Source organism: Chlamydotis macqueenii, chromosome 3 (assembly GCF_036417535.1).
Source record: "Chlamydotis macqueenii isolate bChlMac1 chromosome 3, bChlMac1.mat, whole genome shotgun sequence".
Taxonomy (NCBI): domain Eukaryota; kingdom Metazoa; phylum Chordata; class Aves; order Otidiformes; family Otididae; genus Chlamydotis; species Chlamydotis macqueenii.
The window spans coordinates 62,617,384-62,685,773 of NC_141558.1; the positions used below are offsets into that span (position 1 = coordinate 62,617,384).

The 68,390-nt window shown below is 40.0% G+C and overlaps 2 protein-coding genes across 2 annotated transcripts; one reads left to right on the forward strand and one right to left on the reverse strand.

The window, feature by feature from the left end:
- Window positions 1–7,591: 7,591 nt before the first annotated feature.
- On the reverse strand, window positions 7,592–35,341 carry BCLAF1 (BCL2 associated transcription factor 1). Its single transcript, XM_086743332.1, has 12 exons — window positions 35,092–35,341; window positions 26,232–26,305; window positions 22,268–23,173; window positions 20,122–20,793; window positions 19,840–20,009; window positions 17,009–17,114; window positions 15,984–16,068; window positions 15,074–15,249; window positions 13,758–13,938; window positions 10,025–10,171; window positions 8,112–8,321; window positions 7,592–7,965 (listed from the first exon to the last, which is right to left on the reverse strand). Exons 1-12 carry the CDS (start codon window positions 35,113–35,115, stop codon window positions 7,960–7,962), a joined length of 2,757 nt encoding a protein of 918 aa, XP_086599458.1. The 5' UTR covers window positions 35,116–35,341; the 3' UTR covers window positions 7,592–7,959.
- Window positions 35,342–42,020: 6,679 nt separating this feature from the next.
- On the forward strand, window positions 42,021–67,320 carry LOC104483051 (uncharacterized). Its single transcript, XM_010124724.2, has 14 exons — window positions 42,021–42,246; window positions 45,747–45,866; window positions 46,815–46,934; window positions 47,573–47,692; window positions 53,686–53,808; window positions 54,841–54,923; window positions 56,098–56,223; window positions 57,055–57,100; window positions 58,255–58,388; window positions 62,612–62,740; window positions 64,222–64,336; window positions 65,213–65,347; window positions 66,262–66,387; window positions 67,182–67,320. Exons 1-14 carry the CDS (start codon window positions 42,021–42,023, stop codon window positions 67,301–67,303), a joined length of 1,725 nt encoding a protein of 574 aa, XP_010123026.2. The 3' UTR covers window positions 67,304–67,320.
- The last annotated feature ends 1,070 nt before the right edge of the window (window positions 67,321–68,390 follow it).

Consider the following 68,390-nt stretch of genomic DNA (forward strand, 5'->3'; position numbering starts at 1 on the left):
AAGAGAAACGGCCAAATAAAAATTAAGAATCAGTAGGAGAGCTTATAAAATGGGAAACAATCAAGGAGGAATATTGAAGAAGAGTCCTCTGGGGTGTGTACTTGCCCGCTGGAAAGATATTGTTGGGACTGGAGGTACAGAAAGTAAAAAGACCCTTACCAAATATCGCAATCAGTGGTGGCCATTGTATAAGTTAGAAGGCAAGGCTAAGTGGCCACTCAATGGGTCAATAGATTATAATACTCTGTTACAACTAATGCTGTTTTTTAAGGAGAGAAGGAAAATGGGATGAGGTTTCGTATGTTTTTCATCCTCCAAAACCATCCAGAGTGGCAAAGGGACTGTGGAATGGTACCCCCACAGGACCCTATGGTACTCGCACTTGAGCGAGAAAACAACAAGGAGCTCAGAGGTAAACGGAGGCGGTGTTGTTCGGCATGTAGTATCGGACAAAGATGTACTAAGGCAAATAAAATTCACCAGGTACCAGAGCAAGATTTAACTGATTTGTTTAAGCCTCCCCCTCGACCACAGGAACAGGATGCAGACTTGGACAGAGCTTCGACCCCCCCCCCAGACAGCCCCGTATCTTCCCGTACTAGGAAGAAATCTGCTCCAACAGTTTTGCAAGCACCTCTCCGGGAGGCAGCGGGGCCGGATGGTGGGAAGATGTTAATCAAAGTACCCTTTTCTAATGCTGACCTAGGGGAATGGAAAAAGGTTGCAAAAAATTATAGGAGTAACCCAGTAAGTGTAACTAAGCATTTCCAATTTATTGTAAAACAACATAATCCTGATTGGAAGGATATACAGCTATTATTGGAATATCTGACTGAGACAGAGAAACAGCTAATTTTCAAAACAGCAGGGAATCTGGTCGAAGACTATTATACGATTACAGGAAGGGATGTTAAGAGTATTTCCCTCTCCAAGATCCAAAGCGGGATGTTAATAGATCTGTAGATATGGAAAGTTTGCAGAGTATCAGGAGTGGATTTCAAAGGGAATGGAGAGGGCAGTCCCCAAAACTATAAATTGGTCAGTCATTTGCAGTCAAGCAAAGTCCTTCCGAGTCCCCATCTGAATTCCTAGATCGACTGAGGGACATGATGCGCTGCAGCACACCGCTGGATCCTGGGTCAGAGGTAGGAGTACAGCAATTAGTCTCCCTATTTTTGGGTCAATCTACAGGGGATATAAGGCACAAACTTCAGAAATTACGCCCTACAGAAAGCAGGAATTTAGAAATATTGTTAGATGAAGCATGGAGAGTGTTCAGTAACAGAGAGGAAGGATACAGACAAGGGCAAAAGAAGCTGATAGCTGTTATCTGTAAAGAGGGAGGAAGAAGGACTAGACGAGACCTGCCCCGACTGGGCAAGGATCAATGTGCTTTGTGTAAAAATTTTGGTCATTGGAAAAAGGAATGCCCAAGGAACAAGAAAGAAGGTCAAAGGGCTCAACCAGGAAGAACGATAGCCCATGTGAAGGAAGATTGATGGGAACCTGGGGAATCTACCCTAGCGGATCCACTGGTTATAATTAGGGGAAGAAAAACAAGAAGTAGAATTTTTAGTAGATACAGGGGCAACATACTCGGTTTTGAATCAAGCTCTGATGCCCCTGGGAAATTATTATGTCATGATAAAAGGAGTGACTGGCCAAAGTGAAAAGGCATATTTTTGTAAGCCTCTAGAATACAAATTGGGAAAACAATGGGGCATCCACAAATTTTTATATATGCCCAACTCCCCGAAAGCACTTTTGAGAAGAGATTTGTTGGAACAATTGGGAGCAAAGATTATATTTGAAAAAGGAGAAATTACTCTGGAGGTAAAAGATCAGCAATATATTCAGATATTGAGTCTAACCTTAACCAGTCTCCCCTCAGAAGGAAAAATTAATGAGGAAATCCTAAACCAAGTGTACCTGGGGGTATGGGCTACTGACGTACCTGGAAGAGCAAAAAGTGCTTCCCCTGTTGAAGTTAAGATTAAGGAAGGCTGACGACCGGTAAGAATTAAACAATATCCCCTGAAGAAGGAAGATAGAGAAGGAATCCGGCTGGTGATAGAAAAATTTCTGCATCTAGGATTATTAAAGGAGCGTGAGTCTGAATTCACTACCCCCATATTACCTGTTCAGAAACCCTGTGGGTCATATAGGGTGGTCCAAGACTTACAGGCAGTGAATAAAATAACTGAAGACATCTACCCAGTAGTGGCAAACCCATATACCCTGCTGACGGTGTTAACACCTGAACTGATTTGGTTTACTGTTTTAGATTTGAAGGATGCTTTCTTTTGCCTCCCTCTCCACGAGGCCAGTCAAAAACTGTTTGTGTTTGAATGGGAAAACCCTAAAAGGGGTCAGAAGACCCAGCTCACTTGGACAGTGTTGCCGCAAGGATTTAAGGATAGTCCTACCATTTTTGGCAATCAGCTTGCGTAAGACTTACTTAGAATCCTGGGAAACCCCGTCTGAGGAAGGAAAATTGTTGCAGCATGTGGATGATATCCTGATCGTCACCAAGACAGAGGAAGATTGTATGGTATGGACCATACCATACATGTGAGTCTGTTGAATTTCTTAGGACTCCAGGGATACCGAGTGTCCAAGAAGGTGGCCCAGGTAATGCAATGCGAAGTGAATTATTTGGGCTATGAAATTAGTGCAGGGCAGAGAACTTTGGGACAGGCCCGCAAAGAGACAATATGCCGAATTCAGAGGCCTCAGACAGTAAAGGAGTTACGAACTTCTCTGGGAATGACGGAGTGGTGCCGATTGTGGATCTATAATTACGGACTGCTTGTTAAACCACTGTATGTGCTGACAGCCACTGAGCAGAAGCACCTTGAGTGGAACAAGGAAACTGAACGAGCCTTTGAGCTACTGAAAAAGGCTTTGATGTCAGCCCCAGCCTTAGGACTCCCAGATGTGAGTAAGCCGTTTCTTCTTTTCCCCCATGAGAAGCAGGGCATTGCCCCGGGAATATTAGCACAAGATCTGGGTCCACACTGACGGGCAGTCGCCTACCTCACTAAGCAGTTAGATGTGACTGCAAAGGGTTGGCCTGGATGCCTATGGGCAGTTGCAGCTGTGATACTGAACATACAGGAAGCCCAAAAGTTTACTCTGGGCCAGAAAATTACTGTTTTGGTGTCTCATGCAGTATCAACAGTACTGGAAGCAAAGAGTGGGCACTGGCTCTCTCCACAAAGATTCCTGAGATATCAAGCTGTATTAGTAGAACAGGATGATGTGGAAATCGTGGTCACTAACATTGTCAAGCCAGCTTCTTTTCTCAGCAGGAACACAGGAGAACCGGTGCATCATGACTGTTTGGAAACCATTGAAGCAACATATGCAAGCTGCCCAGACCTGAGGGACAGCCCCATGGAAAACAGTGAAAACTGGTTCACAGACGGGAGCAGTTATGTCTTAAATGGCGACTGACATGGGATACGCCATTACCACCAGTCAAGAGGTAATAGAATCAGGGCCTTTGCCCATGAACACCTCTGCACAGAAAGCAGAAATAATTGCCCTAACCTGCGCCCTGGAATTGGCCCAGGGCAAAGTTGTGAACATTTATACAGACTCAAAATATGCCTTTGGAGTTGTACACGCACATGGAGCAATTTGGAAAGAAAGAGGACTATTGAACTCCCAGGGAAAAAATATCAAACATGCAGAAGAAATTTTGAAGCTACTAGAAGCTGTCCAGCTCCCTGAGAAAGTGGCAATTATGCATATTAAGGCACACCAGAAAGTGAGCTCAGATTTGGAAAAATGGAATGAGCTGGCGGACAGAGAGGCAAAACAAGTGGCCAGAACAAAGGTGAAAGTAGAAGGGGCTCTAATTCCTGACAGGCAAATCTCTCTAGCAGGTAAGCCAGAATATACTAAGGAAGATCAGAAGGTTATTAGATTTAGAAGGGTTATATAATGAAGAGGGGCGGGCTCATACCCCACAGGGAAAACTAATTATTCCCTCTTGTTTACTGTGGCATTTGATACGGGAGGAACATAGGAAAAGGCAGTGGGGAACAGAGGCTCTGTTATTAGATAAACATCTAATAAGAGAAATTGTGGCTAGAAATTTATATACCACGGTGAGACAGGTGACCCAACAGTGCAATCTTTGCCTCCAGACTAATCCTAAAAATACCCCGAAGCCAGAAATGGGCCAGATTGGAAAAGGCAATGGGCCTGGACAGCAATGGCAGATTGATTTTACAGAACTTCCGAGAAAAGGGGGGTATTGATATTTACTGGTATGAACTGATACCTTTTCAGGTTGGCCAGAAGCATTCCCAACCAGAAGAGCTAAGGCTCGGGAGGTAACTAAAATACTGGTACAAGAGATAATACCACGTTTTGGGGTTCCAGCAACCATATCCCTCTGACAGAGGACCACATTTTGTCTCAAAAGTAGTACAGCTAACTAGCTGTCATTTGGGTATAGATTGGCAGCTTCATACCCCATATTGCCCTCAGTCAAGTGGCCAAGTGGAAAAAATGAACCACTTCATCAAACAGCAAATTGTGAAACTGGGACAAGAAGCAAACCTGACATGGCCTCAGTCTCTCCCTTTAGCCCTTTTGCATATACAAACAAGACCAAGGGCAAAGGAAGGACTGAGCCCCTTTGAAATTTTGTATGGACAACCCTATGGGATATAGAGAGGGATGTCTATGCAAGCTGGGGACAAAATTATGACTTCCTACATGGTGGCATTGGGCAAGCAGCTCCATAGAATTGGAAAGCATGTAATTGGGACCTGGGGAAGAGGTCTAGATGAACCTGTGCATGATATACAACCTGGAGATTATGTATATGTAAAGTCTCTTGCAGAAAAAACCTTGGAACGACAGTGGGAAGGACCATACCAGGTACTCCTCACCTCCTTTACAGCAATCAAGATCAGAGAGCAGAATGCCTGGATACACCACACTAGGGTAAAAAAGGCACCAGGAAAACTCTGGACTTGTGAAGTTCAAGGACCCTTAAAGCTTAAACTGAGAAGGTAGAATGTGGATTAAAGTTTGTGTAATCCTGGTAAATCTACAAATGATGAACATAGCTGCTTGGCAAGGGAATTTGTGTGTTCAGCTGACTCAAAACATCACTAAAATCTTAAACAAGACCGATTGTTGGGTTTGTACCCAAATGCCAAGACATTCTGGTCATGGAGTGCCTTTAATAGGTATCCCATTACCACTGAATGTCTCCCGAACAAATAGGATCCTTTGGGAAAGTACCACTCTTAGAAAAGATACCCAAGCCACATGGGGACAGGAGTTGGAAATAAACACAATAACAACCAATACCTCAGGAGACCGCTGCCTGGTAAGCTTGGGGAATGGTATGTTTGTTGGAGAGTATCTAAATTGTAATGAAATCATCTAATTGAACATGACAAATATTGACCCAGTATTTCAATCGTTTAATTATACTGGTCTCCTGGTCCCATGGGGAACAGGATGGTACTGGTGTGTGGCACAGCAGCCCGTAAGCCTCTGCCTCTAGGATGGCATGGAGCCTGTACTTTAGGTGGTCTGGTCCTCAACATCACTATTATTGACAAAACCACACAGAGTCCCGTAAGGAGAAAATGGGGAATCAATTCAGTTAGGAGCCAGAGGACAAATACTCCCCTAATAGAAAGGCCAATGGGTTTTCATAGCTTTGTGCGGTGGCTAATCCCCTCTCTAGGAGTTAGTGAATTGGAAAAGGCCATAGTAAATATTTCAGCTGTAACAGAAATAATCGAGAATAGAACAATAGATGCTATTAGTACACTCCAAGAAGTGACTGGGTTATCAAAGATAGTATCACAGAATTGTATGGCCTTATATTTATTATTGGCCTCACAAGGAGGAGTATGCAACGCTGGCTGTTGTACATATGTAGACCAGATTGTGGAGGCCGTTTTCTGCATGTCACTGGCAAACTAGTTTCCTTAACTACAGTTAGGACTAGCAACAGGATTATGCTTTTCTGCCTTCCAGTGTTTAACTCAGATAGGGAGCAGTTAACCATCTGCCCTAGCAGTAAAAACAGTAAGAGAGCATACATTATATATGTATTTAATAAAAACAACTATGAGAGCCTTTCCCCACCCTAGTTTTTCAAAGACAGTTTACCCCTTGGTAGGGCATACTAAGAACAACACTTTAAAGTCCATGTAACATTAACATTTACTGTATCTGTAGCAGTCTGAGAAAGAAAACCTAAGTAGTCTTCTTATCAAAATGTCCTTGTTTTGGTACTTCAAGTATGTTACTATCATCCTTAACATTCTGCAGGTTAAAAGTGTACCTACCACTAAACCAAGTTTGTGCATTTGTAGACCAAGTTTGTTTGGGTTTTTTTAAGAAAAACAAAACCAAAACGCCACTGTAGATTAACTTCTGCACTTCGGCAAAAAAAAAAAAAAAATACTAGAAGCACAACTATTAAGAAATCAGTGTCAAAGACAGACAGACTCATTTATCTCATGTTTTTCTAACAACTTTTGCCACCGAGTTATAATTTTCACATTCTATAAAGTTGAATACTAAAGAAATGTACTTCCAGGGCACTAAAATGGAATTCAATTTTATATAAATGTTTAGCATGCCTGAAGTTATATCTTTACTGATTCAGGTTTTAACATATCTTGCTTTACTTTCTCAGGGATTTTTGTGGCGTCTTTTTGTTGTGTTTCTCCCCTCTGACCTGCCACCCACCTCACCACCTTCTTCCCTGGCTCTCACAGTTACAGCTGCAAGTGTGAAGATTTAAAGACTTACTCTTCCCAGATTACATACCTGGAGAGGCAAGTCCACATAAAGAAATTAGAGGCAGTTTTAACAAACTGGAGCAAAATGATAAAAAAAGAAGCTAGACTGATTCTGCCATGAATTTCTTAACTAAAACATTCTGTTGATTAAGCTATCAACAGAAAGCTGAAACTATAATTGCTAATGGCCTTGAAAATGCCACTATGGACAGCACACTCCTCTTGCAGTGAGTTTAAACCCTAGGTTTACAAAACCTTAAAAACTGTACTAAGTTACCCTTGACAAGAGAACCATCTTTTAATGACAAAGCAAACCACCAGGTATCCATAATACGTGACTGATCTGTTCTAGACACAAGCTACAGGAACTAAGCTAGTTGGAGGTAGTTCTGCACTAACTACAGAGACGGAGGAGGGAATTCCAGTTCTCAGATCTGTTAAAAGTTTCTAGCAGTAGTGACTTGGAAAAACATTTCTAAAACTCACATTCCAGAAGGGAAATAATACATTTGAAACTCACTGTAGTATTTATGTACATGTGTATTTCTTAGGCAGCTAAAGAAGAGTGACAATTTCACTCTCAAAGATAAAATTCTTGCTGCACTCCCTAGCAGAGTGGAATAAGTGTATCAGTGATTAACCTGGATTCTATGTAAATGTGATTCTCATGAACTAATGTATAATCAGCATTTTGCAGAACTGTTTGTACTTACATTATAACTAAATAGCTACCCTTAAATATATTTCTTATAAAAAGGCAACACAGAAGTAGTAATTGGTGTATAAAAAATGCTGCTCCAAGATTTCAGGTGTGCAGAGCTGTAAGTTTACTTCAGAATAAAACACAGACATAGGGGAGAATCAAAACTTTTAGAGTTGTACTTGACCATATATTTGGACAAAGCAGAATTACACTGCATATAACAAACAGTAAAATTTCTTAAAAGTTGTTACAAATATTTTACTTTCTACCTGTACGATCATTAACATAGTTTACTATATCAAGATTTTTTTCTAAAGGCTTAAAACAAAAAACAATCCCTCTAAACTACTTTCCAACAGTAAAATTTAAGTAAAATGCTTACATTCATTTGACAACAAAAAAACATATTAAAAATGTTGTGTGGGTGGTGCAAGAGCTGCTCTTTCAGCTACGACTTTCTTCCAAGGGTTAGTCCTGTGGAAAGAAAGAAAACAGTCTTGTTGTAAACTGTTAATAACCAAACTCCAAAACCTTTTGGAGTGATCCCCCCATATACCTGCACAATTACTTGAGATACTGCAGGATAAACTGTCTAACCTGCACTTCACTGAACTGTTTACCTTTTCCTCTTTGCGTCTGTCCTTTTCTTCATTGTTCTCAATAGTTTCTTCTTCATCTTCCACAATCCCATCCCCTTGATATTTGTCATGTGTCCACTTCGGACTGCTACCTGACTTTTTGAAGTTAAAACGCCCTCTGCCACGCTGGAAAGTACCACGGCCTCTTCCTCTTTTGGCCCAATAATCCACACCATCGTCTCTGTCATCATGCTACAATAATACCAGACAAAGAATAAGGTTAGAACATCTCTTAATGTACCCGTTAATGTAAGTATTCTATATCAAATTTATACTACACATAGTAAAAAAAAAAAAATTAAGACTTTTCAACAGTTCAGATCATAATCTATAGAATACATTATGAACTATATCCTTATAATTCATGATGCTATAACTGAAACCACAACAATAAAATTGTTTTAAGAGCTCTTATTAGCTGTGGGCCTACTCAAACATTTGAGAGTAACAAATCAGTTATCACTTATCTCCAGTCAGAATAATTACTCTCTAGTTTTGAGAAGGAAAAAAAAAAAAAAAAAATCTGTGATTTTAAATAAAGAAAGAAGGTCTAGGAATGTGCTAAGATTTTTTTTTATTATTATTATTTCTACTTTAATGGAGAGACAGAGGTCTTTATACTTATTAAGGAAAGGTAACTGAAGGTAGTTTTCAGAAATCCTGCTTCACCTGCACGACACAGGGAAAATTAAGTTTAAACTGTTTAAATCTGACATTAACAAACAATTGAGTTTCTCTCATTAATAAGCTTAAAGTTTGCTATCTTGCTAACGAATCCAGCCTTATATAGTTTATTAAGTCTTCTGACAATCATTCAGTGCACTGCATGAACACTACAGACTATTATTTAATATTAAATGGTTTATATTTAGAAGAGTGAGGTACACTTGCTTCAACATCTGCTTTTTTTAATTTGTGATTTGGAAAGAAATCTGAACTATTAAACATACACCACACCTACATAAAGCAGTTTATTAACAATTATATAAGAACAGCTAAAGGGTGGGTTTTAATTTAAAAACACTTATAGAGATGAGGAAAAAAGTTTAATAGCTACAATTATTTGTTCTAGCTGTCACAGAATTTCTTAATGACTAGATTGTCATCACATCTCTATTTTTATAGATCAGAAAAGATTATATATGTGTGGGAAGATGGAGGAGAACTCCTTGTACAAACATCCAAATTGTGACTTCATTATTTCTTGGACTACCTGTTAACATAATTGTGACAAACTATAATACCACCGGAGAAAGTCTAATCTTCACTACGTAGCATTTTTCAAATGGTGAAACAAGATCCTTAGAAGTTCGCATTGTTAAGGTGATCAACTGGAACAGAGGCTACATATTCAGTATACTACACTACTTACTGAGTGGTTACATCAACAAGTACTCCTTTCATAATCCAGAAAGAAAAAAAGGCATCAAAACTAAGGTGATAACTGCTAATAACAGTCAGGTTACATACATCCACAACTACTGTCAGCTTTTCCTGATCTTCCACTTTTGCAGACTTCCAAACAAATCTAAGATAAAGCTTGAATGCCATACAGACATAAATCCAGGAGAAAGAAAAACCAAACAAATAAAACAAGCCAAACAGCAGAAGACTTTTTGGTTTAAAATCTGTTTTTAATAATTTTAGTCTGAGTCTGCCTTCTTCCCCTCTCACTGATTAAAATTTTGGAGATTATTTCCATATCAGCCCTCAGTTACTGCCAGCCTACTGCAGAAAGACACAAGAGAAGCAGAACCAGGCACTACTACAACAACCCTGATATTCTCATGCTTATGTAACTAAGTCCTTGTCTCTACATGCATGCTACTTCTACACTTGTAGAAAATGTGCAAAACCAAAAAGCATGCATAAGATATTGAGTTCTCCACACCCACCAAGAAGTATTTCTTGCTTTTTGGGGTATATTCAGGATCCCATTCCTCTTCCTTCGGTCTCTTCTGAAAAGTAGTATTTGAGTTGCTGGGACCAGTATTTGTTCCAGCAAAGACTCCTCTGGCTCTTCCTCTGCCCCTAATTCGAAACTGATTAACCAAAACATCATTTAATCCATTTACATAAAACCACAAAGAAGAGTTCAAGTTCTCTATTACTGAAAATGCTCTTTCTGTGCTTAATTACAGTATCTGCAAGCTTAAAACCATTTTAAAATTCACGTTACCTTAAGTAATATAGTCAAGCATTCACTTTGAAATAATGACTATTAAACTTAATTGAAATACATTTGAGTTCTTCACACAAATTCACCCACAACCACCAAAAATAAGCTTCCTCTGCTGGTAAGCCAATGTGTTGCAACAGAAGGTCAGAAGAAGCTTCTGAAGCTGTTCACAGACAAAAACAAACAGAAAAACTAGGCTGAAAGAGGGAGAAAACTGTCAGAGGGAAAGAAAGGTCATTTATGGAGTCAGTCACATCAGTTATGAGAGTTATTCTAGAATACATACAAACAATACAGTTTTCAAGTAAGTGTATCCATTTTGTGTTGCTCAAACATTTTCAGTTGATTCAGAAATGTACTTTAAGCCAAATGAAATCTCAAATGAGTAAATTCTTTACTCTGAAAAATCAACAGTATGTACTGTACAGAGCAGTAATGCTTGAAGTGAAAATCAATGTCTTAAATGTTCTTTAATTAACAGGATTTTAAAATGTCTCACAGCAGGAAGTTCCCTCAGTATGTAAACTTTTAGCTTGTAGAAAACACTAAACAAGAGTTTTTATCCTCCATTCAAAGGGAGAAGAAAGATTAGGCTGGGAAGATAGACTTAAAACCTGAAGTTACTAGTGAACATGATTTCCATAAACAGCCTAGTTAAAAAACACAGAACTGGGTCTTCAGAGTAACTGTAGAAAAATGCAACTAGAAATTAATTTCATTTGTTAAAAATAAGTATTTTCCATAAACTTAGACAAAAAAAAAGATATAACTAAAATGAAAGAAGAGCATTATGCACACGTAGTTCCACAAATCTTCAACGCTTCTAGTGCAGAATTTATGCTGGACAGTTTTAGAACTACTCTGAAATCAGACAGACTGAAAAACAATTCATATAAGGCTCACAACATCTATCCAATATGCTGTAAGCAAACAAACAAAAACAACAACAAAAAAAGAACTGCTTGGAGTCTGTCACTTTCCAAGTGATTCTATCACCTGAAGAAAACTGTACAAGTGAAGTAGTACTACATGCTTGATCTCCAGTAGCTTTGAAATCCTTACAAAATTAGGGCACAGCAAGCAGTATCACAGCAAGGGGGAAAAAAGGATGTAGAGACAAAATGCTGAAGGATTTAAAAAAGATAGAGAGATCAGCATTTCCAGGTATTAGGTCCTGTGATCAGATTCTTTTCAAGAAAAACCTAGAGCCTTCCTCAACATTGTATCAGACAGTCGTCCCCCTTGCTCCCAGGTCACCTTTCAGGCAAAGAAATAAGGGAGGTGATATCCAACATGGTGTTATGTCTGTGGGCTTAGTTACTGCAAAGACCATCACAAAAAGGACAGAGTACATTTTCTACAGAAAAAGAAAACTCCTTTTAAACAGAGAACTGTTACGCAGAGAATTCTTTAGGAGCTGGATACTAATGACAGTGTCATTAAAAGATTACACTTATTTTTGTGTTCCTACTTCAAAATTATTCATTATATTTATGTACAAGAAGCTTTACAGTCTATCAGCATGTGTTAGTGAAAAATCATGGCTGATTTAACAGGAAATTAAAGAGCTTAGCTGACATTAAAGTGTCCCCTATCCAGCAAGCTGTGCTTTCCCAGCGTATCAAGGCTCCCTGCTTTGGGGAGGATTCACAACCGAAACATTTTATTTACTCCAAAAGCAAAGCAGTAATGCAGCCACTATCATCCTGAATTACAAAGACATTCCTACACTAGCCAGTCTGTATGTTTCAATGATATCCAAGCTGTATCCCCAAAGAAAAGATCTGAGCCAAGGGGTTGGCCTATTTAGATTCCCCTGTTCAGACAGAGTTTGGTCAATAAGCCTCTGTGTGACCATGTATGTCGTTAGGGAACATTAACGAGTTATTACTGCAGTCAGAACTGCCAGTCACCAGTAGTTAAATTAGTAGAAGTCTATAAATTTCCAATTCACATCTACTTAAATTTAATGTAATGTAGCATCTCTTTCCAGTATGCACAATCTGTTTTTATAAAGCAGTAAAGCTTCCACCAATTATTAGCCTTCTTCAACCAATTCTCTGAGAGGAGAGAGGGGTTTAAGCTCTACTTCTGTTTAACTCAGTAGCCCTAGCTTATACAGCTAGAAATTGTGCTGATATTGTCCTATTTGATGCCTACAGCATCCAAAGGTTTATACATTTATGCCACATAGCTGTTTCTTAGTCTAATTATATAAAAAAATAACAAGAAAGAAGGAAATGATACATTTTTAGTGTTAGAAATTTTGAACTTTCAATTTTCTTCTAAGTAGCTACAGTTTTTTAGATGGAAGATTCAAGCCTTAACTCAAGCACTGCATACCCCACCACATGCATTTCAGACACCCTCGTCTGTAGTTCAAAACTTACAGCAATAGAAACAATTCAATGTATATTTATACCAAACAATGCCTTTTAGCATTATTTAGTTGTAATTACAGTCTACATTAAGGAATTTTTGTGAAAGTATTAAACTATTCCTATATATTATGTAAGTTTATTTGGCATTCTTCTCCCCACTCAAACACAGAACTTGGTTTTTTGTGTGTTTTGGTTTGGTTTGGGGCTTTGTTTGTTTGGGGTTTTTGCGTGTTGTTGGTTTGTTCTTGGTTTGTTTGTTTGTTGGTTTTGGTTTTTGTTTTGTTTTTGTTTTTAAAGACTTCCTTATCTTTTCAAGGCCTCCTTTATTGATTCCTAGTCTTTCCTAATGCTTATGCATTTCCCAATTAAATCTCAATAATTGTATTAACATGCAGTTTTTAACTTTAAAATTTTTCTAAAGACTATAATGGTCAATACATCGCTTTCCAAATCACAATGCTGAAACACATTTCAGAGAAATAAATGAGCGTTCATGCTCACTATGGCTAGTTCAGGCCAAAGAAACATTGAAAAATAACAAGTATACCATCTCCTCTCCTCAATACAGCTGTTTCAAGGTTGATGTATATTTTTAATTATGTGCCATTCTCTATTTAATAAGATGCAGGCATCACACACAAAGGAGGGCAAAACCAAACTGAAAATGACAAGGCAAAACAGAACCTGCAGGGAGTTAAGAGCTCGCAGATCACAAGGTTTAATCTTCACAGAAAGGTCAATTTTCAGATCCTCTTACCAAACAGCATAATTACAAAAGAGCAAGGAATAAACACAAAATTTTGCACACCCTTACACTAGGGTCTCTAATGGCATGCTAATACATATTTACACACCAATTAACTGCTCTTGGGCAGTGCTGGAGAAAAAAAAAAAAAAAAAAAGCAATTTTTCACATTTGGTACATCACATTAAATAATTCAAGAATCACTGCTATGAAAGAAATCTAGCTTAACATTAATCACTGCAACGCTTCCTCATTTGATTTGTTATACTGTTACTATTGGGGAACTGTTCATAATCTGGGGGAAGAATAAGAGCGCAACTTACAAAGGTGCCTCTTGGCCTGTTGACTCCTGAAAAACCAGAGTATTCTTTCTGTTCATGGTGGGTTTTGAACTCGTCATCTCTTTCTTTCTTGCAATCCTTTTCTTCTCGAGAACTGGATGAGGAAGAAGATGGGGAGGAAGATGGGGAAGACCGAGCACGGTCTTGATCTCTTTTTTGTTTACTGAAAAATAAAAAGATACACTGTGTGCTATTTTAAAAGTACTAGATAGTCTGTAACATGCTATACTAAAAGGGGTCTCTTTATATTTTATGGGAAACTATCCCCCTTCTGATTTTATAATCACACATATGTTACGTATTTCAGATGTTAAGGTGAAGTATAGTTCCACTTTCCAGCCTCTTACACATTTAAATGTACTAAGTTATTATTGCTAGTGAGTTGGAAAGCAGCAGTCTGCAAACTGCAAATACAATTTTTCTAAGTTTTGATGCCATGAAGAGATTCTGATACTTTTAAGATCTGCCTTTCTTCTGAGGCAGAAAAACAGAAATTGAAGGGAAGAAAACCCTCAAGGCAAAATTTTACAGTAACTTCACATAGTTCAGTTTGCACACTGTTGAGAAGATACGGTGTGGGCTTCCCTATGTAGATGGCTGTACAGAATTAGCCAGTGGAAGATAATGTGGATACCGAAGTCAGAAAGTAAAAGGGAAACAGGACACATAATAAGAATTCATTGTATATCCAGTACAAAGCAGGGAAAAAAATTCCTACAGCAAGACTTCAGTAACCCCACAGTGGTACTAATTTGACCCAATTTACAGAATTTTATATTCAAAGGAAGGTCATACCTGAAGTAACTCTTACCACTGCTACACAGTATCCACTAAGATATACTAAACTTTTTTTTCTTAAAAACAGCCCACTGGCTTTAGAAAAAATAAAAGTTCCCCTTCTCACCCATGTTAAAACCTAAGTATCAGTAAGATTCTCATACTCTGGGTGTTATGAGTTGAAAAAGTGCGGAATCAAGCATAACGAACCAAAGTTCTTACACAAACTGTTTATAGAAATGTACTGCATTGAAGTCCAACCTCCTGATGTAGCCTGGATAATAGGACAGATTAATTTGTCATTTTTTTTTTCAGTGTTAGCTTGCTATTCCAAAGTTTTTGTCCTCATCCACCATAAGCCGTGTAAAAGACAGATAATATATATTTGCTGTAAAACAAATAATTTTAATTGTTTAAATTTAAATGTTCCATTATACATTGAAAATTGAAAGCAATTAAGCTTACAATTACAAAATGCTAATTAGAAGCAAAACACCTATATAGGGACTTGAAATATTTACCTGTCATCTTTGTAAGATTTGTAATCCTTGTAATCTTTTGCAGTTTTCTCCTGCTTTCTTGACCCACTGGATTCCCTGGAACCCTTTGAGTCTCCTCGTTCTTTACTTCGCTCTTTTCTACGTCGGTCAATGTCATGCCGAAGATCAGCAGAATCACATCTTAATTTTTTATCTCCCTGCAAACAAATATATATGTTGGAACAAAGTTTTGAAATAAAACAGCCAGAAGAGAATCTGAATGAAAAATACAAGTTGTGCATCAATTTTCAAAAAAGACAGATAGAATTTACCTAGATTTCAAAAAACTCTTCAGCACACAAATTGACTTTAAGTGAACGCCCTTTACATGCAGTGGCTAGATCTAAAAAAAGAACAGCTAAGAATTCCAGTTTCAAACAAGCATTCCCATCAAACCAATAGGATATCTATTTTTTTTTTTTTTTTACGCAGACAGACCATAATACATAGTTTGGAAGGATGTTAAAGTAGTCATTTCTTCTGGTGAATGGTTTTAAATAGAGCACAAGCACCTTTGCAATTCAACCATACTACTCACTGACCACCTCAGTATCTTTTTTTTACCCCCCACCTCCTCCTATTCTTTGTCCTTGGGCAGCCTAGTGCCACAAAACTGGTCACAAGATGTCCAAGCAGAAAGGAAGGGTGGCAGAAAATTTGATCTTACATGCTACACTATCAATACAGCAGTATCACGCTAGATAAACTGGCTTCTTGGTAACATGTTTTACTCAAAGGGGAAAAAAAAAACCTGCTCTAAATGCAGGTATTCCAGATATGATAAATACAAATTATTTTTCTATTTTTATACACGAAGTTGAAGTTCGGATTTAAAGGGAAACACAATAAACTAAGTTTAGAAATACACACAGAATGTTTACATAGAACCTACTTTTTGACTTTCTTCTTTAAAGACTCTCTCTTCACCTGTTAAACGGGTATGCTTCCTCAGCGTACTTGGAGAGATGTCAATCCTCCTAAATGTAAAATAAAAGCAGTGTCTTGCCTTATGTGTATGTGACTCGTAATGGCCTCAGACACTTCTGTTCAACAGAAAACTGAGAAACAAAGCATCTTTGCAGGAGAATAAACTTTTTGCATATAAAGCCCCACATCAGAATACAGAAGCAGACTAAAAATCAAAAACCTTGGTTCTGTTCTGTCTGAAGTATGCTAAAACGCAAATAGAGCAAATAGGTAGTTTGATTTTTCATATTTTAAGTACAACTTTGAAGAGACAAAAATGTTTAATGAGTTATTTCAAAAGAACAGTACATGTAGCCAGTTGAAAATCCATCCCCCCCCAAGAAATCATCAATACTATGATAGTTTGCTGTAAAGTCAAAAATACTTAAAAAGTTAAGAAAACATATGAAGTTGGATACTAAGTATGGAGATAATATATCCTCACATGCAACACAAATATAGTACACTGCATCATAAAAACTATAGCACATTACCAGAAACTACATCTGTATGACTACCTTCTTACCTTTCAGGTTCTCAGATTTTTCAAAAAACTGCTGTAAATTAACATACACAAAAACTAAAGTAGTATGAGATGGAACATTTCACACTGAAGAATAAAGATGCATGTACAGGGCTTCTTTTCATCTTCAAGACATATGCCCCTCAATATTTGAGCACTGCATGTGAGAAAAGTAAATATATCCCAAATGAGATACACAGATACAGAAGACATCTGCTACAAAACCACAGATGAAGCCAGACTCGGCTCAGATGAGTTTTCTTTTACAGAAGGGGGTTTTGGTGGGGTTTTTTGGTACTTTGTATTTACACAGAAATTGACAAATTACTCCATACAGATTAGAAAAAAAAATATGTTGGGTTCTCAAAAGAAATACTAGCAGTCATTATTTGAAATACAAAGCAACTACATAAGCAGTTAACATATACCTATGTATTTCTGGGCTCTTTTGCCGGGTGCACTGTTCTTCAGTAGCTTTTTGATATGCAGTGAACCTCTCATTTAGGGTCATTCCAGGTGACTTGAAGTATTGCTCTGTTGGTTACAATAGAAAAAAACACTGTTTCATTAGTTTAACTCAACTGACAGGTATTTTGTTCCTGACAGAAAGGCAAGTAGCAGGCAAAAAAACCCACAGTATTTTCAATAAATTTATCAGGACAAGCAAATGTGGTGTTTTCCCTATTCTTACACATTCTGTAACCCAATGAAAGTAACAGTGCACAGCATCATTGCAAGTCTACTTATAACTATGCCATGACTGTATCACATCTAATTCAAGCATCATTTACTGATTGGACTTGCTCATTTTCAAGGACATTTTCCTCTAATGAAAGAGAAAAGAGCAATTTCTCAACAGTTATTTTATACTTTGCCCGTAAGAGAAAAATGAAGTTACTTTGAGTCACGATTACTTGCAGTAAGTATATTTTACTATTCATCTTTAACTTAACATAAGAGTTAATTCAGTGAAAACACTTAAGTAATATATGCTTCAATAACTACATGAATGACCTAACAAGTAATTTCTTAAAGGAATACAATTTCTTGATTTGAAGTAGTGATGATAAACGATCCAAGACAATTAACACACCTATATGTAAATAAATTCATTTAAGCATCTGGCATCTTGGCAAACTTGACAACTTCTCTGACAAATTTTCACTTTCCTTCAGAGACAGTTAAATTAGCAACAGCAAAACTCAGTTTTTAAACCAGCTCAACAAATGTGTTTAAATGTAATATAGAAATACATAAAAAGTCATGAGCTATGAAATGTTACATATGAAGCAAGCTATCTGCTTAACAGGTCAACATACATCTGTATCAACTTACCGCCCGGCATCCAGTATTTGTCTCATAACCAACCATTAAAACTTGAAACGGCCACTACAAGGGTAGTGCCTCAATCATAATTCCATCAAACACAGGAATTTGAGCTAGCAACTCTGTTTTTATGCCATTTTTGCCAGGAAGACAGAAGGTTCAACTTTGCCTGTTTGGCATCTGTATCTTTCAACAGCTATTTTACTTTTGTAACATGGATTTTGCCATTTCAAAACACATTCCAGGACCTAGTTACAATGAAAAAGAAAACATCACTGGGCATTTTCAGCTCTGCATTAATAAAGAGCTGTTCAGACTGGTCGCATCACACCAATAACGAACATAACTTCAATTTGTCAAGAGAGTTACTAAAATTTGATCACAGACCACAGTAAATTTGAAACTTAAGAGAGGTTCTGCTTTCAAAAACAACCATAACCGTACATATTCTAGTAACTTGACCAGATAGGTTATTAAGGTGTTACATTTACCAGGTATTTGTTTAACATACAAAAGTTTACAGAAAAACAGTCCATTCTGTGATCAACATGTGAGAGCTTCAGGAATATAATTTCACTTACAGCCTACATATGTACCATATAAGCAAAAACTTACAGAAGCTCTCATTAGATTGAGCCTTAAATCTCTTTACATATCAATAAAATAGGTACTTTCACAACAAATCATTATATTCTAAACAGGTGTCTCAAATTTTTTAAAAATCTAATGCATTATCATCTACTACTACTGTTGACTATTACTTTCAACTTTATAAGTAATTCAAAATGCAGGACATCATTCGGCCTTAGTAATCTGAATTTTGCCAGCAAAATGAGACTAACAGAACGTCAGCACATAATTCTAGCACGCAAATCTTTGCAATTTTAGAAGCTAAAGCATCTTAAAAAACAATGCTTACAGATAGATATGCTGAAACTGGTCACCTAATTAAGCATTTCCACATTCCCCTTTTGCATGGAGATACAGCACAATTATTTTCACCAGCAAATTCTTCCATATTATCTCAGTACATTAAACACAAGAACAAGAAACAGCCCAGTGAAATAAAATAAATGCTATGTGAAAAAAAAAAAGCAATTAAAGAACTCTCCAGATATCCTCACTGGATTTTAAGGAATTACCATTTTTCCATCAGAAAACTCTGACAGGGTATGTGACCTAAGTGAAATACATCTACTTCAACAGTTTGTGTTTAGTTTTCAGTGGTGTCTTGGGGCTTTTTTTGTTATTGGTGGCAGTGTTTGGTTGGGGTTTTTTGGGTGTTTATAATAAGCAACAGCCACTACTGTTAAATCAGAAAATAATTAGTGTATAATTCATTTATTTGAGGTTTATTTAGCTACTGCAAAGTTCCTGTAAGCAAAATTCCTGGCTCCAACACTACAATACTGTCAAACAGGAATAAAATGAAATGTCACGGTGCATTTTAGTATGATTCAGAGAACATTTTTTCTTAAATCTTACCGACACCAAAAAAACATTCTAGTAAGAACCTGGAAATGACCTCTAGGGTGTTTTGAAAGGAATGCCACTGCTTACAGTGCAAAAGACATCTGTCAATCCACACTGCACCACTTAACGTAAAATTGTATGTTAAAGCCATTAAAATATAACTAAGTAAGAAAAGACTGACCAATGTACTATGTTTAAATTACGCTGAAAAAATTCAAAGTTGTTACTTAAGCTCAAAAATTTATCCAGAAACATAGTATAATTGCTATTATGCTCTACACTGCTTGGGCTTTTTTTACACTAGTTTCTGTGGCTGTTATTTTTAATTATTTTTATGTGCACCTCAGAAGTCTAACAACCAACACTAAAACAGGGCTGAAATCTTCCTGTACTACAGACAACAAACAAGCTTAAGTGAAGTTGTCAGATGTGTATTCGGTACAGTAAACTCAATACATACCTTTGACATGATGAACCAACGACACAATGTGCTGAATAAATGACTCTGACGTGCTTTTGCTGGCCTGTGGCAACTTAATGTGGTCAAAGATGGATCGGAACTCTTGCTCCTTCTTGACGGAATGGACAAGTGTGCTAGCAAGCAGCCTGTCTTTAGTCAAGGAAGCAGGTCTAGAACACATCAACAACAAGAGAGACACAAAAAAAGAAACCAGTAGTTTAAATAAAGATGAATTACACTGCTGGCAGGTGGAGAACTATGCTGTAAAGTGGGATAATTTACCTATTGGAATCATCAAGAGGTACTGGTGCCATTTTGAGCTTAACTTCAGGACGATGGGAGTCACTGGCTATCATTTTGATCCTAAGTGGGCTCTCCTCTCTGAAGGTGGATTTTTCTCTCGCATCCAGATTCTTGTGTAGAGGGGGACTGTAATCAAAGAGTTCTTTGAGCTTTTCAGACTTTACCTGCTCAGGTGACTGAGTTTCTTTCTTCACTGTTAGTCTCTCAGAACTCTTGTCTTCTTCCTTGTGCTTATCTTTTGTTGCACTAGGCCTTTCCACTACATAGCCAGTCTCTTTAAGCTTATAATTTTTCTCATCTCTAAATCCATCGCTCTCTCTATTGCCCTTGATTGATATTTTAGATTTGTATTTGGATCCTTCCTCCTCAGCATTCCGGTGAGATGCAGTAGGAAAATTTTTACCCTGATCTGCCAGGACAGACTTTCTGAACTGTCTGTAATCCTCTGTCTCCTCTGTGTCCTCCCCTTCAGAGTCATTAAACTTTTCTTTCCCAGTCTCTTTATCAACGAAAAAATCTAAAGTTTCCTGTTCCTCCCATTCCCTTTCTCCCTCTGTCCTCCCTTTTTCTGATCCTCTCTCCTTCTGGGCCTCCTTCTCCCTGGTATTACCCCTATCAAGCAGGTATACTCTAGACTCTTCATCTGTGTACCTGTGGATAGCAAAGAAGAGACTGGTAACTCTGGATTGCATTCATTCCAGTTCACTTGCATTCCTCTTTGTGTCAATCCCACATCAAGAAGAAGAAAATACATCCCTCTAAGCAATTCAAGTTTAGCATGCAACGCTTCACACACCATTAACACTGTACCCACTGTCATTTATGTACTACTGGAGGCATCTGAAGAATATAATGCCTTTCTGTAGAACACCTAGAAACTCTGCTTGAGTTTATAAAAAAAGCTAGTGGTTTGTTTTGTTTGTTCTTTCTTAATTGCTACCCAGTACTACCACATTTTCTTACACCAGTCATTTTTTCCATTAAATTCACATAGAATTTGATAATTCAGACTGCAATTTATTTTTGTACTTCATTTAGCGAAAAAATTAAAGGAGTAACATTAAAAAAAGTGAATTATTTTCAAGATCATGCGTATTTCTAAAAGAATTCAAAATCTGACACAGGCTTACTTAATGCATTCACTGTATCATATACAAGCAGGGAACCTTTAGAAGGCAGCTATCCAAAATACAGACGCTACTTACCAATTCATTATTTCGGCCACTGTCTTATCTATACACTATTTTCACACAGGTCCTAATACACTCACCAACTCCAATACATCTAACTCAGGGGAAGTTGTATTTCTGATCTTCTAAGCGGTATACTTTTACATAATAAATCATTGACTGGACAAATTCATTTAAAAGCCTATGATCAAGTCTATATAGCATATTCACAGCTTTGCTCTATAATTAGTTTTATAAGAAATCCACTGAAGTACAAGTCACATCAGAAAGGAACAGTCTACTGTTAGTAAGATTTTTACAACTTTTAAAAATTACTACTAAATCAAACAAGAGCAAATCTAATAATTTTATGTTAATTGGAAAATATACATTGACTTTAAATGCTGTCCTTTTCATGAATAAAATTATGTTCCAAGAATACCAAGACCTCTTTCATAAGTAATGCAAGTCAAAGCATCAATGTTGTCATATTGCACCACACAATTAGCAATGGGTGCTGCTTATGTTAGCAAATAAACCATTGTACAACATCTGCATTTTTAGACTTACAGAAGATTTGCATTTCAAACTACATGAAGCATTAAAATTTTAAAATACTTTAACAGAATTCACTATCAAACAAGCAAGTCTGGTGTACTATTCCAATTAAGATTTCTCCTAACAGTAAATGGAGTATAAGAAAATGCACCATAAAGGAAAAGCACAAACCAATTTTTCCTCAAGGACACATGTCCCTATCTCCACTAGCCAACAGCCAAGAACTTGAAGCATCTTAGGAGGAAAAGGTTTCAAGTTCAACTCCAACCATACTAAAATTAGTGATATTTTTTCCATAGTATTCCATATTGCGTTTTCCAAGGCACAGTGATGATCTTGTCAAAACTCTGTAACAAACAATTTAAGAGGCAACATTAGGCTTACAATTTAATTCTTACCTTTTCATAAACTTTCCACCTTTTGCAGTTTCCTGTTCGCCACCCTCAGGATAAAATGACCGCACTCGAGCCTCCTCGCGGGGAGCGCTCTGTGACGGGATTGTCTTTGCAGGGCTTCTCCTCGAAGGGATATGATGCAATGGGCTATTCTGAGAAGGACTGTAACGGCTAGAACCATTTCCAAGAGAACCAGAGCCAGACCTCTCGGGGCTATGCTGAATGGAATGGGAATGTTGAGGTGTATCCTTTGCTGAGTGGGCTGTGCTAAGCAAAGGGGCATCAGAGCAAGATGAACTCTGACTAGGTGGGGTGGCAATAGAAGGACTATGGGGTGACCTTGGACTGTTATCATACGCTGAAAGGCCAGGCCAAATGTCGCCAGAAGCTGCTGATGATTTGTTAAAATCGTCAAGAGACTCTGATGGGTCATGTTCAAATGTATCTTTCGGTTCATCTTGTGATTTATTTTTCAAGGGACTATCTTGCAAAGGAGCCCCTTCAGTTTTCTTTGCCTGCTTTTCCAGAGACGCACGTCTTTTGGAAGAGACAGGTGATTTGCTGTATGGGGATGAAGAACGAGATGAAGAGGACCTTGGGGACCTGGAAGATCTGTAAGATCGACGAGATCTGCTCCGGGACCTCTGGGAAGACACAGACCTTCGTTTTGGACTTCTGGAACGTGAACGGCCACGCCTAGGGCTTCGGGAGTGTCTTCGGTTCCAGACAGGCCTATAACCTCCACGATGGTATCTACCACCACCTCCTTGGTAATACCCTCTACCTCTTCCTCTGTAACCATAGGGACGTCTCATTCCTCTATTATTTCTGTAATCTCTGCGATAATCTCTAGAATAAACACGATCCCTGCTGCGAGATCGTGAGTATGTCCTTGACCGAGACCTAGAACTAAAATTAAAAAAGAAACATTAACATGTGACAATCAGAGAATTTAGTGCCTTGACACTAAATGCTAAATTTCTCAAAAACAGTCAGAATGATAAAGGAAGTGGACTAACAGTCTTAAAGTAACTTCTACAATCTTATCTTCGTTTATTATTTCTGTCTCAAAGGACTATAATAAACATGTCTATACTCCTAAGGAGTGTGAAACAGACTTCAACATCACATGATTAAGACATTACCAGCCTCAGTGGCCTGCTCTGCCATTTTATTAGAGATTATCACCACTCTTGAGCATGGCATTCAGTTCCTCAACCACCACAGTTCACAGCCTGGAACACGAAGTTACACGACCCCTCAGTTTAATATCCCAGCCTGTGGACAGCAGCTGATGAGGCAGTAAACATTCTATTCAGCCACTTCTTTTACAGCATATGGTAATGTCCACTAGTAAGAAAAGCTGTGGAAAAGGCTGGAGGTACAAGATACAACAAAGCTTACTGCTGAAGCCTTAAGTTACTCCAGATCTGAAAAGCTGCATGAGAAATACAGAACAAATCACAGAGAAAGAGACTGGACAAAGAAAACATCATGTGAAGGGGGAGGCAGGAGAATCAAGCCACAAATCACAGAGAACCATTAGCATTCTGAAACTATCTTGAGATACAGGAAAACAGAAAAAACAGTCAAGTATTAAACAATCAAAGCAATAGAAGTTATACTCGATGCAGAATTTACCTACTGCCTAAAATAAAATAAGATATCAGGCTCACTTTTATCATAGGATCATGCAAGTGAAAAATAATTTCCAGGCAAAAACTAATACACTAAACCAACTTTTCATGCAGTAAGACATCAATTTACCTGTATCTCTTTTTTCTAGAATGGGATCTGGATCTTGACCTAGAGCTGGACTGAGATCTGGACTTTGATCTTGAAGAATGTGATCTAGAGTTAGATCGACCCATTTTTCCCAGTAGATATACTCCTTCCCAAAAGGAAAAGCAGTGAAGGGAGGGGAAAAAAAGGAAACGACTATTTAGAGTCCATGTAAATCATAAATGAACAAAATTATTTGCTAAAATGAGACTATTAAAGACAGAATAGTATTTCCTATTAAAAAAGAATTTTGAAGACAATATGAGTACATAGTTTAGTAAAGTAAATGCTCAACCACATTTTAAAGAATTTAACATAGCTACAGTGCATGCAGTTTGTCTGAAAAGATAAAGTATAACAGGAAAAGGTTTTCGAGATTTAATTGCAAACTGATGCTGTAAAAGGAGAAAGGAAGCAACAGAAAAAAATATCTCTGCAAATTAAGGCAAAAAATAACCTAAGTCTGGAAAATTACACATTTTAATATATTTTAAACAAAATTCCTGATATTTGTGTGGTTTATAGTTTCCTTCCATTTCCAATGCACCGATCCTTCTCTGAAAGGACTTTACAGGCCCCTACAATGTACCTTTTTACACAAGCAAAGAAAAAGCCCTGAAGTATTCTGCCCAGCAGTTGTTGGTTTGAGCCAGGGGTATTATTTCTTTTAACCATATGCACTAAAGCTAATCACTCTGATCCGATTTTCCACTGGTCAATGCCCACTCTTCATCTTTTTAGGTTAATGTTGTTTTTTAAATTACATGTAAAATGCATAGCCAACTATAAAGATTTTAACAGTTAAATAATACGGCTTGCAACAGAACTCAACATTTTTCAGCTCAAATTAAGCTATGAAAACTACAATTGATTAGAAAGTATTGAGTGCTAAAATAAAATAAACTCATAATAAACTTTCTTCTTACACACAGTCATAACAAGTACTTAGAATTAATTAGTGCTAACCATTAAAAAATACACATATTTTCCTTTCCTTTTCAGATCACTGGCTAAAATTCCCCAATTCAATTAATAAAACCTTTGACCCAATACCATTTTCATTTGAAACTGCCCAGTTTTTTTTTTAAAAAAAAAGGTCATTAGACAACCTGAATATAAACTGTGAACAAGTAACTACATATTTTCAGGCCTTTGTGTACTCAATACCTAAAGTTATTGTTGTTTAATAATAATAAAAACAAAACTGTGAAAAACCAAATATTTAGCTTTTGTACTGCAAACAAGCGTAAGAGCCTAAAATTACTGTACTGAAAAGCTCAACACAACAAGCACTTTCTGTCACAAGGTACTTTATGTAATCTTTCTGGTTACCTGGGTGATACTTCAATTACGTGAAGATAAATAAACAGCATTAGTGTTTAACTGAAAAGTGAAAAAAACTTCTGAGATCTTAGACACATATAAGAGAACCCAAAAGAAAAAAAAAAAGCAGACTATCCTTTTCCCTATCAACTGGTCCCTCCTGTCCCATATAACTTTCCCCACCACACTAGCATAACAGTTTGCATGGCCCCAAAGAGATGTAATCTCATCTAAAACTAACCCAGCAAAATTAATTTTAACCTAACCTAGTTTTCCATTTAACTAAGAAAAAAAATTATTTACCTTGGAGAAGAATTATATGTTAAATGCTGTCTTTTATTGGCTCCATCCATTAAAAAGCAAATTTACATAACCTACACTCAGAAGACAGTTTCTAATAGTTTCTAATTCATTGTGTTCAATCAAACTCACAGAAAATGGCTTATAATCTCTTATGCTCATCTACTCACAGGCAACATAAATTCAGAGTTTTCAAACTGCTATAAGATACAAAGCACACCAATTTTCCAAGAGTGATTAAAAAACCTCTAGTTTTTTGCTATTACAAGTAATTTTCAAATGAAACTTCAGATGCACACTAAGTTTATAATGCAACCCAATCTCAGCTTTAAAATAAATTTGTTTGACTTTTCCTGTATTCAACAACATTTATACACTTGCATTCTATGTACAAGAGGTACATATATGCTGTACAATAGTTGGCCTTTACAAGAGATACGCTAAGTTTTATATATGATAGCTTCTTATTGCAAGCAGAAGTTTTCTGAAAACAAAATCAACCCTCACTTTAAATGCCTGCATTCAATCAGAACACTTAAAAACAGAATTAAGTAAATCTTACCTCAAATTGTTAGTTGGTGCCAATGAAGCAATTGTTTCAAAACTCTCTATTTGTGCTTTCAGCAATACTGATCCCTGTAGAACAGAAAACGACTGTCAAAGACATGAACTTTTACTAAAGGGTAGGTAATACCTTCTGCTTAAATAGGTTCAAGCATCAACCTGTTTATCATTAAAAGACAACACATAAGAAGTGTTAACTGGCGGATGAAGTTGCCAAGCCACTGGCTATCCTATTTGAGAAGTTGTGGTGGTCTGGTGAGGTCCCCGATGACTGGAAGAGAGGGAACATAACCCCAATTTTTAAAAAGGGGAATAAGGAAGACCCGGGTAACTACAGGCCGGTCAGCCTCACCTCTGTGCCTGGCAAGGACATGGAGCAGATTCTCCTGGAAACCATGCTAAGGCACATGGAGAGCAAGGAGGTGGTTGGTGACAGCCAACATGGCTTCACCAAGGGCAGATCGTGCCTGACCAATTTGGTGGCCTTCTATGACGGGGTGACGGCATCGCTAGACAAGGGACAAGCAACTGACATCATCTACCTGGACTTGTGCAAAGCTTTTGACACTGTCCCGCATGACATCCTTCTCTCTAAACTAGAGAGGCATGGGTTTGATGGACGGAACACTCGGTGGATAAGGAGTTGGCTGGATGGCCGCACTCAGAGAGTGGTGGTCAACGGCTCAATGTCCAAGTGGAGACCGGTCACGAGTGGTGTCCCTCAGGGGTCCGTGCTGGGCCCGGCCCTCTTCAACATCTTTGTCAGTGACATGGACAGTGGGATAGAGTGCACCCTCAGCAAGTTCGCCCATGACACCAAGTTGTGGGGTGCCGTAGACACGCTGGAAAGGAGGGATGCCATCCAGAGGGACCTGGACAGGCTGGAGGGGTGGGCCCGTGCCAACCTCATGAAGTTCAACCAGGCCAAGTGCAAGGTCCTGCACCTGGGTTGTGGCAATCCCAGGCACAAATACAGGCTGGGCAGGGAATGGATTGAGAGCAGCCCTGAGGAGAAAGACTTGGAAGTGCTGGTGGACGAGAAGCTCAACATGAGCAGGCAATGCGCCCTCGCGGCCCAGAAGGCCAACCGCATCCTGGGCTGCATCAAGAGAAGCGTGGCCAGCAGGTCAAGGGAAGTGATTCTGCCCCTCTACTCTGCCCTGGTGAGACCCCACCTGGAGTACTGTGTCCAGTTCTGGAGCCCCCAGCACAAGAAGGACATGGACCAGTTGGAGAAGGTCCAGAGGAAGGCCACGAAGATGATAAAAGGGCTGCAGCACCTCTCTTATGAGGACAGGCTGAGAGTTGGGGCTGTTCAGCCTGGAGAAGAGGAGGCTCTGGGGAGACCTGATAGCGGTCTTCCAGTACCTCAAGGGGGCCTACAAGAAAGACGGGGAAAAACTATTTAGTAGGGCCTGTTGCAATAGGACGAGAGGTAATGGTTTTAAAATAGAGGGGGGTAGATTTAGATTGGAAATTAGGAAAAAAATTTTTACGATGCAAGTTGTAGAACACTGGAACAGGTTGCCCAGAAAGGTGGTGGAAGCCCCATCCCCGGAAACGTTCAAGGCCAGGTTGGATGACGCTCTGAGCAGCCTGATCTAGTTGGGGATGTCCCTGCTCCTTGCAGGGGGGTTGGACTAGATGACCTTTGAAGGTCCCTTCCAACTCTAACTATTCTATGATTCTATGATTCTAAGTGGTAAATTTACTCTTGGACTCGGACTAGCTGCATGTTAAGACTGGAGCAGCTCAAGAGCTAGCTATTGCCAAGGAGCAAACCCTACTCCCCTTTCAGATATGATCAGTCCTCTTTCAGCCTTGCTTACATGGCTGCGTAACATACTATCCCCACCTTCTGGTCCTTCAGTGAGCAGGCTCTTGATACCCAGAAATCACTTTAATATGACTAGGTTATTGAACTGCCTTAGTGAAGGGCCAAACAAGCGCCAGAGATGGATTATGGGGAAAAGAACATGCAGCAAGGAGGGGGCAAAAAAGACAGTGGTAAATTGTTAGACCAGTTTGAATTCCAACATATAGCTTTGCACTTAACCGGAGATATCTTTTTTGAAAAAGAAAAAAAAAAAAAAGGTATGAGGAATTAGGGTAACAGTGAAAGGTTTATCTTCAGGTTTGGTCTGCAACATTTATATAAGCATTTCTCTGTTACACCTGCTTGTTTAAAATGCATACATATTCAAGTCAACCTAAATAACCAACACCATCTTCAAAAATAAGCTCTTTTACAGATATATAGAAACAAAGCATAATTGTAACAATGAAACCAGTCTCAAAAGTATGAACTTTTCACTGGCCTCAGCTTTTAACCACCTCAAGCCTTAAGACTATGTATATATTTGTAGTCTGACTCAATATTAAGCAAACTTTCCAGTTCCACTCAAGCAACTCAGAATTTTGTCCCAATTTAATACAGACAGGATCGATCTCCCAGAAATTCTGTATCTCAACAATTTATTCATTAAAGCCAAAGCCGTAAGACATCCACTGCTCCTAAACGACACTTTCACACTTGTTCACAGATGTTTTCAATGCTTTCTTCACCTAAAAGAAGAAATGTAGCACTTGTGTTCATAAAAAATGCTTTCAGAAGTCCACTTACCATTCACTAGTAGTGACCAAAATATTTCCAATTTCTACAAAACATATGCTTTAATAAGATTAAGTTTCTACTTCTCAGCAGCAGCAAGCATGAGTCGCTGAAGGAGCACAGTAGTGTATCGGACCATTTCAGATCTTGTCTAGACAAGAGGCGAGACGGTATTAGCTAGCAAACGTTAATTAAGGCATTCAGAAGTCTAGTACAGAAAAAGCAATGCAAACTTCAGCTAAATGGTGGAAGTTCAGTCCAAGATTTTAAATCAATATTTAAATCACCTCTACTTCTGACTTTTAAAAACAATCTGTTGGTGTTAGCTGAAATCCAAACCCTTAATTTAGACAAGTCTTTAGATCCCGGGGATACAGAACAAGATAGTTACTTCAGCTTTAAAACCTCTAAGCAGAAGACAGGATTTTTAATTACTATAGCTCAAACTCTGGCAGTCACTTCCACACAGTTTTAGGAATCTTTTCTAGCAACTGACAAAGGTTGTGGGTTTTTTTGGGGTGGTCTTTTTAAAAAGAATACAAAACAAAACACAACACCAGCCATCAGATATACCACATCCAACCCTAGCAGCTAAGATACATTTGCTATCCTTCTCCCCCCCCCCCCAAGAACAGCATGGCTGTAACATTTTTAAATAGTTTTGAATAGAAAAACCTTAAATCTGATTAAAAAAAAACTTCAACTATTTGCAACATTTGTTTCTATTTAATTCTAGTAGGCCAAATGTTGACACACAAAACCTCTTGTCCAAACAACACTCAGGAACAGAAGTGAAAAGACTACACAACTGTTTTTTGAATAAAGGTTTATCTGTGTAAACAGTCTCACAATATGTAAGAATCTAAAGTGTGATTAACCTCTGTTAAAGTTTACTTAGAGAACAGTAGTTGTGGATACAGAAATATGTAGGAAAACGGCTTCTTTAAAACAGTAAGCTTCTACACGCTTCACACTTTTGCAGAAGAAGTATGCATTCCTCTGAAAGCATCACAACTACAAAATATTGTTCCCAGTATCAAATAAAATCACCCACAGCCTCTTCCTGCTGACTCTCATGCTCATTGTCAGTCTGTAACGGCTATACCATTGCCCATGTCAAGTAAGGGCACGAGTGGAGTAGTAAAGGGCAACAAAAGAAGAGATGCTAAGCATTGTATGTTGCTACACAACAAGATCAATCACAAAACCAAAAGACCAGTTGCCCCTCTCACTGCAGTACACGAAGCGTATATCTGGACTAGTCTCAGAGGAGACCCAGAGTCTACCAAAGGTGTGTATTAAGAACATGACACAAGATGTCATCACTAACACAGAGTATTTTTAAGAGAGAACCGTGAGTACTAGGAACGCAGTCTATGCCTGGAACACCAGGGCTGCAAGCCTCTTTTTCTCTTGCTTTCTGCCATAAATATGGGAAAAGATATGCTTGGCTCCCAATCGTTTCACTCCTGTGCTAAAAAATCTGAGTATTATAAAGGAAGCTGTTGTAGCTCCCCAGTACTTTCAACCAGAATAAGCTCACACTGCTAATTTAAAGAAACAGTCACATCTCTCCCATCCTTTGTTTATTCACATTCCTGATGATCTTCTCCCTTATGCTAGCACAAGTATTTCTACAGCCAAACAGTGAATTAGATAAAAAAAAAACAAACAAACAAAAAAAAAACAAAACAAAAAAAAAACACAAACAAAACAAAAAAACAAAAATAAAACAAAAAACCAAAACAAAACAAAAAACAAAACAAAAAAAAAACAAAAAAAAACAAAACAAAAAAAAACCAAAACAAAACAAAAACAAAACAAAACAAAAAAAACTTACAGACCCCTGGTATTAGTTTTAATACAAATAATTTTTCTGATATGGTTCAGGACTCAGCCCCACAAACATTTGGGCCAACACTGGGAAGCTGCAATAGCAACCAAATAGGACTGCTTCTTTTGGCAGCACTGCAACCTTAGAGCTTCCCTAAAATGAGCTTGGCAAAGCCATCAGCAACAACAAACATGGAAGTTAAGCTTTTTAACATTACTTGCAAGCAGCTTTAAAAAAAAAAAAAAAAGAAAACCAACAACAAAAAACCAAACACCCCCCCCCCCCCCAAACCCCACAAAAACCTCTTACCCCTAAACAACCAAGCCTTAATACAGGAACCTAGACTTCTCTTAAAAATGGATAGTCCACTACCTGTCAGATATCAAAGCATATTCATGACCAAAGAGGGAGTCAAGAAAAGTTTCTTAACAACATAACAGCAGGATCTTTGGGCATCTTAAATCAGTCTCAGCCAGCAAACGTGACCATCAAGGAAAAACAAGATACACAACAGAATCAGGCTTATCCCATCGCAAGCAATACAATAATGAGGAAGTAAAAGTCACTGTTAGCATTTGCTATGTTTAAAAGAAAAATGAAGGACAAATAAAACTGTTTCCAATTCCTTTTAAACAGTATTTTTAAGAGACTTTACTACAGATATAATGACATATCTGTTAAGTCATTTTAAAAGTTCTATACCACACGGAAAATCTGAAGACATTTTAGGACAGTCATCCCCACTTACACTAGCAAAACACTGCTTCCTCTTAGCTTCACTATTTTAGCTATCCTTCAGTTACAGTTATTCAGTAGTCTACATTTCTCTTGCTTAAGCATTACTTGAAAGCTGTCAGGAAGATTTAAGTCAAAATCTTGCTAAAGTTATTCACAAGCTGTTGCCAAAATGCATTTTCATTCAGAGATTCAGGCTTCAAAAAAAACGTGGATTACACAACCAGGACAAAACAAAAGGGGACAGGACAGTCTTCAAGAAATCCCACAGAATTTGTAATGTTCTCTCATAATACATACGCTGAATTAAAGAAAGTCAGTCTTATTGAGATAGTAGGGCAAGGCATCTATCCAGTGCTTGCAGAGGTCTGCCATGCTTTCTTACCCATTCTTTACACTTCCCTCTCTTTTTTTTTTTTAAATGCTCACAAACTTAACAGCACACATCACAAGTCAGAATAGAATGCATTTCATTAGTGACTGTAAAGCCATACCACTCTGATCATCAATGACTAGAATCTTACAAATACTAAAATACCATAGCAAATTTGCCCAAATTATCTTGGAATGTACAAGTAAAAGCTGTGAAGCATATTTCCCCCCTATTTTATATTCTTGCTATGTAATATTATCTTCATAATATCCACACAGTTACAAAGATAAAACAAACCCACGTAAGAACTACAGCATGAAAAGTCAACGGAAACAGTAAAACATATAAAGGCCTTTTTTCCCCCAATTCATTGATTTCTTCATAAAAAACAATATAAAATATTTGCAAATTAAGTAAAAAACCAGCATCCTAGTAACAGTAAAATCAACTCTGCAAAACCATCATATGACTGGTAGCTGTTATTTTATGTAATACTGGTGGCAAACAAAAGCATGTTTCTCCTCTAACTAAAAACGCAGAGATCACAGCAACTATTTCTAAGAATTTTGTCAATACACACAAAGGAATTAGTGGTTTTGGATAGTCATTCTTGTTATTTTTTTGTTACTTTCAAACACTGTTTCCATACACCCTTACACAGTGCTTTCCACTATCTATTTGCAATAAGCTATGAGCATGCTGCCACATAAAGGCGATCTTCCCTCCCTCATTTGTTCCAAGACTGATATTCACATAATGCTTGGTGAGCCAGAGAGGTGAATTGATCCAGAATAAGACTACTCTGGACAAAAAGACAAAGCTGACTTTTTAGCCACATCACCTCCCAGATCCCATTTACCACAAGGCTGCATGGAGGCCAGTGCCAGCACAACGAACAATACAGCACTGCCCTTTTTCAGAATACCTTTGGGAGAAACTCTCACACAGTTAAACTGAATACAGCTGTAACCCAAAGGCTTACTTTCTTCAGTAGTTTCCTTCACCTGTCTCCACTACTTGTAAACAAACTCCAAACGTTCTCCGGCATTCCTCAAACCCCTACACCACAACCTCTCCTTGACAACCAGCCCGAATCTAATCCATCCAAATACCTGCACCCTAGCTCCAAACAACAGCTCCCTGCTGACCCTTTCTAAATTCCTAAAACCACTCCAAGTTTTCTGCATCCCCAGCGGCAACAAGCCCTTCCCCATGGTACATGCTCCTCACCATTTCCCCCGTCTCCCAAGAAAGATTCCCTCAGCCACAGCCTACAGCCAGGCCCACTAAAGCCTTGCTCAAACCCTGGAGACAACGCTCAGGAGGCAGTCACACCCCAAGTACTGATATATGTAACACTTTAAACCTCTGGCTGCCATTCAGCACAGCCTGCCACTCAACAGAAGACTGGATAGTGGGAGAAAGCAATTCCTACCCTCCCTGCCACAAAAAGCTGCATGCTTGGAGTGCACCTCGGAGCCAGAGCCTTTACCCCTTCTTATTTTCCTCACTTTTGTTTAAAGCAATGAGATTATCGGAGAAGAAAAAGAGGAGGAAGGAGGAAAAAGACAACAGCTAGACAGCATTTTCCTGGAACCCCACACTCTTTAACCAATCCTTCCCACACTGAAAATAACTATTGTAAGGGATGTTTTTATGTTACTTACAATAAAACAACCATTACTCAAGCACTGACTACTTGCAGTGTTAATAACTCCTTTGTTTTGCATGCCTCCAGGTCTTTCTGTAGTAAAATTTAACTGCTAGTGTCAAGGTAAAACTTTGATCTCCGAGATAAACAAGTGACAAGTTGTACTTACTTGGTAAAGGACCACCATGACATACAAAACGAGAATCTGATTTTCATAAGAAAATTAAAGGTGGAAAGTAGGGGGTTTATAAAGCAAACGAGAAATAAAGGACAAGATCCTGCAAAGGTTGTCTACCACAGTATGATTAACACCGAGAATACTATAGCCCCTTTCAGCAAGGGGCATAAAGCCCACTCCAGCCCCTCACCGGCTTTTGCGGGCATTGCTGACGCGCGGGGAGGCAAGCGGGAGCAGCGTATTTAACGCACAAGCACTTGAACCGCAGTCATGCCCGAAAGGAAGTTCCTCCAACGAGCGTAAAGGCTGACCCAACACCGGGAAGCATCCTTTCACCCCCAGCGCGGCTTCCCTCCCCGGAGTCACACCCGCGAGGATAACGGGGAGATTTTATATTCCTGCAACCAACGCCGCACGGCGATCCCCTCAAGCCAATCTCGCACCGGGCGGGCGCAAACGCTGCAAACACAGGTCGACCGGGGAGGGGGGAGGCCGCCCGCTCCCCCCCGCGGGCTTCCAGAAGCCGCGAACCCGCTCGAGGCCGCCTCTCGCCACCCCTTCCCTCTCTACCTTCGCTCCCCGGGGCGCCGTCCAGGCCCAGGAAGGAGCGACACCGGCTCGGCTCGGCCCGACTCCCGCAGGAAGCGGCGGCCCGCGGCGAGACGGCGGCGGCCGCCCGACCCCTCCCCGGGGGAGCAGCTGGGCCCGCGGCCCCGGGAGCTGGCGCGGGGATGGGGGGCCGCGGAGGATAATGGCTGCGGAGCGCCGAGGTCACGCGGCGGGGAAGGGCGGGACGGCGCGCGGCGACCGCGCGGCCGCGGAGGGGGGGAAGGGGAGGCGAGAGACGCGGCCGCGCGCGGGGGGCGCGAGCGCCGCGGAGGGGCGGGGGCGGGGCTGCTCCCCCTCAGCCGCCTCCCGCCATTTTCCTCCGGGGCCGGCTCGGCCGCGGCTACGCACGCCACCGTCCCGCAAAACGTCCCCGCGCCCCCCTGACCTTCGCCCCTTCCTCACCTGGCGGGCGGAACTCCCAGCGGCCCCGCTCCCTTATCGCAGCTTGGCGGCCATTTCCCGTCTCGCCGGAGGAAGAGACGCGAGGCCCACAGGGAAGAAGAAAAAAACCACCATAGAGAGCGGGGGGCGAGCGCGTCACTTCCGCCCTGGGCGGGGAAGCACCGGCACACCTCAACCGCCCGAGCGCCATCTTGGTTTCGGGTAGTCGTCCGCAAGGAAGATGGCGGCCCGCGGCACTAATGCTCAGCAGCAGGCCAGCCCCGGGGCTGTTTCCCGGGAGAGCGGTGTGGCCTTGCCCTACGTCCCCCACACTATCCAACGGCTGCGGGGGGCTCCATGTCCCGCCGGCTGCAGCTCTTTTTTCCTCCCGCACCGCCGCGATTAAAACCTGTCGCCTTTTACCCTCTCCTTCCCCGAAGCGCGATCCGAGAGGGGTCGGGGCCCCCCAGGCCGAGGCCCGGTTACCTGTCGGACGGGGTGCGCATCCATCCACGGGAGTTGCTTGGAAGGGCTTGTCTGCAAAGCGGAGCCCAGCCAGCGGATCACCCTCCAGCGGCATTTGCATCCGATGCTGCCGTGCACCAGGAAGGAGACCGCGTAGCAGCGGCGCTTCACTGCAGCAGCTTTTGCAGCAGGGGCGCGCGTATCGCTTGGTTGCGATACCAACGGCGCAACGTCTGGGAAAAGCGTGCCGGGGAAAACGGCCCCAAGGGATTTCTCTACCACCAAAAAAAAAAAGTGCAGCGGAGGGCTGTGGGTGAATAGTATTGGCTGAGGCACAAAGATGTGTGCCGGTTGAGTAAATCCTAAAATTTGAGCCGCTAAAATCTTGCACAGCTAATTTATTTTTTTTAAAAGGCTATTGCGTGTTTTTTTTTCTGAGGCAAGAAAAAAAAAACCCTATAAATAAATAAAAAAAAAAAGGAGCAGGAAAGGATGTGTATGCACAATTTTAACTGAGTTTTTAAATTCAGGGGACAGTGACTGGAAGGCAGGAAAAACCAACTGATGGAGGGAAAAGGCATGGAAGATGGGAAGCAGACACAATCCCCAAATGCTCATTTGCTGTTTCCTGTGCAGGGAAAGTAATGCACTGCTTAGATCTATTTCTTTTGGCTACTAAGTTCTTCAAGCATGGCCTTCTATGGAGACAGCAACAAATGAGCAGCTGGTGCTGAAACAAAAACTGAAAGTTTTCCTAGTTCTGACCAGGTGTGGTTAACTGATGAACAGCCTGGCCTGGAGAGACACACAATTTCCACTCTCATTTCAAGCTTTTTCCCTTACTCAGGGGTAAGGGTAACTGACTTGTAGCTCAAATGCAGTGCGTGTGCTGCAGCTTTTGCTGTAACCAGCAATAAGACACTATTAATGTGGAGGCTGCTTGACAATGGGTCTGGGGGAGGAAGCCAGCTTGCTAGAGCTAGTAAGGTTTCCAGATCTGTGGTGGGGTTTGGCTGTACACACACCCCCCACCCCTCTAAACACTTTATAATAGTTCTGAAGACCTGTGGGATGCTCATGTCGTTTCCCTTCAGTGATGGAGAGGTCGCCTCTGTTTTCTGAGTTATGTAGGATATATCTTATTGGGACAGAAAAGGTGGTCGCTTCTATTCTTTCAGTTCTCCATTGTATTTAAAACATACTATGAGCCCAGAAAAAAAAAAACAAAACAAACTATAATGTGAAACTTTTTGCAAATGTATTTTAATTATTTCAAATATATTTGCCTAATGAAAAGTGGTGCAAGTTGTTTCAAGTTTTGTTCACTCCTTGTTTTTATTAAAAAATTGACATTTGAGCTATGGGCTGTGCTTTTCTACAGTGCAGCCCCTTGTTAGCAAAACCAGCAGGACATGCACCTGCGCCTTGAAACACATCAAACCAATGTTTTTTCTACGGGTGTTGTCTATGAAACACAACCTGACAGATCTCCCTTCACCTCTCTCGTGCAAGCTGATATACTTCTTCAAATACTTGCTTTCCTGCCTTTGTGAGGTAATGTACCTCGTAAAATTTTAGGATTTTTTTTTAATATTTACAGTTTGTTCAAACTTCAAGGTACGTTCAAACTTCAGGGTACACAGGTACCTCTGACCTACCTTTGGTGTTTTAGAGGCATAATCTTTTGCTACAATGCAAAAAAAAAATTGCCAAGAAATTTTTAATATATGTGTTTATTATTATCATAGGAGATGGTGGCTCTGAGCATGACACAAAGTGCAGCTTTATTTGAACACAGCAAAAATCCAGGAAATTTACAATAAAGTACAAGGTTCAAGGCAATGGGAAGATACATGAAGACAAAGCAGCACTGGCCCAAGCCAAACTCTTGCTGACTGTTAGCTGGTGTCCTCACTATTCAGTGAGTTGGCCAACTACTTTTGTGTCTTCTGAGCACTAATGTAGAAAGGGGATATGAGTAGGAAAGTCCACGGTTAACAGTCAGCAGTGAAGTCAGACTGTCTCATCAGGGAATGCCACTCTTAAGTATTACAAAATGATAATGTAACCTCAGTTCCAAAGATTCAGTAAGTGAAGTTGTTTTTAATCTCTTCATAAAACTGGAGCATTGGGCAAGTCAGTAGCGTTACTTAGCATCCTTGGCCTTGCATCTTTACATGCAGCTGTTACTTTACAGTACAGATTCACACCTAAAGCAGCTTCTCCTGTTAAACAGGCTCAGTTTTACAGCCCCCTTGGGTAAATTTTTTCAATCCATGACTGGGACAAGGCTCAAGGGAGCTGTGTAAAGGGGATGCTTCAGTAGATGGCACTCTCCCTCTGAGGAAGGATGAGCAAATACTCTATATAGCCTTTATACTTTACCGAAATTGCAATGAATGCAAGCTCTGCCTAACTATGCAGTGAAGTAAGCCCTGGCAGTTTTTCGCAAATCTGGATCAATCAAGTCTTCACATCTGGCTTTCTCCCTGCTTAAACGATTGTAATCTGTTTCTGTCCAGCCTGAACTCCTCCTGAAATCTTAATGGTGAATACACACACACACACACACACATATATATTTAAATAAGATATGTATATATTTATTATATATATAAAAGATACATATTATTTAAAATACTTAGTATTTGAGTAGTAGTAATGGAAGTTACACACATCAGACATTGGGTTTAGAACTGTTCTGCTTCCTCAACCATTTTTCTCTAATTCATTTTTTTATGTCACTATTCTGTCAATGGTAGATCCCGTTTAAGAATTTAATATCTTTGGTTTGTTGATTGGTTTTTATTGTTATTTGGAAGCCACAAGATTACATAGATCCAGTTTAAGAGCAGTCGCACTGCATTAGTACAAGTGAAGAGGCCTTAACTGCAGCTGTGGGGACAATAAACACTGTGGGGATTAGAGGAGCTGTTGCCTTTTAAATCAAATCTATTGCTAACGAAGCATCTTACGGCATTCTAAAATACAGGGTTTTCCTCACTCCTGAACAGAAAGGTGAGAGAAGAGTGAAAGAAATGTGAATAAGATAAAGGTTGCAATAAAAAACTGCATGGGACAAATTCATAAAATGCAAATTTGACTAGTTCAAATTTTTAAAGTTTTGGATTCTTGAGTAATATAAGTCTATCATTTCAATTTGGACAGACAGGATTTCTATAGACAGACAGGAGCAGCCTCATGGTTACAAGCCTTGGTCATCATGGGGGACTTCAGCCATGCTGGTATCTCTTGGAAGGACAACACAGCAGGGCGATTCTTTCCCTCTACTCCACTTTCATGTGACCCCACCTGGAGTACTGTGTCCAGTTCTGGGGACCCCAACACAAGAAGGACATGGACCTGTTGGAGCAAGTCCAGAGGATGGCCAAGATCATGATCAGAGGGCTGGAGCACCTCTCCTATGAGGACAGGCTGAGTAGGGGCTGTTCAGCCTGGAGAAGAGAAGGCTCCAGGGAGACCTTACAGCAGCCTTCCGGTAGCTGAAGGGGGCTTATAAGAAAGATGGGGACAAACTTTTTAACAGGGCTTATTGTCATAGGGCAACGAATAATGGTTTTAAACTAGAAGGAGGTAGATTTAGATTAGACATAAGGAAGAAATTTTTTACAGTGAGAGTGGTGGAACACTGGACCAGGTTGCCCAGAGAGGTGGTGGGTGCCCCATCCCTGGAAACATTCAAGGCCAGGCTGGATGAGGCTCTGAGCAACCTGATCTAGTGGGAGATGTCCCTGCTCCTTGCAGAGGCATTGGACTGTATGACCTTTGAAGGTCCCTTCCAATTCAAACTGGTCTATGATTGTATGATTCTACTTTACTGGGGTTTTTTTTTAAGCATTCCTGTTTTCTTCTTTGACTAGCACACAAGTCAAATAAGACTCCATATGTTTCCTACACTCCCCAAGAATAATTTTTTCCACTGATTAAAATCATTGTCATAACAGTATTTCTAAATCTAGAACCTGGATCTATCATTTTCTTTCTTTAAGAGGGGAGCATTTGCTACCATAGCTCAAATAAAGCTGTTGACCTGTTCTTTCCAACATTCATGTCAGAGCTTGAAGGGTTTTTGGGTCTGTTAGAATGAAGAGGTCCTAGGTGATGCATGAAAGAGGAGCGTAAAGAGTATTTGTCTATATCTCTCCAGTGCCAGTCAGCTTTTCAGCAATCGGAAGTTATGCACCATTCCAAGCTAGATCAAGGAATTTCTGTTACAAGAAGTGGTTCAAGCAGTGGCATGCTGCATGACTGAAATGGCAGAGGAATTTAGTCATGAACAGATATATTTTTAGATTTTCTGTTCTTAATTCAAAATGAAACAAAATCAGTATTTTCTGTCCTTTACAGAGAAACTACGCAGCAGGTAAAATGCTGGACCAGTGGAATCTCTCTGTTGAAAGTCCCATTTAGCTACAGCATTCATTTATTATTTGGCAAATAGATTTAAACTGCCAAATGCATTCCCTACAGAATTCCAAATAGTCTACATACAGTATGCTTACTGCTTGGAAGTCTCCTTTGCACATGACTGAATGGAAATTGTTTGGAGAGGCTTTTTTAACACTTTACGAAGGAACTGAATTTTTTCCTTTAGAAAAAAAAAAAATTGAGATGTGGGGTGTGAGGCTTCTACTGTTTGGAACGTGTTCTTTCGAAGAATAAAAGCAAAATAGTTTAACAGTGTTATAGTACTACTATTTTTTTTTTCCTCTTCTACTTCTGCAGTCTTGAGCTGACATTTTGGTCAGTCAGATAAGGAAACATATCTGGGTCATGAAGCTAATCAAAAACATTGGGTTTATGGTTGCAACCTTTACCTTTACAGCAGCTATTGTGAAGTGAGAGAAGTTTTGAAAACCCACAAACCAGCCTTCTACACTGGCTTTGAAGAAGTGGTTTCAAATCAAAGAAGAACAATTTCCTGACTGAATCGTCAAACTAGGTATTGGAACACATGAGTTTTATTCCTTTAGGCAAATTATAGCCTAATTTTCAGGTCTAGTGTATTTTTTTGACTCCCATATATTTCAAATGGGAAATACCTCCGAAACTTGTTTTTAAACCATTTTGTGAATATCTTCCTTACAGATGCATTGGAAGCTGTCTAAATGTTTGAAATGCTTAAGAACATGTTACAGAAATGCAGTCCTTACTAAGAAGTGTCTCATTGAAACAGTAGGGTTTTTTTTTTAATCTCAGTGCAGTACAGTTCAAATAAAAAAAAAATCTCACAACAATTAAACCTTACAGTTCTGTAGACAGGACAGAGCAAGAGACAGAAGGCACATGCAATGGGTTCCCAGGGATCTGCCACCTCATTGCTTTTAGGATGGAAGCTGAAGGGTGGAAGATCATGAGCAAAAGGTGTAAAGCAAGTGGTGGCAGAAGCAGAACCTGACGATCACATGAGTTCTCTATATCTTAGAAGATCTCTACTGTAGAAGTCCAGAAGATATGGTGAGAAAATACTCATATTAGCCTCGCTTTTGATAATATTAAGAAGCCAGACAGAGATCAGAACTCAGTGGGCTTGCAGAGCTGGTTAAGGAAGTAGCCAGAAAAATCGAAGTCTTGATTCTTTGTAATGGGTTGCATTGTGTAATACAGGTCTCACACTTTTTGATTTAAAGGTGTAGGTGAGTTTGTCTGTGCCACATGGTATTTGTGTTTAGGAAAATTATATCATGTGTAAAGTAAGAGAAGAAATAGCGGTAGCTGGACAGACCAGTGAGGTTTGGGTGAGCCTGTTACCAGTGTTTTAAGATGGGGGGAGAACAAAGGGTTGATTTTCAGACATGATTTACTTAGAAATATAAGCTCTAGTAAAGAACATTGAAGCTAAAACTTACCAATAAGTGTATCAAATGCAATGGTTAGAATAAATCCCTCAAATCAATGAATAAAGAGAAGTTAATAAAAGTGATCAGCACTCATCAGACCAGTATCTACTGGTTTCCTAATGAAGGTGGTCTTGAATCAAACCAGATTTTACTGGAAACCTCAAGAATATTACAAATGTCACTTCATGCTACATTAATCAGACCAAGGTCATTTGTAAAACTGTTCAACCAAGGATGGGCACATACACTAGACTGGTGAGTTAAGCAAAAGGATGGAGCAAAAGAACTGCTCTTTTTCCTTCCGCTTCCTTTTTCAGCATGAAACTTAAGAGGATTTTTGCATCCTCCCATTGCCAGCTTACCCAGCCCACTCTGCAGATTTGCTTGACAGAAGAAAAACATAGTTTTAAATGCATTTGGCCACTCTATTTTTATTTTATTTTAGTTTAGTTTTAGTTTTCTCTTCTTGCTGATTTGCAAAGTCTCAGTTGACTGAGTTATGAGCTATTTGCCCAACAGGGCCTTTGTTCTGGTCTGTGCTTCAGCAAAAACTGGAAAAACCTGTTCACATGCTCGCTCTTTTTTTTTTTTTTTTTTATCTTCCTCTCCCATTGGCGGCTTCAGCTTGTACATATGCAGACAAGGTGGTGCCTACCTTTCATGTGGAAAGCTGCCTTACAAAAACTGAGGTTGCTTTTTCCATTATCCCAGAGCTTTTCTAGCCTCTTGAAGGCTCTAGTGGATGCTTCAGGAGTTAAACTTTGTTTGTTCTCCACAAAATGTGTTTAGGTCATAATTTTATTTTTCTTCAAGCAAAGGGAGGGCGTTTGAGCGTGTCTGCAGTCCAGCTTTTTAAATAATATTTTGCAGACTCCAGGAGAGCTGCAGAAACCAGCCGTGATGTGAAATGTAGCTTTTTGGACACAGAGGCTTGTCTTCTTTACAGTAGCTGTGCATCTGTGTGAACATCTGTAAGAGAGGACAAACACTGAGGCAACAAGCTAGTGCAAAACGTGGACAAGTTGAGAAGAAACTTTTGTTTCTATCTCCTTCCTTTTCCTCTTGCTTTGTGGTGCTGTTGGATCAAGAATGGGTCAACTGTGTGGACGATGCATGCAGCTGCTGCAGGACTTTGTGGCCTTTGTTCAGAGGATGTCCTCCCACTTGGTGCGAAGCATCAAGGAATGCTTAACTCTCATAAGCAAATGCTCCTGCTTAAAACACAACAGCTCTAAAGCCAGACAGCTGTACAAGCCCATCCTGCAGCCTCATGAGAGGGTGACAGCAGAGGAGTTTCTGCAGCATATCGAAACAGGTAAGAGGGCTTGGTTTTTTTTTTTTTTCAAAAGGATTGTGAAAGAGCAAGGAGATTCATTTCGTGGGCTGAAAACAGATTGCTGGCTGAATTGCTCTGGCATGGCAGGGAGCAGCTTGGTGATGTAGGAAAGACCAGAGCTACTTCTTTGTATATGGGACACCAAGGGCTCAAGTGGCATAACTGTTGGATCCAGGTAGAAATGGTCAGTCACTTTCTTGCTCTACCACCACTACTAATACATAACTCATGTAAATATTTTTCATAAAAGTGAGCCCTTCTAGTAATTGAAGTTAGCTTTTTGAAATCAGTCACTGAGGTTGCAAAGCTGTAAACAGGCTGTGCTGACACTATGTGAGTGCTGAGCTGTGAGCAGGCAAATCACAGTGTGGTCATAGCATCGTAGTTAGGGTTGGAAGGGACCCTTAAAGGCCATCTAGTTCAACCGCCCCTGCAAGGAGCAGGGACATCTCCAACCAGATCAGGTTGCTCAGAGCCCCATCCAACCTGGCCTTGAATGTTTCCAGGGATGGGGCATCCACCACCTCTCTGGGCAACCTGGTCCAGTGTTCCACCACCCTCATTGTAAAAAATTTCTTCCTTATGTCTAATCTAAATCTACCTCCTTCTAGTTTAAAACCATTATCCGTTGCCCTATCACAATAGGCCGTGGTAAAAATTTGCTCCCATCTTTCTTTATAAGCCTACTCTAAGTATTGAAAAGCCACAATAAGGTCTTCCTGGAGCCTTCTCTTCTCCAGGCTGAACAGCCCCAACTCTCTCCGTCCTAGCTGAGAGAGTTGTGCACATCCATGTTGGCTGGCTGCAGAACTCCTGCACCTGTGCTGGGGGTATCTATGCTATACATGGGGAATGTCAAAGTCACCCTGGGACAAGTACCATTGGGCTCTCAGCACTTCCTCAGATTCTAAGCAACTGGCCTGCCTACGTCCTTTCGTGCAAACATTTTAGACATAAGGCTTAAACACAATCACAGGATTCTGATTGAATCAAGGTAGATCCATAACTTCATGTATCTCCTCTGCTTTACAGGCTACCTCTCTAATTCCCGTATTTTGTCCTAGGATACAACAATATCAACAGGAAAACTTTTTGTATTTCACTCCTGCAATCACAGAATATCTTCTTGGAAGAGTGTTTTTTGTCGGTTCTCCAACCTAAAAATATTTCTTGTGTCAAGCTTGGGCAGGAGCCATTGCTTGTTTGGTTTTGCTTTGTCTTACAGCTAATTTGGTATATTGCTTTAAGTCTAACAACCTTGGGCTAAAGCTACTACACAAAATTGTGTAGCCTTCTACTTTAATTTGTGTGAAGGCTGTGGAATACAAACTACTATTTCTTTACTTTGCTTTTTGGGGGACAAAAAAACATCTTGTGAGAGAGACCAGGAGAGGCATTTTTTTTCCTTGGTGTGACACAGTTAATGCTATTTGAAATAATCTGTCATGGAACAACCTTTGGAATAATTGCTGTGACGCTGGTTGTTGGGAACATGCGTGAATTAGCTTCAGCTGCTATTAGCTGGTGTCATTACCCCATGAATGTGGGGAGTCCTGTGCTGCCAATATGGTTCACTATTTGTTGCGCATTAAGCACTGGCTAAACCCTGGAGTCCATATCTAGAATAGGGCCAGACTTTTCAGATTGATGTACAGTGAAGATCTTCCAGGGCTGAACTTTTTCTTCCAAAGGCTAGCATGCTCCTGACAGTATAAGAGATTGTTGGCAGTATCCCAGCTCAGTTGATGGATCAGGTGCAACAAAGGGATGGTCTGGAAAAAATGATGAGGCCAGAATGCCCCTTTGTAGCACCCACTAATGCTTCCTGAAAAGACTAAGTGTATTTTTTCTTCAGAAATCCTTTCCTCTCTGAGATGGGTCTTCAAAAGGGTGGTCTGTCTTGGATCCTCGGGAACTGTGCCCCAGCAGCAGTGAGCCTAGAGTTCCTGTGGCAACAGTACACAGATGGCAATGTGTGCTCTCAGGGAGGTCCCAAAGTCTGTGATAGGAGATACACAGCACTCAGGAAGAAGGACTAAAGTTAATTTTCTGAGTGGCCAAATCCTGCTGCCAAGACAGATGGAGGCAGAGAAGCCTCACAAAGAGAACTAAGACACCTACCTATTAGCTTTAGTGCTTGCCTATATATTTTGTTCTGAGATGGAGCAATCCCATCCTTGGATCTAGACAAGTTATAATAAGCTCACAGTTTGGATGTGAGGAGAGACTTCGTCACTGATTGTCGTATTCAGTTGTTAACTAGGGCAGCAAATACTTTATATGATAAGCAGGTGAAGATTTTGGGTGGCTTCTGCTTTATCACTCTCCCAAACAAAAACATAGAGATATGTGGGAGATTCAGATACTGTATAAGGAACAGAATTAAACCACATGAAAAGATTACTGTTTTTTCTCTAAAAATTTGCACACATTGGCTAGTGTTCATTGTTAATTATTAAACAAAATTGATCTTTATATGAAGCAGTTCTTCAGTGAAGCCCACTTACGTAATCCTGAAGGTAGAAGTTTGTTACTCTTGACATGTCAGCAGCTTCAAATGGCTTGAGATATTGTCTGAGTTTTGCACTGAGGCATGAAAGCTCACACCCCTCACATCCCTTGCATCTCTTTATCCCATGGGAGGTAAAGTAGCTAGATCTTGTTCATAGAGATAGTTCAATCTTTAATGCACTGCTTTAATCCATTGTCTGAAAATATATCTTGTAATTGTGTGCTCCACCAGTCCATTTTTACTACATTACCTTTTCAGCTGTTTATACTGTTGAGCACTGGTTCAAAGGCCCTTTTGTTTTTTTTCTCTCTGCTGCTCCATTCCACACATCCGAAGTACATTATACAGTGACTTACAGAAGTTATGCATGACTGCTATTGCTTGATGGCTGTTGCTGAACATCTGGTTTATTCATAGGGGAACTATCATACTTGAGAACAGGTAGAGTCATGCTAGAAATTTGAGCCTGAGGCAAGCCCATTTGCAATCCCTGTTGCTATTCCCTGAAATCTTTTATTGTAATACCCAGGGTAGGAAATACAGTCAACGTAAAATGTAGTAAATTAAAAAGATACGCTCTTTCTATAGCTCATAACTAACAATACCACATTTAGTAGATGTATTTTAACGAAGATCTTCTATCATTCAGGAAAATATAAGATTTTTATGGAGAACAGGAGCACCTGCATGTATATTGGATAGCATAAAAGTGTCTAAAGGTTATAATTTGTCTTGCTTCCAATCACTAGCTTCATGAGCTTCACAAGAGGCATTCCCAAGGACAGGTTATTCCAGATTCATTTATTGCTTCTGCTCATGGAAACATGAATAACGATAGATGGGCTCTATGGAGTTGTTGCAGGGCAGAAATCCTTATGTGTTTGGTTGGCCGTAAATTTTAATTTCTTGTTGTAAACTGACTCTTTTCAGGTGTAATTGAGTCTGTGCTGTCATTGTACATCTTTAGGTTTTGAAATGTCACCACTTGGAAAGGACCCTCTGGAAGCCTTGAGGACCTTAGCCTTTTCAGAAAACCCAGGTTTACAGCAGTCTGCTGCCCTCTATTACCTGCACATGAGTCAGCACAGTAAGTTATCTCAGTGCATTAAAAAATTTTTATGTAAGTATAAATAAAATACTTTTTCCAACTGTGAAACTCCTTTTGATTCGTTAATCAAATTTATTTTTTTTCTTTCATGCTATGTTGGAAGATGGAAATTCTGTCATTGCCATGTGGGCAGAGTCTTTATAGATTTTGCTATGAGGAGGTAGCTCTCATGATTATAAATGACTGTCATTTATGTAATTGTAGTACTTCTGTAAATCTCAGCAGAACCTAAAATGGCTAGAGTCAGTGCATACCCCTGAGTGTAATCTCCTGAGAGCCATACAGTCAACATATAGTAGAAGGAAATGGACATAGTGATCATTTAAGGTTTTTTATTAAACATTTTTGGAAAAGGACAAGGCTCTAGAGGCCAGATTGTAGTGGAAATTTATGAAGGAAACATCCTTCTTTGCCCCAGCTATTTTCTGGGAGCATTTGGCTCCTGAGGTAATTTGTAAACAGCTGGAAGTCAGCCTAGGTATGCCAAATAAGATTCCAGCAAGAGTTTAGGTCCTACAAAAAGGTAGAAATACCATCAATAAGCAGACTGTGAATTATTTTTGTATTTGCTTATTTTAAATTTACTTCAAGGAGAATATTCTAGCACTTGTCTTGATAGCTTTTTCCCATGTATTGTTTGCTGGATAAAAAGTGCAGATAACCACAACATGAGGACCTGCTATGAGGCAAAATTACTTGTTTGGTAGCGAGGCATATCGCTTCCCTTCCTATGATGTTTTTTAAGTACTTGATTATTCAAAACCTTTTCAGGAAACTTGCCCTATTTTGCTGCTAGCAATGGAATTTAAATTAAAGGGAATACCACTCAGTCTATGTATGGTAGCACCTGAGGCTTAAGACTAGCAAGAGAAAAATGTGACTGCGGTGAACAATGAGACTCCTGAATATTTCCTCTCATTTCTGCAGTGAACACTCCCCTGCCTGTGGAGCATCTGGAACCCTTCTATGCGTTACTACGGTCTGCTGACCTGGAGGTGCAGCAGATGTCTTCCTTGTCCCTTGTCAACTTCTTGCTGGAAGGAAATAGTGAGTAATTAGCAACACATCTCTGTTAGGATCTTGGAGCTGCAGATGAAAACTTCCTGATAAAGTTTATGTTGATAGACAGGGTGTGAACACCCCATACCTCCCGGTTGCATCTTTTACTGCACTCCCTGACACCTACGCCACAATAGGTATTCCATCACTCTATCTCACAACAGCAGAAGACAGGGTCAGTTTTCAATGAAGCTAGCTGTTTTCTTTTTTAAAGAATCTTGCTGCAAATAACATCATGTCACTATTTACAAGTAAAAATAATATTTAAACTGCAGACTTCAGAAGAAGAAGGTGGGAGGCGCTGAGTAAATTGTGAAGCTATTGGAAAGCTGCAGTTCCCGTTTCGAAAATGAACCTTATGTTTGAAAACAGAATTGCTAGCAAAAGTATTTGGGACCTTCTGAACTAAAACCTCTAAACATGCCTTGCACTCTTTCATGAGTCTGAAGAGGAATCAAGCAAACCAAGCTAGGGACTGTGAGTGCCTTTCAGGCTGTTTCCATCTTAGGTTTGTTTTGCATAATCACAATATAGACCCCCAAAGCAGTCAAAGGAAGATACATTCTTCACAAAGGCATTAACTGTTTACTTTTCTGTTTGTCCATTTTTCTTGAATTTATGAATAGTTGACAAAGAATTAGTTGTCCAAATGGGTTTACTTGAGCCAATTCTGGATCTACTTGAGTCAGAGGATCCTACTGTCCAGTGTAATTCCTGTGCCTGCACCATGATTTTGGCTATTTCAGGTGAGTGGGCTGTTCTTCATCCGCTGCAGTGAATTTATTCAACTGTTACATCATATTTTAAAGTGAAACAACCTATTTGGAATTAGTGTAAGAGTCATAAGATGCAGAAGCTTTTGCTTCAGTATTTCTCCTTCTCTGATGTCTGTGCTGATGAGGCTCCTTCATTTTACTAGACAGAAAATGCCAAGCTCATTTAAGACTCCTCTTGTAAGCAAAGCTCTCCGTTCATCTTCATAGCCTTTCTGGGTGTGAATGATGTGTTCCAGAAATGGAACACAGCAATTACATCTGCTATTTTGTGATACTACAGGCCTCAGGCATTGTTATAATCCCAAAACATACAGAAATGCTGCAGGAGTTCCATTTTGAATTAATCTCTTCTGAAAGAGAGGTCACCAGAAACGTGCAGTATTTCAGCTGAGGTGTCACCTGTGTCTTTCATCCAGGGAAATATGTTTTGTGGCGTATCTCATGATAACACTTGCTTTTTTTGTGATTACATAACAGTGGTATTGTCATCTTGTAGCTGACTTAATCACTTAGTCTTTCTCCTCCTCTGCTGCAGATGCCAATTAATTAAGGATCTGCAACAAATGTTTCCAAGTACACCTCCCTGCATTTTGTACTATAAGGTTTCATTCTGTTTCGGTTGCTTCAGTCTTCTAAATTGTTTGTTATTTGTAAAATATTCCAGTCCTCCACCACATTGACAGTGTGGCACTCACACTTTTGGATTAACTTTCTGGTTCAAAACCAACAACAGACCAGTCCCTGTGGAATTCCATTTGTAGCCTCCTTCCACCTGGAAGGAGGTGGTGGTCATTCCCATTCAGCAAAACATGCTGCCAGCTTGTTTTTGGTCATTCCTTATCCACCACGCACTATTTGCATTTATCACCATCTTCTCTTGCTTAACTATGCGTATTTCATAGGCTGAACTATAGTTACCAAAAGAAAGGTTATCAGGTTAGACTGGCTTATTCTACCTTTCGCAAATTGTGTGATTCTACCATACAAATTGTGTAAAGCCCTGTATAAAAGCCATGAATAATATGTATTTCCCTTCTGCTAGTGTTTATTCCACCAGCTTCCCTCTCCAGTATGGAAAGTTGCAATCAGATCTCCCAGAAGACTGGGAGCAGCATGGAGAAAGTGTTACTTCCTCACTTAAGTATTTATGTTGCAAAGGGGGAGTGGATAAGCAGGATCCAACAACATGAGAGTGCTGATTTGCATTTTATCCCATCTTTTATTTATTTGCAGACTTTAAAATATTTTTCCCTTTGAAACATTTTTTGTAAGTGTTGCATAGTATTATGGTCAGGTTAAGAATTCTGTATATTACATTACTTTGTGTGGAATGCAATTTGCCTCATTTAAATGTCTAAATTAACAACTAATTTTTTAGGTGCTTGACACACTTTCTTTATGTATGGTCAATGGAGTTACACACCTGAAGATCATCAGAGGGATATCCCTTCCCTTGTTTTAAGCAGCCCACAGAGAAAGTGACTTCTTTGGGCATCTAAGGATGTTCCTTAGTCCTGAAGACACTCTGGCCCTTCTAGATGTCTCTGTCTTTAACCCAGAGTATAGGGAACTCTTAGCCACTCCAGATCCAATCCACCTTCCTTCTCTGTTGAGGATAGTCCCCTAATGCCATTGCACACTCCTCTAAGTGTCAGTGTACTTCTGAGCACAAGTAGTTCAAATTAAGCACTCAAGGAACTTTCAGACTAGATAGGAAAGCATCTGCTGAACATAGAGCTACGCAGTCCTACAAATGCATAGGCTGGGTTGCTGTCTGGGATTTAGGTCAGTTTTGAGGATCTCTGTTCCAGTGTAACTAGCATTTAGATGGACTGGATCCATTTATTTCTTTTTCAGTGTATGTTTAGCTACCACAGCAATGAGACTAAAGCAAGAGGCAATTCTCTAGAGTTTATTTTAATTTTAACTTGCAAGCTCTGATATCTTAAAGGGCCTACTTGAGAAAAAGTATTCTGTTCAACTATGTCCTTCATGTAAGCCATTCATGCTTCCAAGTGATTAAAAAAGTTAAATATGGAAGCACAGTCAAATCAGAAAGATCCTTCAGATATAGCTTTAAGGTGACTAAAATTCTGAATCCTAGAATGGTAATGTGTCTTAGTTCTGCTTCAGTAAGCACGCAAGACTGTGTACAGAGTGAAGCTGTTTAGCAATGTGATTGCAAGTTATACGTAAGCTGGGTTGTTTGGTACATACCCACTGCAATAGGTAGCCAAAAATAAAAACAGCAAACGCATGCATTCAGAGGAAGAGGATTTGAAGGTCAGTTTGGTCCACCCTAGCATTTGTCCACACAGCAAGAGGACACATGCACATTTGCAATTGTCTGCAGCTTTTCAATCTGTAGGTGAAAGTAATCCGTTCTGGGATAAGGACTCTTCTCAGAGTACATAGGAACAGAACTAAATGTTCACAGCAAGGGTTTAGGGAGGCCTGAACATCTGCATTAGGCTAAACAAGGAGAATGCACTGAGTGCAGGGCACGTTCAAAGTTGTACCAACAGGAGAATTTTCAAGCACACAAATGGCAGAGAGCAGAAAGAAAGAATTTATAAATGCAGGTTTCAAGGTGAGTTATTCAAACTCAGCTTGAGTAGATGTTATTGATGTCCCCACTTTAGAGTGGCATTGAATACATGGTTCCCTTCTAAATGCACTCTAAGGGGCACCAGTAAAGAGACTGCCTTACTTACTTAGATAAATAGTTGGTCCAGGAGAGAAACATAATCTAGCCTGCCACATCTCTCATGGAGATGATAGTACAGTTATGCATCTTGGTGAGGTAGATATCTCCATACATTCTGATGCAAGGGGGTAAAACAGATAGTGTTCAGCCACATTATCTGACCAAAATTGGACTGGGAATGGAGAGAAGAATAAGGGAAAATGACATATGTAGAAATAAATCCAGCAAACCCACAATAGTTGTTACTAACAAAGACTACAGAGGAGAACTTATCAGCTAGTGAATGACCCAAGGGAAAAGAAAAAAAAATTATTTTGGTCACAGAGTTTTCCATTGTGTTCTCTCCACTCTTGTGGTAGCCTGTTGTGATCTGTCCACTCCTCTACAATGACAGCGAGTGCTTCAGTCCCTCCCAGGCAGGACTGGGGTGCCTGGGTTTCCGTGTGCCACCTCCCTCCGAAGTAGGCTGCAAGAGCTCATCCTGCCACTGTAGGCTCCCAGTGTTGACCACCACCTCTGAGCCCTCAGGCAGAGAAATTGTTTGGGCTGTGGTGGATGTGAAGCCTTTCCATATCAAGCCAGTTATATTTCTTTAAGGAAGAAAAACCTTTGAAGCACTTGATGGCTCATATTCTGTCATATTTTGCCCAAGTTCTTTCTGAATGTTTGTAATCCCTTTGCCCAAATGTTACATTGTCTTCCACATTCAAAACATTCATGGAGTGTATTGTGTGAAAGAATGAAGGAAGCAGCAATATCTGAATTCTCAATCTTTTCACCTCTCTTCTTTACTCAACTAATTAGAGTTTACATCACACCAGACTGGTTTCCATCAGATAGAGCCGCACAGAAGAATTTCTCTTCTGCTGACGGAAACAAAAGAACAATATGCAGGCAGATTAGATTGGAGAAAGGGTTGTCTACAAAATTGGCCAGAAAATTTCACCAGAATAATAGCTTCCCACGTGGAAAAGCTATTTTTAAACACGTCTCTTCCCAGAACAATTATTTTGCTCAAAAATTAGAGGTTGTTTTTTTTTTCCAGAATAAAAGGGATTTTCTTGAGTGTAAAATATTAATGCAAAGGCAGAAAGGGACTTGTCCTGGAATACGAAACCGATACTTGCGTAGATATCCTGGATTATTTATGTGTGTCAGTTACGCAGTATAGATAGACTCCAGATATAGAAATAATGGTTAGAAATAATGGTTTTGTTTTCTTAACTCTCTAAGTTAATTGGCACCTAAAGAGTTGATGTCATCCAAATACTTTCCCGTTTCTTGCTTTCTTCTGCTTCATATTTCTGTCAACAAACTTCCAGACACTGGCCATTGCTTAAAGTCTAGAAATGTATGTAAATGGAGCAATACTCAACTAAAACTCCTGTGGTCTTCAGTGTCAGTTTGGATCATATAAACAATGAAAAATGGGAGACAGTAGACTATCAATAGTGATAGACAGACTTTGCTTTTTCCTTTTATAAAATAATCTGCAGAATACTATGATACTAAGAGAATTCTTCAGTGGTCTAATTCCCACTTAAATCACATCAACTTCAAATAACACCACTGCCAACACCTTATCTTTTTCAAAATCATGCCACTAGAATGCTTATAAAATACAAATACAGATAATATATAGACATAAATAAGGCTGTAAAGGTGAGAGGAGCATAACTATCTGTGTGTGGCAGCAGTTTATTTGTTGCAAATATTTTGATGGCCTCATGGTAGAGCAGTAGGGAAGAACATAATGGGAGGATTGTCTTCTATATGGCACAGCTGAGGCTACCTTCAGTAAGTCCAAAACCAAAGGAGTAGAAGGAAAAGCGGAGGTTTTTTTTTTCCTAAATTGCCTTTGTTGGGGACATGGACAGTGGGATTGAGTGCACACTTACCAGGCTTGCTGATGACACCAAGCTGTGTGGTGCAGTCAACATGCTGGAGGGAAGGGTTACCATCCAGAGGGACCTTGACAGGCTTGAGAGGTGGGCCTGTGCAAACCTCATGAAGTTCAACAAGGCTCTGGAGCCCCCAACATAAGAAGGACATGGACCTGTTGAAGCAAGTCCAGAGGAGGGCCACGAAGATGATCAGAGGGCTGGAGCACCTCTCCTATGAGGACAAGCTGAGAGAGTTGGGACTGTTCAGCCTGGAGAAGAGAAGGCTCCGGGGAGACCTTATAGCAGCCTTCCAGTACCTCAAGGGGGCATACAAGAAAACTGGAAAGGGACTTTTGACAAAGGCATGTAGTGATAGGACAAGGGGTAATGGCTTTAAACTGCAAGAGGGTAGATTTAGATTAGATACAGGGAACTAATTTTTTACACTGAGGGTGGTGAGACACTGGAACAGGTTGCCCAGAGAAGCTGTGGATACCCCGTCCCTGAAAGCGTTCAAGGCCAGGCTGGATGGGGCTTTGAGCAACCTGATCTAGTGGAAGTTGTCCTTGCCCATGGCAAGGGGCTTGCAACTAGATGATCTTTAAGGTCCTTTCCAACTCAAACCATTCTATCATTCTATTCTATGATTTCGTAGCATAATGCAACTTTATTATATGTTGTATGCATATATACACAGTATATAAATATGCTATATAGTATTTTATAGTATATAGTTAATTTTATAGCATTATTTAAATATGACAGTTATTTTTTCTCCAGTTTTTCATCTAGCAGTCTTAAGGGACTCTGCAGATCTTTTTTGAATTCTCCTTCTACTCCAGGATGTTGAATACAACTGTACAACCTAATACACTGCCATGCAAGGAAGCGTCGCCACTTCAGAGAAGACATATCTTTTCAAATTCCAGTGGTTAAGTCACATTCTGTCTTTAGAAACCTCTGCGTTGCTTGTAGCTGTCAAAGGAGTGACACAGGCACATTCAAAGAGAGAAACTGGCCCTGAATATACCCTGCTAAATTAATTCAATCTTACCTGCAGTTAATTATATAGTACAAGGCATGCTAACCTGTTTAAGGGGAGTTACAGTCCTTTTCATTTTAATCATCCTAGTCACAAAACAAAAGCATTAAACCAGCTGGCTTATGGCTAATCCAGAAGCCATGGGTTAGTTTCTTTCCCACTGAGCTCTTGAAATGTTTAACAGGTTCCTTTGAGCATGCAGAGAAATTTTGATATATACCAAAGAATCAGAGAAGCTAATACCAAAGAAATCTAGTCCTGCTAGTTGTCCTGCTCCTGGCTCACAGTAAAATGGCAATGTCTTATTTCTTTCTCTGATTCCTTTCTCCAGAGTCCAACCGAGAGGCTATTGGTGCTGCTCGGGGAGTTACACCCCTACTGGCTCTTGCCCATTCCTACGATCCTAGAGTCCAACAAAATGCAGTTGGTGCTATTCTCAACCTCACACAATCAGGTACTTTCTGACTAACGGTTTATCTAAAATTGCTGAAAGAAAATTTCTCACTGATAGAAAAATAATTCAAAAGAGTTAAGGCAAGAATAAAAGCAACAAATTATTTCCTTTGCATATAGTACTCGTATTGATACCATAGGCTGATGTTTTAACTTTGGCCTCTCTTTAGGTAATACAGACCCTTTTTAGCTTACTACCGAAATAGCAAGGCTTGATTTTCACCCCCGAGGGGCTAATGTACAAGCACTTAAATCATCTGTCAAAGACATAGAAAAAATAAAAAGAAATAACTTAGTCTAAAAAGTTAGCAGCATATTTGGTGGTACTTGGAAGCAATCTCAGAAGCTTATCCAACAAGGTCAAGCTCTAGGAACGTTTGACTTGTATCCCTAACTTGATCTTGGAAGATGCAAAATATAACTGTTATGGGCCAGGTGTTAAATGTTCCTGGGATATCTGCCAACAGCTTTAGCAAAAGTGGAATTTGGTCCTCTGCAATAATACGTGCACTACCGTACATTAACCAGCATTAAATCTCTCCTATCTACATGATACTATTATCCCACGCAGCTAAACGATACAGAATAATGAGTAATGTCTCTTATCTCTATATGGTGGAAGGGAATGGTTGGCAAGAACATCTACAGTTGGCTATTATACTTCTGTTATTGAGAATTTTAAAAATAATTTGTTTGCTTTTTTTTTTTTTTTGAAACACAGAAATCACAGTGAACATGATTTTTCAGCTTCTCTTGCAATTCAGATTCTCGGAACAGCCTTTAGCATAAAACCAGCAAAGTCTTAATCGATCAGTCAGCCTGCTAGTCATTTTGCTAAAATGTCTGCATACTGCTACATTGCACAAGCTCTAAATGATATACTCTCCAGACACACTGATTGGCATATATTTGGACAACATCACCACTCTCTAGAATCTAGTAATTGTGCATATCCCTTTTGAATGGTGCCTCCTAATGAGAGGGAGGGAAGGGGAACGACACATTAACAGCACTTTTCTTTTCTAAATGGCAGAGAAAATCCAACAAGTTCTATGCAAGGAAGGAGCCCTACCAGTTCTTGCCATACTGCTGGAATCTCCTGACTCAGAAGTGCAGGTATAGTTCAAACAAACAGTAACAGCGTGACTGTAAGGAGAGCACAAACCACAATATGTAAAAAGGAAAAGGTGGAGAGGAGGGAAGGTTTCTCTAGAGAAGTGGGGAAACATGTTAGAGCATCTTGGTGAAACTCAGCTCAGCCAGATAATGTATATTGAAAACATTCAATTTGTCTAGCTCCACAGGAGAAAGTTTATGATGCAGAAGTGCATCTGCCAGCGCACACAAATGCATGCTCACAGTTCTTATGCAGTTACCTTCTTGCGTCTTTCAGATCATCAGGCAAGTTGCAGATAGATCTCTTCCCCTGGTTTCTCTAAGCAATTTTACTAAGTGTTCTGAAAAGGCATAACTTGCAAAGATTTTTTTTCTCCTTATGTAAATGACTGGGAAATTTTCCTATTTTATGCTACCACAGACACCTCTTACTGATTCTGCACACTTAACGGAGAGTCAGTCTTGGTTCAAAAGTATGGTGATGAAAAACTATGAATCAGAGTTGTAAACCTTAAAATCCATTAGTTCATTCATTCAGTCCTCTTGAATAGTACAGGATTGTTTCATCCATTGGTTTTGTTATCTCTATTCAGATTTCTTTTACATGTCTGAAGGGATGGAGCCTCTGGAATTGCTTTCTGCAAACTGATTCAGTGTTATCAGCTTTCTATGAGATTCATCTTAAAATTTCCTGTTTCTTCTAATTGTACCTCCCTAGTAATACATACTATTTTATATATAATTCTCCCTAGAGTTAATGCTTAAATTGTTTGAAAATGGTCTCTTGGCATGCTGGGGCAATTACTACATCCAGCTTGAGTAAATCAATGTGACCATATAATACACGATCTGCAGATGACCTAACTTAGGTGAGAGCAGCAGTGTTGTTGCAACAGCACAGTACATTCCCAAATATCCAGGGTCCTAATGGGTCTGTACAACATGCAGTGCCACAGTATGACTGCTGTTCTAGCTACAGCAGATTGCGTCGCTTTGCCTGAGGAAGCCCACTTAGGCTGTTATCACATCTACCCAATAAAACACCCTCAAGATGAAAAAGCACTTTATTTTCACCAGCTCTAAATCTGAGCATTTATCCAATTTATTTTTATTCTCTTCAACATGTCACCACTGTCACCTCCCCTCTCTCTACTTTTTTCTTGGTCATCTGCAGTATTACAGCTGTGCTGCCCTAAGCAATGTGGCAGCCAATATTCAGCACCACAAAGCCATGCTGAGACCTGGCAACAGATTCCTGCTGCGGACACTCATCTCTCTCCTATCTTCTTCTGTGGACAAGGTAAAGCTGGAGCTTTCTCTTTGTGTAAATGCTTAGCATCAGAGTAGAGCTATAGACTTGGGCTTCCAGTTTCAGTCTTGTACAATTCTGGTCATCTACTGTACACATGCCTGTGCAGCATCTTTCCCATGAGAAAAGACATATATTAGAAGATACATGGCTTCTAAAAGGTCAATGTATAGATAAAGAGAAGGGAAATCAATAAGTTGTTCCACAGCCCTGGACACTTATGTTACACTAAGATGTCCTGTATTCTTTAAACTTCAAACTACGTGTGTGAAGTGCTCTGTCCAAGCTCTCAACTATCTTTGATAATTGTGTCTGTGACAGCAAGTATCTGGAGCATCTATTGTGCTGTATTGTGCTGCCTTTTTTTTTTTTCTTTTTGAGATCCATAACTTTGACTATATGGCTTCAAAGAATAACATCCTGAAAATTTTGCTTTGTTGGGAGCCACACCAAAGAAACTTCAGTAATCCACAGTTCAGGATTTAAAGGGTGGGACCTTGAATTCTGTGTAAGAGGGAGGTGAAAAAAAAGTGCAAAGCAAATGAGATAAATTAACTCCTTTAATTTTCCTGTAACTTATCTGACATTTCTAAAATAAACCCCGTTGTCTCTTCCTCATCAACAACAGGATGACTGATACTAGAGAAGGTTAAAAAAAAAAAAAATTAATCAAAACTTTGACAAGAAAAAGTGTCCCAAAATTTGTGCTCTGAATATAATGTAATAGCTTGCCTGTGTTGTTACATTTATTTTGCATACAATAGGCAAGACACGCATTGCTGAAACAGCTCATTTTTTTCCTTCTCTCTTTGGCACAAGCAGGTTTCAAGCCAGGCATGTGTTTGCCTAAGAAATTTGGCTGCCAGTGGTAAGCAATATATTGGAGATAAACAAACCATACTGTTTCTTTTTCTTTCTCTCTCTACCTTCCTAAGTGAGCACAGTGGGTTGGGAACCTTTCATATTAAAAGCAGAGATACCCTCTTTTCTACATTTTAATTGGATGTTAAGGGAAGAGGGAGGTGCAGTGCGTAGACTAACTAAACCTGCCTTAGAGCTCCCAGGTAGCAAGGGAAGTATCTGGACAAAGTGAGAGAGACAGCAGAGGTCACATGCACAGAGCTTTTCAAGTTTTTATCCCTTTCATGTTTCCTGAGCATTAAACCTGATTAGGACAGAATGTCTCCTGAAGTTGCTGCTTAAGTGGGGACTTGCCTTCTCCCATGGCATAAATCTATCATTAAATATAATTTTTTTGCCAAGCATTTGTCATCCTCTTAAAAAAAAATCCTATCCTATTAAATGCCGAAGATCCATTTCTACAACATATTCAGGAGATGAAAGCAGAGGACTGGTATGCCCAACGCTGGAGCCCTAGGGTCCAGAGGAGAGTTATTCATCTAGAAAATGCAGGGGTGCTTAATTTTGAATCACAATTATAGTGGAGCTAGGAGTGAAGGAACTGCTGCGCTGCTCCTTGGCAGCATTGAATACCCCTGGCCTGCTTGGCCTTTTAGGACTGCGACTCCATCTGCTGGCTGCTCTGCCACTGCCTTTACTGCCCGAAAGCACTCACTGAAGTTGCAGGGACAAATGAGTTATAAGAATTCTGCCAGGATGGCTGATCTCTCCTCTGGCTAACCATAACTCTGCAGGACAGGTGGTGCTTGAGGAGGTCTGTCTTTCTGTCTGTGCAGCAGAAGCTGCCACCTTCCTACCAGGCCTTGTGTCAATGAAGGAGTAAGAAAATTCCCCTCATTTCTTCTTGCTGAGGTTCAGGTATAAACTGAAGAGTGTCCAAACCTACATTCTGCCCTCAAGCTTGTGTTAATCCTTTAGTAAAAAAAGCCAGAACTAATGAGTTTATTTTTACAACCAGTCAGCATTGTCCCATCCCACAAAGATCGGGAGGTCCCCTTTAATTTTGTCACTGAGGCACAGTCAAATGTTTACGATAAGGGGCCCGAATGCCTCCTCACAGTGCTCTGAAGCTCCCTGACCTCGGTCATTTTCCCAAACCAGCAGACATCCAGGCTGAGATGGTTGCTGAGGACGTCCTGCCCAAACTGCGGTCTCTCCTGGCATCCGGCAGCAAGGACGTGCGTCACGCTTCCATCGCTCTGCTCTGGATCCTGTCCCAGCACCCACACAACCAGGTAGGGAGGTCATTTCCCAAGACTACAGGGGAAAGACTAGTTCTGGCTCCTCACATGGGGTAACACTCTTAAGGTAAAACTGCAAATTAAATGCATTTTATGAATGACTGATAGACTCTGTGAGGCTTCGCAGCCCTTCTCCCTCCCACACAAAAATGATGAGCTTTTGTCTACTGCATCTGCGCTGTGGCTGACTACCTGAGGAGCTTATCTGTTGTGGTCAGTGGAATCCAGAGGATCCTGTAGTTAATCAGGTTACCTGTAACGGGACCAAGGGCAGGGTAGAGGGGGAGATGGGTGTCAGATTCCTTGGATGCGTGGATACTACTCTGTGCTCCCTGAAACTCCCTATGGTTCCCTCCATCCCCAGACCATAGGTCTCCAGGTGAGTGTACAAGGGGCAGCACACATGCGTAGCACTATGAGAGACTGTAGCCATGGGGCCAGCTGAGGAAGTTATTCCTTGGCTACAGAGTTTATAGAGCTTCCCTACACATTGAAAAGCAAACTAATTTAGCGTGTGCATTTGAAGTGCATCAGTGCAAAATAAAGTGCAAAAATACTTTACTTCCCTATATGGATAGTTATTTAAAAGTATATTTACATAAATTTAACACCTTTTGAATTAGGATCAAGACAGCAGGGGAGGGGAGGGGGGCTAATAAAATTTGAAATCCTATCTATCTATAGCTAATTCACCAGGACCTTCCTGTGTCGCCTCGTGTCCGCAGTTGCAGAACAGTTTATTTGCCCACATTCAGGGTAAACACTATGCAAATACATCAAGAAGTCTGACTAGAAATAAACTGCAGCAAATAAACAAAACAAATACTCCTGCTGTATTCTCATCCTCCACATAAAACAGCAAAACCAGTAAGTAGGGACTGACAAATTATTATTATTTTTAAATATCCTTTTCCATTACAGAAATTAAAGATGTCCTTAGGAACATGGATATGAAAGGGTTTTGATAGGTGTCTTAAGCGAACAGTAACCTTTTAAGAGAGTTAGAAGTGGGTAGATGAAGCAAAAAATTGGAAGAACCTTTCATGCCACATTGCTTTAAGCAGTAGTGACAGACAGTCTGAGAAACCACAGCTGGGCTTAGGTGCTTCTTGAGGCTGAAATACACTCAGTCTGATTGGAAATTTCCTCCGGGTATTGGAAGCCTGGTGCCTTACACCTCAGTTGCATGTCCACACCACAGTATGAACCACATTGTACCTCCTCTAACTCCAGGACATGACGGAAAAATGGATGAGCACAATGCCTGGGAAGGAGCCACTAGAGCACCGAGCTTTTCAAAGGCACTGTGGCTTCCTAGGTTTTGTGCTGGCTGCGTTAGCGTCCAGTTGCTTGTCAAACTGCCTTGTGCAATCAAAACACAATTTGCTCTCAATGAGCTTACAATTGAAATACATTAAGTTTGTTGTAGGCTATTTGGACAGTAAAAATGTTACTCAGTATGATGCATTATGCTGGAACATTGTCCTTACTCGCATTTGCTTTTCTTGCCCCCAGACGCCACTTACACTCTCCCAGCGAAGAGTACTCTCAGCTCCTTTCCTCCCTGATCCCCAAGCCTGTCTTTACCAGTGCTTCAAACCCCCAGCTACAAAGGGCATGGGGCCGCATCAGTGGGAGCAGACAAAGGCACTGGGAGCTCAGACTTGTTACACCGGTAGTGCAGCAGCCCGTCCTTCAGCGGGGAAAAGGGTCAGCAGCGGCAGGCTGGAAAGCAAAGCATCACACTCGAGGGTTTATTCTCCAGTGAGAAGTATCTACATCTCAGAATTTGTTTTAGTGAGCAAACACGGCTGTCCCTGGCTACTGAATGTTGCTGCTTTGTATGTGTGAGCCCTGGGCACTCTGAGAAGAGGCTGACCTCTCCTTACTCATATCCTGCCTCCCCACCTCCATGCCTTTTCTGGCCTGTTTTTCAGATCTTTTCAAGGTTTCTTTCTCTAACCCAGGCTGAATTCTCAGTGAGTGAAAGAGGGACTTCTCCATGGGAACAGCTGTTGGAAAACAAACCACTGAACAAAGCTAACCTTTACAACCGAGTCAAGTGATGCTTGAATTATTACAAATACTGCCCAGGATACAATAGAGCAGAATTCATCTGCCCTTTCGTTACCATGAAGCAAACTCCCGGGAATGCTTCACAGGAGCTCCTGTCCCTGCTTAAACCCCTTTTTTGAGATCCCCTGGCCAGGCTGGTGACAGCAATTCCCAGCAAACACTAGAAAACTTCCCTCTTGCAGGGGGAATTTTATTCAGTTCTCCCAAGGACAGCCCAACCCTGAAACAACTAAAGAAGAAGTCAGGCTTTGTGAGAAAACAGCCTTTTAAATCACATTCCTTTGAGCAAAGACCTGGAAGTCAGGGTAGCAGGGGTCTGTCTGCACCAGATGATGCCACTGACTTCCCACTCCAGGTACAAAATAACTCTGCCTTCCCATGTTACTATCTGTTAAACGGAGAATAATAATTATCTTGGCAAAAAATTCCCTGGATAAGGGGTGTGAGTGCAGCATTGCTATTGTAAGCATAGTTGCTGCTGGAATGCTTTTCCTTGCCTTTTTTTTTTTAGATCTTGGGAGAAGTTAAATCAGTATCCATCTGAACCACTCCATCAATTTTTACTCAGAGTTTTCTTGTGATTCTCTCGTGCTGTATAGGACTGAGCCAGAAAACAAAATCTGGATCCCAGCCATATTGCAGCCAAAAAAAGAGGTTCAGCAAAATTTAAAGTACTGTCACTTGCTAATGTAGGTCCTAAATAAACAGAGGAGCTTGGCAGGGAAGTCATTATCTATTAGAAAGTTCATTTATAGTCCATAGACAATTTCCTCCTCTTGGGCTGTAGCAAATCAAATAAGGGTACCATAGTTGATGGAATTACATAGAAAAGAGGACACTTGGTTTAAAAGCACAAAAAATAATCATCAATGGTAATTTAATCGGATTATCTAAAATTATATTATTTCTGCCTTTGAAGAGAAGAAAAACAAAACTATTAAAAATTTACAGCCATATCTTCATATAGGATTCTTTAAATGCCCTGAGCTTAGCCATAGTGCTGCCTTTTCCACCTATTTTCATGTTTTATTTTAGAATTGCTGGTTGTGACAGTGCTAAAAATGAACAGAAGTGAAGATGTCAGCTGATATTAAAAGAAAATGAGATACACTTCTGCAATTTAACCTAAGTAAAAGAAAGATGCAAGTTAAACTGATTTTTAAAGACATCTGCCTTTCAATGTTGCTTCAGTGCTCCTGACATTTCACGGGTTTCAAAATTATGCACTTTTTCTCAGCTGTATGTAGGACTGATGATTTGTTTTATAATGAACGTTCTTGCTAATGTGTCTCAATTTCTAAGTAGCACAAATAGTATAGTTCATTACTAACAAGCATAAGAACTCCATAAAGAACTCAAATTCCTAAGGGAAAGAGACTGAAAGAAAAAATTCTCCCAAGAGGAAATCTTACCTTGTGTTTACCTGTAGACCTAACCCAAAGCCTGCTGAGATCAAGTTTCTCTTATAAACAGCAGTACCCCCTTAATCCATACTGTTACTGAGGAAACTACCTGGTCAGTAAACCAAACTCTTAAGTTAGATCTGATCCAATTAATCTTAACGGTAATCGGAGAAAGACTACATTTAAGAAAAGAGGGACTCAGTAAAGTCCCCCTAAAATATCCATCAGATGGCAGAGAAACATGTATAAACTCAGAAGATGCTGCTCAGAACATGTTACTAAAGCGGTGCCTGATCACAAACTGATCTAAGCACACAGTCCATTATTGCAGGTGAGGTAAATTGCTGACGTACGCAAGGACACACTGCTGCTGCTACTTCACCACATACTTTTGCCTTTCACACCTACCCTGACCACTTCTCTTTCTAGTCAGGATCACACATCCTTGACCTGACTATCAACAACCTCTGGGAAGCGTTTGATGCAAACAAAAATAAACTACTGGACCTTAGAGACTCCAGTTTTCCATAGCAAGTGCTCTGTAGATCACTGCCAGTCAGTGACCATATTTTGAGAGAAAAAGCACTGGACCCAGCTGCTACATCGTTGGTTTAAATGAGCTAAGTAATGCTCTTCTTTCAGAGCTAAGACCTATCTATCTATCTATCTATAGTTTGCTGCAAAGTTGCACATGTTGTCTGTACCGAATGTAATTGAGATACTGGTTGCTCTTCTCAGGACACTCTGGCGTGTGCCGAGCTGCTACAGAGCCTGGGGACGCTACTGTCAGTGTATAAAACAGACCCTGTGATTGTTTGCCATACTGCTTGTATCATCAAAAACCTGAGCCTTTCCAAAAACAGACAGGTAGGTACCCAATGTTTTTCACTGAATATACCCTGGGAGTTGCAGTTATGTTTATAGCAAATCAGCATTCCACACAGAAAGATTTTATTTTTTTTTAAATGAAACATTCACCAAGGATGCTCTACACAAAATTGTCTGTATGAATAAAATGACCTACCATAATGAAAACAGGTTTTATTAGAAGGAGTTTCTTATTAAGAATTATCTAAATTTCTGATAGTTGTGAAATCAACTTTTGCAGGGAAATAGATTCCCTCAAACTCAAGGCCCACAGTAAGTGTAAAAATGGACCATCCTTTCAAAGTTTGCTTTTAAAAAATTACCATATTTGCCACTTAAATTCTCTGACTTTATTCTGTTATCAGCAGGGAGCTGGTTCACCGTCATAAGCTTTATAATGTATAGCACATTTAGCTCTCACTGCACAAGTGAATCAATGGACATGAGTGGGAGTGCCAGGTTTCCAGGGTCAATTCTAAGGGCCCATCCCTAAAACACATGGGAGTCCTTGGCACAAGAGGAAAAAAAAGTGTTGGTTTTATGCCAGTGGGACATGAACAGAGTGTGAGAACTTGAAAGGCAGCAGTCTTGAATCCAGCTTCAACCTCTAAGCAGCAAGTTAAAAAAAAAAAAAAAAAACACAACATAAAATGAGCACACAAAAAAAGATATTCCCTTCTCCCTTCTGTTGATAGACACCTGAGCTTCCTTATAGAGCAGCTTCCATTATTAGGACCTCCCAGAGAGCTGATGACTTTGTGATTCAACTTCACTAGTAATCAGTCCTCTCCAACTGACTCAATTCAGGGCTCACTCCTTGGTCTCCTGTGCTTTTAATCCAGGTCAGCACAGGCTAAGCCTCCTATCTGTTTTCAACTCAGTCTCTAAAATACGTATCTCAATACAGATACATGCTGTCTAACACCGCTTTTGGCATTGCAGATTCAACCTAAAAGACAAAGGATACACAGAAGTGTTTAGTTCATAACATTTCTCTCCAGAAACTGAACTCACCTTTGCTAGTGAGAGGACATCTCATGTTTCTGCATATCAGAGCATTTCAACACCAGAAAGTTTTCAAACCCCTGGAGGCAAATAAGAGAAATGGAAAAACTTCCACATTTCCCAGTGCTTTGCCCTGGAGCACTCAGCTTATTCAGCACTGGTGCTAGACTTGAGCAAATGACAGCTTAATACTGACATACAGCCTGGTACAGCAGGAAATTCTTTGAGCTCAAAGTGCTCTGTGATCATGAGAACATCCCACAGACAGAGCGGGGTCTGGGAAATGCCTAAAATCAGGTGACCTCTGAACAAATCAAAGTGTTTGTCACTAGGTTGTTGTAGGTCTGGAAGGAGAAATTTCTATTATTGGTGTTTTAGCCCTCAGTATTGCTAAGAGTTATTCAGTACTTCTGAAGTCCTTAGACACCACTAAAACATAATGGAAGTGCTAAACATGAAACGCTTTCTTGTTGCAGAGAGTCATTGAGAGCCCGTGTGTTGAAGGTCTCCTCCACACCATGCTTTCTACTGATGCTCAAGAAGACTCTCTTCATTATGTGACATCTTGCCTTGCTGACCTAGCAAAGCAAGGTAGGGAAGAAACTTCACCATAAACGGCTTAGTCTGGGAAGTGTACTAAAGTATTCTTTATTAATCCCAATAGGAGATGCAGCAGAGGTGGACGTACAGACCAGGTCTTTCCTTTTAAATTCTCTGGGAGTTTTGCCATAAGATCCGATTCACTGACAGGACATATAGGCTCCATTGTTTGCACTCTTTTTTACTCAAAATTCTCTGTGCTGAACTTTACTGCTGTACATAACCTGTCTACTTTTGTTCGTAACATCGCCCAGTTTCTCCAGCTGAATTCATTCCACAATAGCAGAAGAGGGAAAGACTAAAATACAAAGTGGCTCTTTCTCTTTAAATTTTTTGCACACAGATTTTATAAGAGATCCCAAATTAGCCTGTGGAAGGTACAGCACTCCTCATGGCAGAGAGGATCAGTGTAAATTTTCCCAGCCTGCCCAGCATTGGATATTGTCTATCAAACATTTAATCTCCTGTATCTGGTGTGACATGTCACCAGTTGCATAGCAGTTACATTTAATTTTGCAAGAGGTGCCCAGCAGCTGCTGGACAGACTGAACCCACTAGGCAAGAGTAGATCTCGTAGATAAAGCTATTCATTCTTCCAGAACACAAAACCAACAAAGTAAAAATCCACCAGCCTTTCTATGAATCAAATCCATTACTCTGCCTTACTGAGAGCATAGCCTCAGAACATGACCCTTTTTTGACAACCTAAACATACTTACTGCACAAGTTCAGCACTTACTTTGCTTCTCCAGCTGTGTAAAGGATTTCCAGTTGAGGGAATATGTTTTCTGGCAGACCTCTCACCTTCATTTCTTCGACACGGGAGTTTCTCTTTACAGACTACTCTCTTATTGCTCTGTCTTCCAGAAGGAGCCACGTTACGCATGGTCCAATGGATGGATGAACCCTTGACAAAGTGCTTGGTGAGACTGGCTGGCCGACTGGAACACACTGAGGCATCCTTTCAAGCTGCCTCCATCATCCAGAACACGATAGGTCACGGTAACTGTCACACAAGTATTAGCTGTGCTTTCAAAGATATTTATGGCTGGCTGGAGTGAAATGAGCCTTTTCCCAAAGGAGTTAACTGTCAGGCACTGAACCAACCTTTAACATTCCCATAGCATTCTGCATCTGGTCTATAGATTTATTAACATAAAAGCGCCTACAGTCACCCTTGAAATACACATAAAACAGTGCTTGGGTGCATGAGAAAGCCAAGGGATGAAAATGGACCATAGATAAAGATCTGATTCAGGTGTTTGCTGCCTTCTTCAAGCACTGCCATTCTGCAGGGCTAGTCTGGAGCCAATTCCCAGGTCCTTAAAAACAACTTAAGTAGGAAAGTGGGATAGCATAAAACACTCTTTACCAAGGGAAAGATGGGAACATGTTTCAGACAAGAGGCGCTCTTGCATCTTTCTGTTTGACCCTCCTTCTCAGTACATACAATGTGATGGCATGACCCACAGATAGGAACAGAGGCTGGTAGAGACAATTACAAAGGGATGGTTGCATTTCAAAAGTTTAGATCAACTCTGCTTGTTGACCAGCAAGAGGAAAGCACCTTACTGAACCAAACACTGCTGTTGCAATTCTAGACTTCAGGAGCAGTGAAGTGGCTTTTAACAATGTAGCCTGTATTTTTTTTTTAAGTTTTAGTGAGAGAGAATGAAAAGAGCATTATTTTTACCTGCAGAAAACAAACAGCTTTATGCCTAATGTGCTTGTCCCATGCAGCTGAGAGCCTGTTAGAGGCTGTAGTACATGGAAGTCCTTTGCCATTTGTTGCAGTAACATTGGTTGTAGCTGAAGTTAGATGATTCATTAACATTCTTAAATATTGTAACAAAAATCAAGTTTCAAAATGTTTTAAAGGCTCCTGTTGATCTCTATTGGTTCTCCCATTTATGCAGAAAAAATGATGCTTTTGTTGAAGCGTCACATCAGAGAGATTGAGGCCTACCTCAAGAATTTTCTTACCCACCAAGAGATCCGCTTTCAGCAGCTGGGCATCTCTACGTTCTCCAGACTGCGAGAAGGTAGGTCTTTCCTGCTGGGCTGAGCCCCTGGGGTTGTTGTAGGTCTGGGAGGAGATATTTTCCTCGCTGCTTGCTCCTATCAGTGGCAAACGGGCACTGCTTTATAACAAAGGTTACAATACTGGGCAACTTCCTCGGGGGACTAGCTCTGCTCACTTAAACAAACAGAATAATCTCAAGGGTAGCTGTTACCTTACCTGTTTTTAAGTAAAGATAGAGGGTTTTTTTTTCTTGTTTGCTTTAAAACTAGAGGCTTTCTGACCAGCAGGAAAGCAGAAACAGGACTTCAGGTACACGTTTTTATCCAATATGTTTGACAATAGACACAACCTAAAAACTTTTCAAATATGAATTTAGTTTATTTTGATAAAGCAAGCAAAGAACTAAACTGCATGATTAACTGGTATTAAAGCTGGGAAGTCTCACATCTTTTTCACACTTTAAATGCCGTTCCTTGATTTTTTTCCATTTTTGGTTAGTTGTTTTTCTTTGTTTTGGGTAGGAGTACAGGTGAGAGCTATAATATGGTAATAAATGTATATGTGAAGATACACACTATATAGAGTCAGAGCCAAGACCCTGCTATGTCTTGATATGCACCTGTTGCATAAGGCTGAATTTGACAATTGAGCTTCAGACATCTGCATCAGGAGAATTTAGCAGCAAACCATCTTGAATAGTCATAGGTATGAAAACTGAATTTGTATCTGACCTGAAATAGAAGCTTTCTAAGCATCTGCATTAAAATACAAGGAAAAACAGCAGGTGGCCTAACATTTGTTTTTGCTCTTCAGATCCAGAATTTTCATTAGCATTCAGAAAAAGCCAAATGGCCAAACTCCTTGAGCAAGTCCGTCAGCAAACAGAAGAAACTCAAGAGCTCCTTAGGGCAGCTATTTGCCATGAAGACAGTTAATATTTAAGCCAGATGGCTTATGAAAACTTATCAGATCCAAAAGCCTGTACTTTCAGAGAAAACAACTTTTTTTTCATCAGTTCCTGTAGTTAAAGTTTTCCTGCTACTTGCAGTTTCATCATACAAAAGAGATGTTCTGATAACAGGAATCGGAGCAGGTCAAAAGACAATCCCTTGAACGCTTTGGCTGGCTGCTTAAGTGTACGTGAGGACTGTGGCTACATTCCTTCCCATGGTTTGGAAAACACCTGTTATGCTTGGGCAATCTTTCATGGTTTGTTTTTTGTTTCCTCACCACTCCTTCCAAAAAAACAGCACTCTATTCATGAGGTTTTATTCACATAAAAGGCCGATTCTACTGAAGAGGCATCTCTCAAGTACACGGGTTACTCTGCAGTCATCTTGTTTCTGTTCCATGTCCCTTATTTCAGAGCACACTCCAGAGACTTAGCTTTAGAAAATACTTTTAGAATTAACATACAGTATAAAGGTAGCAAACTGTGGACAGGTTACTACAGGAAGTAACTGCCGAGGGACAACTCAGAAATTGCAATAAATTTATAAGAAACAAGAGCAGGGCACGCCTTAAAGGTGATCCTTACCTACACTGTAGGCACTGTTCTCCAGCAAAAGAGCAAAGGCACATTGAGGCAGAGAAATGTTGCACAGAGCATGTTCAGAATATAGCAGCTACCATGAAAGATCTGAGTAAGATGTGTTTGAATACAGAAATAAATCTGTGTTCTGCAAATGGTAAATTATTTCCAAAGGTAAATAATTTCCAACAGGGAAAAAGGGAACATATCTGGCAAAATTAGGAATTGATCTTGTATTTTGATATTAATATTTCATTTTAAAAGGAGTTAAAGAAAAAAAAAAGTGGTAATATTTTTAAATTCAACTAGTTCTCTTACATGTATACAGGGTACTCAACAACCTCCCCTACCCTCTTCTCCAGAAGAAGAGTCTCTCACAGACCTTTTAGCCAATCACAACAGTATTTTTCAGAAAAAAAAAGAATGTAGCCTTGAAATTATGAGGCATTCGTTTTTTGATGTAAGTTTTAATTTGTAAGAGAATAGTAAAC

Excerpts from the sequence above, each read along its gene's own strand:
- LOC104483051 (XM_010124724.2), top strand. The coding sequence starts at position 42,021 with ATGGGTCAACTGTGTGGACGATGCATGCAGCTGCTGCAGGACTTTGTG. Across the intron at positions 47,693-53,685 it reads CATGATTTTGGCTATTTCAG|AGTCCAACCGAGAGGCTATT; the intron begins GTGAGTGGGCTG and ends TCCTTTCTCCAG. Across the intron at positions 54,924-56,097 it reads CTCCTGACTCAGAAGTGCAG|TATTACAGCTGTGCTGCCCT; the intron begins GTATAGTTCAAA and ends GGTCATCTGCAG.
- BCLAF1 (XM_086743332.1), bottom strand. The coding sequence starts at position 35,115 with ATGGATGCGCACCCCGTCCGACAG. Across the intron at positions 20,010-20,121 it reads CCTCTTGATGATTCCAATAG|ACCTGCTTCCTTGACTAAAG; the intron begins GTAAATTATCCC and ends GATGTGTTCTAG. Across the intron at positions 17,115-19,839 it reads GTTGGTTCATCATGTCAAAG|AGCAATACTTCAAGTCACCT; the intron begins GTATGTATTGAG and ends TGTAACCAACAG.